Raw genomic sequence first — 72,089 nt, 5'->3', positions numbered from 1 at the left:
GTCATAGGGCTCTGAGAGTCAATTTCTTCATTAATTTCTTCACACTTAGAGGGTTAGTCTTCATTGATTGAAGAAAAATGTTACTTTGTGTGTTGCGCATCCAAGTCATCAAGTCAGCATAAGTGTTAGGATGAGTGTCCATTTCAGAGAACATTCGAAGATTCTAGGATATTTAGCTCACACCGCAACTTGCTAAATCTCTTCTCATCCAAGGGCTTTGTGAAGATATCGGCTAGCTGTTCTTCAGTCCGTACATGCTCAATGGAGATGTCGCCCTTCAACACATGATCGTGAAGAAAATGATGACGAATCTGAATGTGCTTTGTCTTCGAGTGCTGAACTGGGTTGTGAGCAATCTTGATAGCGCTCTCATTGTCGCAGTAGAGAGGCACATTCTTCATGTTGACACCGTAGTCCTTGAGAGTTTGCTTCATCCATAGCAGTTGAGCACGGCAAGAACCAGCAGCAATGTACTCAGCCTCAGCTGTAGATAGTGATACGCAGTTCTGTTTCTTCAAGGACCAACAGACCAAAGATCGTCCAAGGAAATGACATGTGCCTAACGTTGACTTGCGGTCCACACGGTCACCAGCATAGTCAGAGTCTGAATATCCAACGAGATCAAAAGCCGAGCCCTTGGGATACCATAATCCAAGTGTTGGTGTGTGAGCTAGATATCGAAGATTATGCTTCACAGCCTTATGGCGTGATTCCTTCGGGGTAGCTTGAGATCGGGCACACATGCAAACACTAAGTATAATATCTGGCCTAGATGCACATAGGTACAATAAAGAGCCAATCATGGAGCGATATACCTTTTGATCGAAGTCTATACCATGTTCATCAGTGCACAGTTGGCAACTTGTGGGCATTGGAATTTTGACCCCTTTGCAGTCTTGCATGCTGAATTTCCTCAATACATCTTTGAGGTATTTCTCCTGAGATATGAATATGCCGTTGCGCTGTTGACAAATTTGAAGACCTAAAAAGAATTTCAATTCTCCCATCATAGACATTTGATATTCTTCACTCATTATATAGGCAAATTCATCACTATAATGTTGGTCAGTACAACCAAAGATAATATCATCAACATATATTTGGCACACAAACAATTCATCATCATAAGATTTACTGAAAAGAGTTGGGTCGAGTGAACCAGGTTTGAAGCCTTTTTTCATGAGGAATTCCTTCAAAGTATCATACCACGCCCGAGGGGCTTGCTTGAGGCCATACAGGGCCTTGTTGAGTCTGAAGACTTTGTCAGGATGCTTTGGATCTTCAAAACCTGGTAGTTGAGAAACATATACTTCTTCCTCAAGCTTACCATTGAGGAATGCACTTTTCACATCCATTTGATATAATGTGATATTATGATGGTTAGCGTAAGCAAGTAATAAGCGAATAGCCTCAAGTCTAGCAACAGGTGCAAAAGTTTCATCGAAATCAGTTCCTTCAACCTGTGTGTAGCCTTGAGCTACAAGCCGTGCCTTATTCCTCACCACAAGGACATTTTCATCTTGCTTGTTGTGGTAGATCCATTTTGTGCCAATGATGTTGTGCTTGCGAGGATCTGGACGATTGACCAGTTCCCAGACGTTGTTGAGCTCGAACTGATGTAATTCTTCTTGCATAGCTTGAATCAACTCAGGCTCCAAAAATGCTTCATCTACCTTAGTGGGCTCTATGATAGAGACAAAAGCAAAGCACCCACAAAAGTTAGATAAATGTGAAGATTTTGAGAGAGTGAGAGGACCTGGTGCTTCAATGTCATCAATGATCTTCTCGATTTTCACTTCGTTTGCAATGCGAGGATGAGCGGGTTGTCTTTGAGGAATTTGATCCGCCTTCCCTTCAGGAGCATTTTCTTCAGCACCATTTTCTTCAGGTGCGTCAGCCCGGCGTTCATCATGATCTGGGATAAAGTCTTCAGCAGATTCTTCGGTAGGAATGACATCCTCAGTAGCCTTGAACTTGATAGAATCCTCAGGTGCTGGTTCATCTATCACAGAAGGTAGGTGCTCTCTTTGCGAGCCATTAGTTTCATCAAACTGCACATCTACAGTTTCAACAACTTTGTGAAGAACGTTGTTGAAGACTCTGTAGGCGTGAGAGTCCTTTCCATAACCAAGCATAAAACCTTCATGTGCTTTCGGTGAGAATTTGGAAGTGTGATGAGGATCTCTAATCCAACATTTAGCATCGAAGACTTTGAAATAACTCACATTGGGCTTTTTGTCAGTGAGGAGTTCATAAGCAGTTTCCTTGAAGAATTTGTGAAGATATACCCTGTTGATGATGTGGCATGCAGTATCGATTGCATCAATCCAGAAATGACGAGGTGTTTTGTATTCATCAAGCATAGTGCGAGCCATTTCAGCAAGGGTTATGTTCTTGCGCTCCACGACACCATTCTGCTGAGGAGTATAAGGAGCAGATAACTCATGAGTAATACCAAGTTCATCAAGATAGCCATCAAGACCAGAATTCTTCAACTCGGTCCCATTGTCAGTTCTGATGTGCTTGATCTTCACACCAAAGTTGGTTGAAGCCCTCGAGGAAAATTGTTTGAAGACTTCCTGCACTTCATGTTTGTAAGTGACAATGTGCACCCATGTGTAACGAGAAAAATCATCAACAATAACAAAGCCATATTGAGTTGCATCATTTAGAATTGCAGAATAATGATTAGGACCAGAGAGATCCATGTGAAGCAATTCAAATGGTCGAGTGGTGGTCATGATAGTATTTGCTGGATGCTTGGCCTTTGTCATCTTTCCAGCTTCATAGGCTTCGCATAAGTGATCCTTGAGGAATTTGACATTCTCAATGCCAATGACATGCTTCTTCTTCACAAGCGTGTGTAGATTCCTCATGCCAGCATGACCAAGTCATCGATGCCATAGCCAGCCTTCTGAAGCTTTTGCAAGTAAGCATACGGCTGGATGTGGTCCTATAGAGAAATCAACGATATACAGCATGACCAAGTCGTCGATGCCATAGCCAGCCTTCTGAAGCTTTTGCAAGTAAGCATATGGCTGGATGTGGTCCTGTAGAGAAATCAACGATATACAAATCTCCTCTCCTAAAGCCTTCGAAGACTTTGGAATGGTCAGCTTCCATGATCACAACACAACAATATTTTCCAAAGACAACAACCATATCGAGATCACAAAGCATTGAGACAGACATGAGGTTGTATCCTAAGGACTCGACAAGCATGACTTTGTCCATGTGTCGATCCTTTGAGATCGCAACCTTACCTAGACCCAATACCTGACTTTTGCCTTTGTCAGCGAAGATGATATGCTTCAGATGTGACGGTGATAAGGGAGCATCCATCAGTAGATTCTTGTCACCAGTCATGTGATTCATACATCCACTATCGAGGACCCACTCATTGGCTTTGGGTTGATCATCCTGCAGATGAATTAGTGCAACTTACGAACTTATATACTTCATTAGTGAAGAATATGACATCAATATCATCAGATCAATTTCATCGAGCAATAGCACAGATAAATTAGTATGAGGACGTGAGAAATGAAAATTCATTTCTTCATGATTAGCCTGCATCCTTTCAGGCACATTCAGGTCTCCAGCAAATTCTTCAGACGTTTTGCGCACGTCTGGAGACCTAACCCTGCATAAGAGATTAGTTCTTTTTCTTTACCACCCACATCTGAAGGGGTGGCAAAGAATTCATCACTCTGCGAGCACCATATGAGAAAGGTGGCATAGAAGCCAGCCCGCTTTGTTTCACATAAGAGGGGTTAGGGTAAGCATATGAATAAGCAGAGAAATTCTTTGAGGACTTATGAACATAATGATTTGAAGAATAATACTCATATTCATAGTTCTACCCTGCGAAACAGAGGGGTTAGCACGATGATGATCATGTGAGGATTTTGATCCTATTGAGGAATTGGATCCATATGAAGAATTAGGTTCATATGAAGAATTTGGTCTGGGGTTCCTATTCTTCACAGGTGGTGTCATGAGGACATTCACTTGAAGACTTTCAAGACAGCTTTTGGGAACCCAGATTTTCTTCATAGGGGAACTGTTCCTGCAGTTAGTGCCAACATATCTAGCAAATACTTCACCATTCTGATTTTTGAACAGTTTATAGTTGGAGTCAAATGACTCATCAGAAGAATGAGGAGATTCACATGTAAAGCCAGATAAATTGGATGGATCAACTAGAGGTCCCTTTGCAGCAACCCATGAGGTTTTGGGGTACTGCTCAGGCTTCCAATATGTTCCATCAGCATTGAGTTTCCTCTCAAAGGCAATACCCTCTTTCCTAGGGTTCCTGTTGAGGATCTGCTTTTTAAGCACATCACACATAATCTGATGCCCTTTGAGGCTTTTGTACATGCATGTCGTGTACAATTCCTTCAGCCCTGCATCATCAGTGGTACTAGCAATGTCCTCAGAAGAGGAATTAGTGATATCAGAGACTGGTGAAGAATTTGTAATATTTGAAGCATTTGAACATTCAGGTGATGAATTAGTAGATTCACGTTCAATGCATTTCAGACATGGAGGAACAAATTCTTCCTGAGTAGCACTGATTTGTTGAGCAAGCAATGAATCGCGCTCCTTCTGAAGATCTTCATAACTCACTCTTAGCTTCTCAAGATCTTGCTTTCTTTGAAGAAATTCATAAGAAAGCTTCTCGTGATCATATAAGAGAGTGTTATGATGACTTTGAAGGTTGTCAAACTTAGACTGAAGTCTCTGAAGATTTTCAGTTAAGTCTTTAGTGCGATCCATTTCTTCACCCAACATATCATCACTTTTGTCTAGCATGTTTTGAAGCTTTTCAATAGCCTTTTGTTGTTTCACAGCAATCTTAGCAAGTTTAGAGTAGCTGGGCTTGAGGTTTTCATCAGATTCATCCTCACTAGATTCAGAGGAGGGGTATTTAGTTACCTTGGCACCCTTTGCCATGAAGCAATAGGTGGGAGCGTAGTCATCATTGCCTTCATCAGCATTGTTGGTGTTGCCATTTTCTTCAGAGTTGAAGATAGACTTGCTGACGAATGCGGTAGCAAGAGCTAGGCTTGACACACCAGACTCGGACTCCTCAGATGCCTCCTCTTCCTCATGATCCTTAGATTCAGCCTCAGAGTCCATTTCCTTGCCAATGAATGCCCGAGCTTTCTTGGAGCTGCTCTTCTTGTGAGATGAAGATTTTGAGGATTTTGATGATGAAGACTTCGAAGATTTCTTCTTCTTCTTGGCATCATCAGAACTATCATCCTTGTACTTCTTCTTCTTTAATTCCTTGTCCCACTGAGGACAATCTTAAATGTAGTGACCAGGTTTCTTGCATTTGTGGCATAGCCTCTTCTTGTAGTCACTTGATGAGGAATCATTGCTCCTTGAGGATTTTTCGAAGCGACCACGTCTTGAGAACTTCTGAAATTTCTTCACGAACAGTCCTAGTTCTTCAGGATCACCAAGGCTGCTAGTAGAGTCCCCTTCTTCAGACTCAGAGACAGCCTTGGCCTTCAGAGCATGTGGTTTGCCATAGCTCAAACCATAGAGATCTCTCTTCTCAGAAAGCTGAAACTCATGAGTGTTTATCCTCTCGAGGATATCAGCGGGATCAAGTGACTTGTAATCAGCACGCTCTTGAATCATCAGTGCCAGAGTGTCAAATGAGGAATCGAGTGATCTCAGCAATTTCTTCACCACCTCATGGTCGGTGATGTCAGTGGTGCCAAGTGCTTGAAGCTCATTTGAGATATCAGTGAGGCGATCGAAGGTTTGCTGAACATTTTCATGGTCAAGTATTTTGAAGCGGTTGAAGAGATTGCGAAGAACGTCAACACGAGAGTCATGTTGAGTTGAGACTCCTTCATTTACTTTGGAGAGCCTATCCCAGATAAGCTGAGCAGTTTCCAAAGCACTCACTCTTCCATATTGTCCTTTGCTCAGATGGCCACATATGATATTCTTCGCTTGAGAATCGAGTTGCTTGAATCTCTCCACATCACTAGCATTCAGGGAAGGTGTGACTGAGGGAACACCATTTTCCACAATGTACCAGAGATCGTTATCAATTGCCTCAAGATGCATTCGCATCTTATTCCTCCAGTGGGGGTAGTCCGTTCCATCGAAGGTAGGACACCCAATAGAGACCTTAATCATACATGCGATCGACATAACTAAAACTCCAGAAGGTTAAACCAAAATCACAAAGAACAAGGGAGTACATAGCTCTGATACCAATTGAAAGTGCGTTATATCGACTAGAGGGGGGTGAATAGACGATTTTTATGAATTCTTCACTGAGGAATTTGCAGGTGATGAAATTCCTAAATGAAGAACTACTTGCAGCGGAATAAGTACTCAAAAGTAAACATAGCAGAACACACGCATAGTCATTATGATGAAATGAAGACAATCACATAGTACAGAAAGCGTAAGCACAGGATAACACAAGATGAAGACGGACAGACTGAAGAAATTAAACTCGGGAAATTGAGAAAGTCTTCAGTCAAAGTCTTCAAACAGATATGAACAAGCACACAGCAATAGAAATGAGGAAATGATTGAGTTGAGGAAATAGAACCAGTAAGCTCGGTGAAGACAATGATTTCATAGACCAGTTCCAACTGCTGTCTCAGTTGTACATCTGGTTGGAGCGGCAGAGTATTTAAACTTGAGGACACCCAGTCCCGGACACACAGTCCTCACCGTATTCTCCTTGAGCTAAATTCACACAGACCTCGCCCAAACACTCGTGGTAAGTCTTCGGGTGACTTCCAGACCTTCACAAACTCGGTCACTCGGCGATCCAAAATTCCTCTTGGATGCTCTAGACCTTGACGCCTAACCGTCTGGAAGAAGCACGGTCTTCAAAGGAAACAAGCGTCGGATCCAGGCATGATCAATCTCTTCAATGATGCTCAATCACTTTGGGGTTTTGTAGGTTTGGGTTTGGGTTTTCCTCACTTGATGATTTTCACTCAAAGTCCTCGAAGGATGGGATGCTCTCAAATGACAAGTGTCAGTTTCTCGGAGCAGCCAACCAACTAGTGGTTGTAGGGGGGGGCTATTTATAGCCTAGGGAGCAGCTCGACATGATAAGACATAAATGCCCTTGTCTGATATGACCGTTAGGTGGGTAGATATTTTTGGACAGCTGGCGCATATCACAGCAACAGTCGGAATATTTGACTCTCAAATTCCTCAGGGCTATCATGTTCCTCACTATGTAGGCAATCCGCACTGGCAAATTCCGAACTCCTCAGTCATAACAAATTCCTCAGAGACCAGAAGAACTTCATCTCTGTCACTGAAGAATATGACTGAACTGTGTGAGAATTCCAATGGCTTCACTCGAAGGGATTGGTAGGTGTAGGATTTTGAGTTGAGCATCACATGGAAATTTTTCCTTAGTATTTCCTTGACCCCCTTTAACAGTACGGTGTTTCCTATGACTCAAGAAAGAGAAAATGGAACTATGAAATACAGAGTCTTCACGGTTCATGTTCCTCGAATGATTACCAAGTCTTCAAGGTCACACCAATTTCTTCACTTTCAAAGTCTTCAAAAAGTCTTTAGATATCCAAAGTCTTCAGTTGAAAAACTTCATTTTTAGGGGTCGACTTTCTCTATAAATATCAAACTCCTCATAGACTTATAGACCTGTGTACACTCACAAACGCATCAGTCTCTTAACCTATAAGTCTTCAATACACCAAAATCACTAAGGGGCACTAGATGCACTTACAATAAGGTATTGCAATCTAGTTTTTATTGGCGTACTCTCTTCAAAGATGCCCGTAAGTTTGTCTCATCATGTGATGAATGCCAAAGAATAGGTAATATTGGTAACCGTCAAGAAATGCCTGTGAATTATTCACTTGCTGTTGAACAATTTGATATTTGGGGATTTGAATTTATGGGACCTTTTCCTTCCTCTAATGGGTATACACATATTTTGGTTGATGTTGATTATGTTACTAAATGGGTAGAATCTATTCCAACCAGTAGTGCTGATCACAACACCTCTATTAAAATGCTTAAGGAAAATTTTCCAAGGTTTGGAGCCCCTAGATATTTAATGATTGATGGTGGTTAAAACTTTATTCATGGTTGTTTCCGTAAGATGCTTGCTAAGTATGATGTTAATCATATAATTGTGTCACCTTATCATCCTCAGTCTAGTGGTCAAGTTGAACTTAGCAATAGAGAAATAAAACTAATCCTACAAAAGACTATTAATAGGTCCTGGAAGAATTCGTCTAAGAAATTAGATGATGCACTTTGGGCTTATAGAACAGCTTACAAAAATCGTATGGGTATGTCTCCATATAAAGAGGTTTATGGAAAGTCTTGTCATTTACCTCTTGAGTTAGAACACAAAGCATTTTGGGCAATAAAAGAACTCAGTTATGATTTTAAACTTGTTGGGGAAGGAGGTTATTTAATATTAGCTCATTAGATGAATGGAGAACCCAGGCTTATGAAAATGCTAAGTTATTCAAAGAAAAAGTTAAAAGATGGCATCACAAAATAATCCAAAAGCGTGAGTTCAAAGTAGGTGAATATGTTCTTTTGTACAACTCTCATTTTAGATTGTTTGCAGGAAAACTCCTCTCCAAATGGGAAGGACCCTATGTCATCGAGGAGGTCTATCTATGCGGAGCTATCAAAATAAATAATTCTAAAGGGACTAACCCGAGGGTTGCCAATGGGCAACGAATAAAACACTATATCTCAGGTACGCCCATTAATGTTGAAAGCAATGTTATCCAAACTTTAACACCGGAAGAACACATAAAAGAGTCCTTCCGGAACACTCCAGAATCATGAAAATAAGGAGGTACGTGATACGGTAAGTAAACGGACTCCAAAAAATCCGCAAAAATATTTTTTTTGACAGTTTTGGAATATTTACACAATTAGGAAAATGAGAGTCTTCAACAAAAGTGACCCTGGTGGGCACGATACACCAGGGCGCGCCTGATACGTCTCCAACATATCTACTGTTCCAAACACTTTCGCCCTTGTTTTGGACTCTAACTTGCATGATTTGAATGGAACTAACCCCGACTGACGCTGTTTTCAGCAGAATTGCCATGGTGTTATTTTTGTGCAGAAATAAAAGTTCTCGGAATGACCTGAAACTCCATTCAGTCACATTTTGGAATTAATAAAAATATTGGTGAAAGAATCAACATAAGGGGGCCCACACCCTGTCCACGAGGGTGCAGGGCGAGCCCCCCTGCCTTGTGGGTCCCCTGGACCTCCACCGACCTCAACTCCAACTCCATATATTCACGTTGGGAGAGAAAAAATCAGAGAGAAGGACTCATCATGTTTTACGATACGGAGCCGCCACCAAGCCCTATTCTTCCTCGGGGCGGCTGATCTAGAGTCTGTTTGGGGCTCCAGAGAGGGGAATCCGTCGCCATCATCAACCATCCTCCATCACCAATTTCATGATGCTCATCATCGTGCGTGAGTAATCCCATCGTAGGCTTGCTGAAAGAACATGCGGTGCCCCCATGTTTGGTTTTGGTAATTGATGACAATCTCTATGGACTAATGGTTGTCTTGAGTTATATTTGAAGGATCTATCCATAGTTTTTTCTTGAAGTCCATGTGTTAGTTTCAAGGAGTTTATGAGTTGACCAAGGTGCTATTAAGGAATTATCCAAAGATTGGTCATGTCAGTGTTGAGCTTATTACAAGCATGTCTTGAAGAAGAAGATTGTGTGATCATTCATTTTTACCTTCAAGACATCATCCAAATGAAGAGAGTTGGAAAGATTCAAGGTTGATCAAGACTAAGTCAAAGAGTGAATCAAGTTGATCAACACACAAAGCGTAGAATATGTACCGAGAGGGATCAAACGATCCCATGGTATGGTAAGCACTGTCAATTATGCTTTGTGTACTAACCCATGACCTTCGTGAGAGTTATTTGTGGGGTTAGGTTGTGGTGTCCAAGTTCAAGTGAAGCATCACGAAGAGATCAAATGCTTGAAGCTTGCCGTCCATTGTGGTGACAATGGACTTGTGAAGATGTGCGGAAGAGAGGCTCACCCACAGTGGAGTATGGGGGAGCAATCAACTAGTCTTCATCGAGCCAACACAATCAAGAAAGGTGGTCCAACTTGAGGGAGTCAAGATCGTCATCATCTAGCTCAAGTGGACCATGTGCAAGGCAAAGGTTTGCCCTTGATAGGTTTTCTATTTTACCAATCTCATGGTAGTTGTGGGAGACCGGGTTATAGGATCGTTTGCCGTACTATCAAGGGGGTATCTCAATGAGTTGCTTGATCGTATCGTTCGTAGAGAGCTCAAACCATTGCATCCTTGCATCATCCTTTTGGTTCTTGTTTGGTTCTTCTCCTTGTGAGATTTGGAGCTTTTGGTCATTTTTATGACAAGCTCGAGTTCATCGAAAACAGAGTTCACATGCATCTTCTATGATGTTTTCGATGTTGGAGGGTATGCCGGTTCTTCTCTGTTGGAGGTGTCACTCCTTTGTTTGCTAAGCATACCTCCCCTGCCTCTTCTTACTATAACCAAATGAGCTTGAGTTTTGCTCAATTCGGAGCTCATTTGCTGTTGGAGGTGTCACTCTTTTGTTTGCTAAGCATACCTCCCCTGCCTCTGTTGGAGGTGTCGCTGTTTTGATGCTACTCGTTGTCTTGTTTCAAACGAGCTTGAGTTTGCTCAATTCTGAGCTCATTTGCAGAAGTTATGGCAGTTCTGGTTTTCTTTGGAGTATTCTTTGTTTTCGCGGTAGTGGCATTAGGATGGCGCCAGGGGTAGTACCGCTGGGCCGGAGCGGCATACCTCTTATCGCCACAAGCGGTAGTACCGCTGTCCCACAGCAGTAGTACCGCCCATGGCCATAAGCGGTAGTACGGCTCCGGTTCCGCGCTGGTACCGCCTCGACTCGATACGTGGTTTTCTCGTGTCGGGTTCAGCGGCAGTAGTAGCGGCAGTAGGAGCGGTAGTACTGCTCGTGAGCGGTAGTACCGCTGGGGTGAGAGGTAGTACTGCTTATATACGGTACTACCGCCCCAAGGTTCTTGTTTTGTTGCTCCGTTTCCCTGCTTCTTCCGCCCGAGCGGTAGTACCGCTCGTGGAGCGGTAGTACCGCTCGTGTGCGGGCTGAGCACATAACGGTTGGATTTTCCCCCTCCTATAAAAGGGGGTCTTCTTCCCCATTGAAACTTATCCTTTAAGCTCGTGTTCTTCCCCCATTGTTGACCTTCTCCGAGCTTGCTAACTCTCAATCCCTCCATGGATTCTTGCTAGTTTTTGAGGGAAAAGAGAGAGGAGATCTAGATCCACATTTCCACCAATCACTTTCTCCTCTAAGTGAGGGGAACCCCTTGGATCTAGATCTTGGAGTTCTTCGTGTTCTTCTTGTTCTTCCTCTCATTTTCCTCCCTAGCATTAGTTGCTTCGGTGGGATTTGAGAGAGAAGGACTTGGGCACTCCGTGTGCCGTTGCCATTGCATTTGGTGCATCGGTTTGAGTTCTCCACGTGATACGTGGAAGTTACAAGTTGAGAAGCTTATTACTCTTGGGTGCTTGGTGCCCTTGAGCATGTTCCTCTTGGGTGCTTGGGTGCCCTAGACGGTTGGTGGTGTTCGGAGCTCAATCATTGTTGTGTAAAGCTCCGGGAAAGCGTCGGGGTCTCCAATTAGGTTGTGGAGATTGCCCCGAGCAATTTGACGGGTACCGGTGACCGCCCCCAAGGGTTGCCAAAGTGTACGGGTTCGGTGACCGCCCCCAAGGGTTGCCATTTGTACGGGTTCGGTGACCGCCCTCAAGGGTCCCTTAGTGGATTCACGGCATCTTGCATTGTGCGAGGCCGTGAGGAGATTATGGTGGCCCTAGTGGCTTCTTGGGGAGCATTGTGCCTCCACACCGCTCCAAACGGAGATTAGCATCCGCAAGGGTGTGAACTTTGGGATACATCGCCGTCTCCGCGTGCCTTGGTTATCTCTTAACCGAGCCCCTTTACTTATGCACTTTACTTTGTGATATCCATATTGTTCTTTGTCATATATCTTGCTATCATATAGTTGCTTATCTTGCTTAGCATAAGTTGTTGGTGCACATAGGTGAGCCTAGTTGTTTTAGATTTTGTGCTTGACAAATTAACCGCTAGGTTTATTCCGCATTTGTTTAAGCCTTAACAGTAATTATTTTGAAGCGCCTATTCACCCCCCCCCCTCTAGGCGACATCCACGATCTTTCACTTGCTGGACGGTGATGGGTTGGATGAGATTTACCATGTAATCGAGTTAGTTTTGTTAGGGTTTGATCCCTAGTACCCATTATGTTCTAAGATTGATGTTGCTATGACTTTGCCATGCTTAATGCTTGTCACTAGGGCCCGAGTGCCATGATTTCAGATCTGAACCTATTATGTTTTCATGAATATATGTGAGTTCTTGATCCTATCTTGCAAGTTATAGTCACCTACTATGTGCTATGATTCGGCAAACCCCGGAGTGACAATAGTTGAGACACTTCCCAGTGATGACCGTAGTTTGAGGAGTTCGTATATTCACTAAGTGCTAATGCTTTGGTTTGGTACTCTATTAAAAGGAGGCCTTAATATCCCTTAGTTTCCAATAGGACCCCGCTGCAATGGGAGGGTATGACAAAAGATGGCATGCAAGTTCTTTTCCATAAGCACGTATGAGTATATTCGGAATACATGGCTACATTACATTGATGAACTGGAGCTAGTTATGTGTCACCCTATGTTATAACTATTGCATGCTGAATTGCATCCGACATAATTATCCACCATTGATCCATTGCCTACGAGCTTTTCACATATTGAGCCTTGCTTAGTTAATTCTCCGTTGCCACTGTTACGATTGCTACAAAACTGCTACTGTTACTTTTGCCACCGTTATTGTTACTTTTGCCACCGTTACTGTTACTTCCATACTACTTTTCTACTAAATACTTTGTTGCAGATATTAAGTCTTTCAGGTGTTGTTGAATTGACAACTCAGCTGCTAATACTTGAGAATATTCTTTGGCTCCCCTTGTGTCGAATCAATAAATTTGGGTTGAATACTATACCCTCGAAAACTTTTGCGATCCCCTATATTTGTGGGATATCTGCACCAGGTTGGCCTGGCGCGCCCAGGTGTTTGTGCCCACCTCGGGTACTTTCCATCTCCGTTTTTCTTCCGTTCTGCTTGTTCTCCAAGATAAAAAAATCTATATATACCTCCAGAACCTGTTAACGTCCGTATCGCGGAGAAATCTCCTGCTTTCTTTTCTCGCTGTTTTCTGTCAGATCCAATCCACCATGGCCTCTTCAAGCTGCTCCAAGGACAAGTTCTTTGAAAACGTCATCAACCCATATCTACGGGAGGTGATGCAGCGCCCTTAATATATCCAGATGCATGATGGGGTGCTGCACATCCGCGATGTGCAAGTACCCAGGGGTACTGGATCCATGGAGGCTAGGCTTGGAGCCATGGAGCAGGACATCTTTAAGTGCAAGGGGATGGTGGAGCATGGACTCAATGCCAATCACCTCATAACCGCGGACTACTCCCGTGATCTTGAGGTGGATGGCAAGCCCATAAAGGACATCATATTCTCCCTCAACGAGCAAATCAACTTCCTCCATAGCGAGACCCAGGATCTTCAAAGCCATGTCTTTGAGTATGAGGACAGGTTTAAAGGTGTGAGCTTGGCTGGTAGTGGCAGGATCCGGGAGACTCACTCCTCCTCCTATGATGGTGAACCTCTTCCGTGCAAACCCGAGGACAAGAAACCGTCTACTTCATCACCATCGTCTTCTTCATCACCACCAAAAGAAAACTAAGTATTGGGTATGGGCACTCCCCTTGTCTTTCGCCAAGCTTGGGGGAGGTGCCCCGGTATTGTATCAATCTCCACTATCTTTTGCCTTAATTTTCTTTGTTCGGTCAACAGTTATCTTTTGCTTTTAGATGAATAAAAGTTTAGTTCAATCCTTGCTTTTTGTGACTTGTCTTAGTGATCAATCCTTGTAATCGTGTGCGAGATATAAGAAAGTTTAGTTTGAGTTTTGCCTTCTTTACTTTCTTGCTGCAATAAAAAGAAAGAAAATAAAAAGAAAGATCATATGCTAATCTTATGGTAAGTGATGACATTACACAAGGAAAAGTATAAGTAGAAAATTTTATTGTAAATTGACAAACATAGCATTGGTCAATGATGCAACACTTGAAAGAATTAATAAGGGAAGAGAAGATTCACATATAAATATATTATCATGGAAATCTTTTGTGATTGTGAGCACCCATCAAAATATTATATGCCAAAATTGTTGACGTTGGACAAGGAAGACAACTTAATGATTTATGTTTGTTCATATTCACGTAGAAGTCATATTGTCATAGATCCTTCAACATGTGGTGCTTGCCCCTATCTTTGCTAGCCAAAAATTCCGCACTAAGTAGAGATACTACTTGTGCATCCAAAACCCTTAAACCCTATATTGTTTGAGAGTCCACCATACCTACCTATGGATTTAGTAAGATCCTTCAAGTAAGTTGTCATCGGTGCAAAAAGGGCAATAAAAATTGCTTATAAAAATGTGAGATCATTTAGTGTAAGGGGAAATTGAGCGTTGTAAGAACTTGTGATGGTGAAGAATAAAAGCGACAGACTGCATAATAAAGGTTGCCATCACAAGGGGCAATATAATGTGACGTTCTCTTGCACTACGGGGTTGAGCATACAAACAGAAAGTGCATGGCAACCTCTCCTTCCCTCTACGAAGGGCCTATCTTTTACTTTTCATGTGTTTACTTTTATGCAAGAGTCAAAGTTTTTCTCTCTATTCCTTTTATTTTTCTCCTTTGGCAAGCATCATGTGGTGAGGAAAGATCTAGGCACATATGTCCAGTTGAATATGGGTGGCATAAGTTACTATTGTTGACATCACCCTTGAGGTGAGTGTGTTGGGAGGCAAAACTATAAGCCCCTAACTTTCTTTGTGTCCGGTTGAAATGTTTTGTTCATGTGTACGCGGTGAGTGTTAGCTATCATAGAAGACTAAATGATGGTTGAGTATGTGGACTTGCCTAAAGGCTCCGATACGTGACCCTTCCTGAAAAGATGATGAATTGTAGTTGCAAAGTTGACTGAGAACATAGTTTGTTGGTTTCCAATAGATTTTATGCTTTATACTTCAATGTTGTGATGAATTGTCACTTGTTCATGAGAAGTCTATGATAAAAGTTTTAAATTAAAGTTTTTTGCTATTATAATAAGTCACATGATGCTGCTATGTCCGTATTTTTGTTTTATCGACACCTCTCTCTCTAAGCATGTGGACATGTTTTTCGATTTTGGTTTTCGCTTGAGGACAAGCGAGGTCTAAGCTTGGGGGAGTTGATACGTCCAATTTGCATCATGTTTTCCTACTGTTATTTATGTTTTTTTATTGTATAATAATGCTTTTTGGAGTAATTCTAATGCCTTTTCTCTCATAATATGAAAGGTATGCACCAAGGGGGAGAATTCTGGCAGCTGGAAATCTGGACCTGAAAAAGCTACATCAAGCTACCTATTCTTCACAACACCAAATGAGCTGAAACTCCCTGAGGATTTTTTATGGAATATTTAAGGAACATTGGAGCAAATAAGTACCAGAGGAGGGCCACCAGGTGGGCACAACCCACCTGGGCGCGCTAGGACGCCCAGGCGCGCCCTGGTGGGTGCTGCCCTCCTCGGCCCACCTCCGGTGCCCATCTTCTTGTATATAAGTCATTTTGACCTAGAAAAAATAAGGGGAGGACATTCGGGACGAAGCACCGCCGCCTCGAGGCGGAACTCGGGAAGGAGCACTTTTGCCCTCCGGCGGAGCAATTCCGCCAAGGGAACTTCCCTCCCGGAGGGGGAAATCATCATCATCATCATCACCAACAACTCTCCCATCTTGGGGAGGGCTATCTTCATCAACATCTTCACAGCACCAACTCCTCTCAAACCCTAGTTCATCTCTTGTGTTCAATCTTTGTATCAAAACTATAGATTGGTGCTTGTGGGTGACTAGTAGTGTTGATTACATCTTGTAGTTGATTACTATATGGTTTATTTAATGGAAGATTATATGTTCAGATCCATTATGCTATTCAATACCCCTCTGATCTGGAGCATGTTTATCATTTGTGAGTAGTTACTTTCATTCTTGAGGTCACAGGAGAAATCATGTTCCAAGTAATCATTTGAACTTGGTATGTGTTCAATATTTTGATGGTATGTAGATGTTGCCATTCTCTTAGTGGTGTCATGTGAACGTCGACTACATGACCCTTCACCATATTTGGGCCTAAGGGAATGCATTGCGGAGTAGTTATTAGATGGTGGGTTACGAGAGTGACAAAAGCTTAAACCCCAGTTTATGCGCTATTCCGTAAGGGACCGGTTGGATCCAAAAGATTAATGCTATGGTTAGAATTTATTCTTAATACTTTTCTCGTAGTTGCGGATGCTTGCGAGAGGGTTAATCATAAGTAGGGGGTTTGTACAAGTAAGAACAGCCCCTAAGCATCGGTCCACCCACATATCAAATTATCAAAGTACCGAACACGAATTAAGCCAACATGATGAAAGGGACTAGATGAATTCCCGTGTACCCTCAAGAACACTTTGCTTATCATAAGAAACCATTTTGGCATGTCCTTTGCCTCAAAAGGATTGGGCTACCTTGTTGTACTTTTGTTACTACTATTGTTACTTGCTCGTTACAAATTATCTTGCTATCAAACTACTCCGCTACTTACAATTTTAGCACTTGCAGACATTACCTTGCTGAAACCACTTGTCATTTCCTTCTGCTCCTCGTTGGGTTCAACACTCTTACTTATCGAAAAGGGCTACAATTGACCCCATACACTTGTGGGTCATCAGCAACGGAAAAGTAACGTAGCAAAGATCAATATGAAACGAACTCGTAGGCAATGGATCAATGATGGATAATTATGTCGGATGGCATTCATCATGCAACAGTTATAACCTAGGGTGACACAGAACTAGCTCCAATTCATCAATATACTGTAGGCATGTATTTCGAATATAGTCATACGAGCTTATGGAAAAGAACTTTCATCACATCTTTTGTCCTACCCTCCCATGGCAGCGGGGTCCTATTGGAAACTAAGGGATATAAAGGCCTCATTTTAATAGAGAACCGTACCAAAGCATTAGCACTTAGTGAATACATGAACTCCTCAAACTACGGTCATCACTGGGAAGTGTCCCGACTATTGTCACTCCCGGGTTGCCGGATCATAACACATAGTAGGTGACTATAACTTGCAAGATAGGATGAAGAACACAAATATATTCATGAAAACATAATAGGTTCAGATCTGAAATCATGGCACTTGGGCCCTAGTGACAAGCATTAAGCATAGGAAAGTCATAGCAACATCAATCTCAGAACATAGTGGATACTTGGGGTCAAACCCTAACAAAACTAACTCAATTACATGTTAAATCTCTACCAAACTATCTCTGTCCAGCAAGCCTTTGATGGAATTACTCATGCATGGTGGTGAGAATCATGAAATTGGTGATGGAGGATGGTTGATGATGACGATGGCGACAATTGCCCCTCTCCGGAGCAAAAAACGGACTCCGGATCTACCCTCCCGAGGAAAAACAAGAGGTGTGGGTAGCTTCGTATCGTAAAACGCAATGAACCCTTCTCCCTCATTTTCCCCCAAATATGAATATATGGAGTTGGAGTTGAGGCCGGTGGAGCTTCGTGGGACCCACAAGCCAGGAGGCGTGCCCAGGGGAGGTTGGGCGCCCCCCCCCCACCGTTGTGAACAGGTGGTGGGTCCCCCTCGGTTGATTCTTTCGCCAATATTTTTTGTTAAATCCAAAAAATATTCTCCATGAAGTTTTAGGTCGTTCTGAGAACTTTTATTTCTGCACAAAAATAACACCATCGCGATTCTCCTTAAAACAGCGTCAGTCCAGGTTAGTTCCGTTCAAATCATGCAAATTAGAGTCCAAAACAAGGGGAAAAGAGTTTGGAAAACTAGATATGATGGAGACGTATGAGGCTTGATGATGCAAATTACAGTCCAAACACTTTTTCCCTTGTTTTGGACTCTAACTTGCATGATTTGAATGGAACTAACCCGGATTGATGTTGTTTTCAGCAGAATTGCCATGGTATTATTTTTGTGCAGAAATAAAAGTTCTCGAAATGACCTGAAACTCCACAGAGTCACGTTTTGGAATTAATAAAAAATATTGGCGAAAGAATCAACGTATGGGGGGCCACACCCTGTCCACGAGGGTGCAGGGCGCGCCCACCCCCCTGGGGTGCGCCCCCTGCCTCGTGGGTCCCCTGGACCTCCACTGACCTCAACTCTAACTCCATATATTCATGTTCGGGGAGAAAAAAATTAGAGAGAAAGATTCATCGCGTTTTACGATATGGAGCCGCCGCCAATCCCTATTCTTCCTCGGGAGGGCTGATCTGGAGTCCGTTCGGGGCTTCAGAGAGGGGAATCCATCGCCATCATCATCATCAACCATCCTCCATCACCAATTTCATAATGCTCACCGCCATGCGTAAGTAATCCCATCGTAGGCTTGCTGGACGGTGATGGGTTGGATGAGATTTACCATGTAATCGAGTTAGTTTTGTTAGGGTTTGATCCCTAGTATCCATTATGTTCTAAGATTGATGTTGCTATGACTTTGCCATGCTTAATGCTTGTCACTAGGGCGCGAGTGCCATGATTTTAGGTATGAACCTATTATGTTTTCATGAATATATGTGAGTTCTTGATCCTATCTTGCAAGTCATAGTCACCTACTACGTGTTATGATCCGGCAAACCCTGGAGTGACAATAGTCGGGACACTTCCCGGTGATGACCGTAGTTTGAGGAGTTCGTGTATTCACTAACTGCTAATGCTTTGGTCTGGTACTCTATTAAAAGGAGGCCTTAATATCCCTTAGTTTCCAATAGGACCCCGCTCCCACGGGAGGGTAGGACAAAAGATGCCATGCAGGTTCTTTTCCATAAGCATGTATGACTATATTCAGAATACATGCCTACATTGCATTGATGAACTTGAGCTAGTTCTGTGTCACCTTATGCTATATCTATTCCCGGTGATTATCCATCATTGATCCATTGCCTACGAGCTTTTCACATATTGAGCCTTGCTTAGTTACTTCTCTGTTGCCACTGTTATGATTGCTACAAAACTTCTAATGTTAGTTTTGCCACCGTTACCGTTACTTCCATACTACTTTGCTACTAAATACTTTGTTGCAGATATTAAGTCTTTCAGGTGTGGTTGAATTGACAACTCAGCTGCTAATACTTGAGAGTATTCTTTGGCTACCCTTGTGTCGAATCAATAAATTTGGGTTGAATACTCTACCCTCGAAAACTGTTGCGATCCCCTATACTTGTGGGTTATCAAGACCTTTTTCAGGCGCCGTTGCCGGGGAGCATAGCTCTATCTTTGAGTCACTTGGGATTTATATCTATTGATCACTATGAGGAACTTGAAAGATGAAAGAACCAAGATTTTTCCCTCAACTACGAGGGGAGATAAGGAACTGCCATCTAGCTCTGCATTTGATTCACTTTCTGTTATGAGTAAATTTGCGACACCTAGACCTGCACCTGCTATTGATTCTGATATGCCGCATGTTATTGGTGATGCCACTTCTACTATGCATGATGCTTATGATGAAACTACTTCTCTTCTTGATAATACTATGCCATTAGGTGAATTTCTTGATGAACAACTTGCTAGGGTTAGAGAGAATTAAATTATTGAAACTGATGATATTGATGAAAGTGATTATTAAGATTCTCCCCCTAGATATGAATTGCATGTTGTGCGTGAGGGTTATGTTATGGATGAAGAAGCTGCTAGAGACCTTTTTGCTTGCAATGATAGATATGATCTTAAGAAACTGTTAGCTAAGCTGAAAGAAAAGTCTTTGAATGCTAGAATGAAATATGACCCTGCTTTTGCTACTTCACCTACCAGTGTTACTGATAAGGATTATGATTTCTCTGTTGATCCCGAGTTAATTACTTTGGTTGAATATGATCATTTTTATGGCTATGAATCTGAAACTGTTGTGGCACATCTTACTAAATTGAATGATATGGCCGCCCTATTTACTTATGACGAAAAAATTCGCTACTATTATATTCTTAAATTGTTTCCTTTCTCATTAAAGGGTGATGCTAAGATATGGTTTAATTATCTTGCTCCTGGTTGTGTGTGTAGTCCCGAAGATATGATTTATTACTTCTCTGTAAAATATTTCCCCGCTCATAAGAAACAAGCTGCCTTAAGGGAAATATTTAATTTTGTGCAAATTGAAGAAGAGAGTCTCCCACAAGCTTGGGGGAGGCTTCTCCGATTACTTAATGCTTTTCCTGATCATCCTCTCAAGAAAAATGAAATACTTGATATCTTTTATAATGGACTAACTGATGCTTCCAGAGACCACCTGGATAGTTGTGATGGTTGTATTTTCAGGGAAAGAACTGTTGAGCAAGCTGAATTGCTATTGAATAATATATTGAGTAATGATAATGATTGGACACTTCCTGAACCAACTCCTAAAACAACTCCAAAGAAAATGGGTATTCTATTTCTCAGTCCCGAAGATATGCAAGAGGCGAAGAAATCTATGAAAGAAAAAGGCATTAAAGCTGAAGATGTTAAGAATTTACCACCTATTGAAGAAATACATGGTCTTGATAACCCGACACAGGTAGTAAAGGTAAATTCTCTCTATAGATTTGATAAGTGTGAAATCCCATCTACTAAGTTTGCTAGTCAATGCTTGGATGAGTTTGATAATTCTATTGTTAAACAAGAAAACTTCAATGCTTATGTTGGTAGACAATTGAAACGTAATTCTTATATGGTTGAACACTTGAGTGATTATATGTCTAGAGTTAAAGGTGACCTTAAGCTTATTAGTAAACATGCATCCATGGTTACCACTCAAGTAGAACAAGTGCTGAAGGCACAAGATGATTTGCTCAATGAATTAAATAATAAAAAATAATGATAATGATGTTAGAGTCATGACTAGAGGTGGTAGAATGACCTAGGAACCTTTGTATCCTAAGGGCCACCCTAAGATAGTTGAGAAAGATTCTCAAAGAACTAATATTAATGCACCTAGTCCTTCTAAGAAAAAGAAAAAGGAAAATGATAGGACTTTGCATGCTTCTAGTGAACCTGTTATAGACACACCTGAGAATCCCAATGATATTCCTATTTATGATGCTGAAACACAATCTGGTAATGAACATGAACCTAGTGATAATGTTAATGATGATGTTCATATTGATGCTCAACCTAGTAATAACAATGATGTAGAGATTGGACTTGCTGTTGATCTTGATAACCCACAATCAAAGAATCAATGTTATGATAAGAGAGACTTCGTTGCTAGGAAGCACGTTAAAGAAAGAGAACCATGGGTTCAGAAACCCATGCCTTTTCCTCCTAAGCCATCCAAGAAAAAGGATGATGAGGATTTTGAGCGCTTTGCTGAAATGATTAAACCTATCTTTTTGCGTATGCATTTGAACTATATGCTTAAAATGAATCCTTATGCTAAGTATATGAAAGATATTGTTACAAATAAAAGAAAGATACTGGAAGCTGAAATTTCCACCATGCTTGCCAATTACACTTTTAAGGGTGGAATACCAAAGAAACTAGGAGATCCAGGAGTACCAACTATACCATGCTCCATTAAAAGAAACTATGTTAAAAACTGCTTTATGTGATCTTGGAGCCGGTGTTAGTGTTATGCCTCTCTCTTTGTATCGTAGACTTGATTTGAATAAGTTGACACCTATTGAAATCTCTTTGCAAATGGCCGATAAATCAACCGCTATACCAGTCGGTATTTGTGAGGATGCGCCTGTTGTGGTTGCAAACATTACTATTTTAACGGACTTTGTTATTTTTGATATTCCCGGGGACGATAGTATGTCGATCATCCTTGGTAGACCCTTTTTGAATACTGCAGGGGCTGTTATTGGTTGCAACAAAGGCAATGTCACTTTTCATGTTAATGGTAATGAGCATACGGTACACTTTCCAAAGAAACAACCTCAAGTTCATAGTATCAATTCTATTGGAAAATTTTCAACGATTACTATTGGAGGTTTTGAATTCCCTCTTCCTACTGTCAAAAAAATATATGATATTCATTGTTGGGGACATGCATATCCCCGTTGAGGTAACCTAGTGTTATTCGAAAATTCTCCGGTTTCATGTTACTCGGAAGAAGTTTGTTAACAAGACTTGATCAACCTTGTTAGTGGATTCCTTTTGATGAGCATGAGATGGATGAAGTTAGAAAGCACAACCTTTTGTACCCTCCTTTTACTTTCTGATATTTGGAATAAATAAATCAAAAATAGTTTTTTTTGTCTGTTTTTTGAATTATCCATGCAATAAAAAAATACCCTGAAAATAAAAGTTCTCCAAATGACCTGAAAATGGAGTATGATTTTTTGTAGAATATTTATGAATTTCTAGCACTTAGAACACACCAGGGGGACCCACCATTTGGCAACAAGGGTGCAGGGCGCGGCCACCCCCCTGGGGTGTGCCCCTGCCTCGTGGGCCCCACATGGCCTCCCTCCACTTATTCCAGCACCCACACACTTCGTCTTCCTCTAGCAAAAATCATCTCGTAGCTCAAACCCGTGTTATAGCTCGTTTTGCTGCCATTTTTTATCTCCTTGCTCAAAGCTCCATTCACAAAACTGCTTTGGGGGATTGTTCTTCGGTATGTGACTCCTCCAATGGTCCAATTAGTTTTTGTTCTAGTTCTTTATTTATTGCAAATTTTTACTACTAAGGTGACCCTGTTCTTGAGCTTGCATGTCAAATTTATATGGTCCAAAGTAGTTTTAATGCATGATATAGCCTCTAGGCACTTATTGGAGTAGTTGCTATCAATCTTATTGAGTTAGGTTAACTTTTGATTTGAGTCACTAAAAATTTCAGAGAAAGAAAATGGTGAAGTGATTTTTGAGGGGCTCCTCGAGCCGAAGCTCGAAGGATAAGCAGAATGAAGAGAATAAAAAGCCCAAATACAATCTTCCTTGCACTGCGGAGGTTCGGGCGTGCGAATGGCCTTATGATACATTCTTGAGAGCCGCGGGAATTCATGACGACTTTTATTATCTGGCTGAGAATGCAGGCCTCGCCAACTTCCTCCACGACCAGTGTGAATAGTATCTCCTACTCACTAATATTTTTGTGCAAAACTTTTATTTCCATGCTAGAAAATCACCACCTTCAGTGGAATTTTATTTATAGGATGAGTTTAAGGAGATGTCACTGTATGATTTTTGCGTAGTTTGCAAGTTGCCCTTTGCAAGCAGCATCGAGGAACCACATCCTAGTGATTGGATGGATTTATTGATAAAATTGCTATAGGGGAAACGAGAAAAGTTTCAGATGCAAGGACTACTAGTATACATTTTCGTGTTCTACGTTACTTTGCAATATTTGCTAGTAGATGCTTAATTTGTCGCGGGAATAGTGGGAACCTTAGTGCTCCAGACCTTGCTATTTTGTGCCATGCTTTGTTTCGTGATACAACTTTCAGTTTAGGCGCCATTGTTGCTAAACGGTTAAATCTGAACCGTACAAAAGGCCCCATCTTTGGAGGTATCTTTGCTTCACGCCTTGCTAAACACTTTGAGATACCTATTAGGCATCATGAGAAAGAGGAAAAGTTGTTGCCCACTATTTTGCTAGACTATAATAGTATGGTAGCACATGACTTTATTGTTAAAAATAAGAAGAAGATACTTAAGTATAACTTGATATTTCCTAAAACTATGAGACTATTATCTTGCTTGCACCCTCTTTGTTTAACATACTTTCAGGCACATACCTCATCCTGTCCGAGGACATTTATGCATACTAGGAGCTGACACAAGTCCCAGAGCCTGAGCCTAAGCCACCACTTGACCCATATCGAGAGTCTGTTTATCAGTGGGATCTAGAGGAGCTCGCTAACCAGTGGCACCCCGAGGACCCTCCTCAGTACACCAGAGAGGGTCGCTTCGATCCATGGGCATAAACCAACTTAGGCCAAAAGCCTAAGCTTGGGGGAGTATGTATTTCTCACCGACATTACATTCATGTTCACACACTCATTCTAGTTGTCGGTGCTCATACTTTTTCATTGTATTATCCATGCTAGTTTATTTTCTTTTCTTGCTTTCTTCTTGTGTGTTTGAAAAACCTTGAGAAAAACAAAAAAATAGTTGTAGCTTTTAGCTAGTTTACTTTCCACGCTTGTAGTAGTAATATTAAAAGAAAACCCAAAAAGATTTCTAGTTCTTCTTTTGCTTGTTGGGACCTTTCCCGTGTAAATAGTTTTATTCTTCTTTGAATTTCTTTTCTTTCCTTTGGGGGTCGAGAGGAGAAGACCACGATGAAAATGTTGAGTGGCTCTCATATGCATTATTGTTGATCTAACAAAGAGCCCATATTACCTTGTCTTCTACTTTGTATTAAATGCTTGCAGATTCCAGCCTAGTCCAATGCACGTGCACTATTATTATTATTCACACCGTTCGGTCGTGCAAGTGAAAGGCAATAATGACGATATATAATGGAATGACTGAGATGAGAGAAGCTGGTATGAACTCGACCTATCTTGTTTCTGTAAATATGATTAGTTCATCGTTCCTGATTCAGCCTATTATGAATGAAACATGTTTGCAATGACAATTAGAGATTATAGTTGCTCATGCCATGCTTAATTAGCTAGGAGTTTATGATGGTTTACCTTGCGTGCCAACAGGCTATTAAAATGGTTGTGATGTGGTATGATAAGGTGGTATCCTCGTTTGAATGATTCGAGTAGCTTGACTTGGCACATGTTCACACATGTAGTTGAAATAAAATTAACATAGCCTCCACGATATTTATGTTCATGGTGATTTATATCCTACTCATGCTTGCACTCATTGTTGGTTAATCTTAATGCATGTTCATGATTGTTGTCGCTCTCTAGTTTGTCACTTCCCAGTCTCTTTCTAGCCTTAACTTGTACTAAGCGGGAATACTGCTTGTGCATCCACTTCCATAAACTCCAAAGTTATTCCATACAAGTCCGCCATACCTTCCTATTTGCGGTATTTACCTACCATTCCAAGTAAATTTGCATGTGCCAAACTCCAAACCTTCAAATGAAATTCTGTTTTGTATGCTCGAATAGCTCATGTATCAACTAGGGTTGTCTATATCTTCCACGCTAGGTGGGTTATTCTCACGATGAGTGGACTCCACTCATCATTCACGAGAAAATGGCCGGTAACTGGGATGCCCAGTCCCATGCTCAAATCAAATCAAAATAACTGCAAACATAACTCCCCCAGGATTGTTGTTAGTTGGACGGTACCTGTTGTCTCGGGTCAGCCATGGAATATTGCTAGTTGGTGGTGGGGAGTATAAACTTTACCATTCTGTTTGGGAACCGCCTATAATGTATGTAGCATGGGAGATATCGAGATCTCTTGGTTGTTATGTTGACAATGAAAGTATGCCGCTCAAAATATTATTTATCTCTATTTCAAAACTCAAGCTCTGGCACCTCTGCAAATCCCTTCTTCCCTCTGCGAAGGGCCTATCTATTTACTTTTATGTTGAGTCATCATCCTCTTATTAAAAGCACAAGTTGGAGAGCACCGCTGTCATTTGCATGCATTGCTATTAATTTACATTGAGTATGATTGGATCTCTTTTGCCATGAATTACAATGTCTAGTTAGTGCTTGATCTTTAGGGGTGCTCTACATTTATGTTTTGCGGTCTCAGAAAGGGCTAGCGACATACCATCTTGTTATATCATATTATGATTGTTTTGAGAAAGTGTTGTCATCCGAGATTTATTATTATTGCTCGCTAGTTGATTATGCCATTGATATGAGTAAATGTGAGACCTAAGTGTTATTGTGAATGTGGTTAGTTCATAATCTTTGCTAAAAACTTGAATGCTGGCATTACATATTTGCAACAACAAGATCAAACAGAGTTTGTAAAAGTTTTTCTTTATCACTTTCAGTTTGTCAACTGAATTGCTTGAGGACAAGCAAAGGTTTAAGCTTGGGGGAGTTGATACGTCTCCAATGTATCTACTTTTCCAAACACTTTTGCCCTTGTTTTGGACAGAAACTTGCATGATTTGAATGGAACTAACCCGGACTGATGTTGTTTTCAGCAGAATTGCCATGGTGTTATTTTTGTGCAGAAATAAAACTTCTCGGAATGACCAGAAACTCCACGGAGTCACATTTTGGAATTAATAAAAATATTGGTAAAAGAATCAACTTAAGGGGGCCCACATCCTGTCCACGAGGGTGCAGGGCATGCCCCCTGCCTCGTGGGTCCCCTGGACCTCCACCGACCTCAACTCCAACTCCATATATTCACGTTCGGGGAGAAAAAAATCAGAGATAAGGATTCATCGCGTTTTACTATACGGAGCCACCGCAAGGCCCTATTCTTCCTTGGAGGGCTGATCTAGAGTCCGTTCGGGGCTCCGGAGAGGGGAATCCGTCGCCATCGTCATCATCAACCATCCTTCATCACCAATTTCATGATGCTCACCGCCATGCGTGAGTAATCCCATCGTAGGCTTCCTGGACGGTGATGGGTTGGATGACATTTACCATGTAATCGAGTTAGTTTTGTTAGGGTTTGATCCCTAGTATCCATTGTGTTCTAAGATTGATGTTGCTATGACTTTTCCATGCTTAATGCTTGTCACTAGGCCCCGAGTGCCATGATTTCAGATCTGAACCTATTATATTTTCATGAATATATGTCAGTTCTTGATCCTATCTTGCAAGTTATAGTCACCTACTACGTGTTATGATCCGGCAAACCTCGGAGTGACAATAGTCGGAACACTTCCCGGTGATGACCGTAGTTTGAGGAGTTCGTGTATTCACTAAGTGCTAATGCTTTGGTCCGGTACTCTATTAAAAGGAGGCCTTAATATCCCTTAGTTTCCAATAGGACCCCGCTGCCACTGGAGGGTAGGACAAAAGATGCCATGCAAGTTCTTTTCCATAAGCACGTATGACTATATTTGCAATACATGCCTACATTACATTGATGAACTGGAGCTAGTTCTGTGTCACCCTATGTTATAACTGTTGCATGATGAATTGCATCTGACATAATTATCCATCATTGATCCATTGCCTACGAGCTTTTCAAATATTGAGCCTTGCTTAGTTACTTCTCCGTTACCACTGTTACAATTGCTACAAAACGGCTACTGTTACTTTTGCCACCGTTACCATTACTCCCATACTACTTTGCTACTACATTCTTTGCTGCAAATATTAAGTCTTTCAAGTGTGGTTGAATTGACAACTCTGCTGTTAGTACTTGAGAATATTCTTTGGCTCCCTTGTGTCGAATCAATACATTTGGGTTGAATACTCTACCCTCGAAAACTGTTGTGATCCCCTAATACTTGTGGGTTATCAGCGCCAGGCTTGCCTGGCACGCCCAGGTGGGTTGTGCCCACCTCGGGTACTTTACAATCTTCATTTTTCTTTTGTTCTGCTTGTTCCCCAAGATAAAAGTTCTATATATACCTCCCGAACCTGTTAACCTCCCTATCGCGGAGAAATCTCCTGTTTTCTTTTCTTGTTGTTTTCTGTCAGATCCAATCCACCATGGCCTCTTCAAGCTCCTCCAAGGACAAGTTCTTCGACAACGTCATCGACCCATATCTGCGGGAGGTGATGCACCACCCTCAAGCTATCCAGATGCGTGATGGGGTGCTGCACATCCGCGATGTGCAAGGACCCAGGGGGGCTGGATCCATGGAGGCCAGGCTTGGAGCCATGGAGCAGGACATCTTCAAGTGCAAGGGGATTGTGGAGCGTGGACTCAATGCCAATCACCTCATGATCGTGGACTACACCCGTGATCTTAAGGTGGATGGCAAGCCCATAAAGGACATCATCTTCTCCCTCAACGAAATCAACTTCCTCCATAGCCAGATCCACGATCTTCAAACCCATGTCTTTGAGTACGAGGCCAGGTTTAAAGATATGAGTTTGGCTGCTAGTTGCAGGATCCGGGAGACTCACTCCTCCTCCTATGATGATGAGCCTCTTCCGTAGAAACCCGAGGATAAGAAATTGTCTAGTTCATCACCACCGTCTTCTTCATCACCACCAAAAGAAAACTAAGTATTGGGTATGGGAACTCCCATTGGCTTTCGCCAAGCTTGGGGGAGGTGCCCCGGTATCGTATCAATCTCCACTATCTTTTGCCTTAATTTTCTTTGTTCGATCAACAGTTATCTTTTGCTTTTAGATGAATAAAAGTTTAGTTCAATCCTTGCTTTTTGTGAGTTTGCTGGTGATCAATCCTAGTAATCGTGTGCGAGATATAATAAAGTTTAGTTTGAGTTTTGCCTTCTTTACTTTCTAGCTGCAATAAAAAGAAAGAAAATAAAAAGAAAGATCATATGCTAATCTTATGGTAAGTGATGACATTACACAAGGAAAAGTATAAGTAGAAACTTTTATTGTAAATTGACAAACATAGCATTGGTCAATGATGCAACACATGAAAGAATTAATAAGGGAAGAGAAGATTCACATATAAATATATTATCATGGAAATCTTTTGTGATTGTGAGCACCCATCAAAATATTATACGCCAAAATTGTTGACGTTGGACAAGGAAGACAACTTAATGATTTATGTTTGTTCATATTCACGTAGAAGTCATATTGTCATAAATCCTTCAACATGTGGTGCTTGCCCCTATCTTTGCTAGCCAAAAATTCTGCACTAAGTAGAGATACTACTTGTGCATCCAAAACCCTTAAACCCTATATTGTTTGAGAGTCCACCATGCCTACCTATGGATTGAGTAAGATCCTTCAAGTAAGTTGTCATCGGTGCAAAAAGGGCAATAAAAATTGCTTATAAAAATGTGAGATCATTTAGTGTAAGGGGAAATTGAGCGTTGTATGAACTTGTGATGGTGAAGAATAAAAGCGACAGACTGCATAATAAAGGTTGCCATCACAAGGGGCAATATAATGTGACGTTCTCTTGCACTACGGGGTTGAGCATACAAACAAAAAGTGCATGGCAACCTCTGCTTCCCTCTACGAAGGGCCTATCTTTTACTTTCATGTGTTTACTTTTATGCAAGAGTCAAAGTTTTTCTCTCTATTCCTTTTATTTTTATCCTTTGGCAAGCATCATGTGGTGAGGAAAGATCTAGGCACATATGTCCAGTTGAATATGGGTGGCATAAGTTATTATTGTTGACATCACCCTTGAGGTGAGTGTGTTGGGAGGCGAAGCTATAAGCCCCTAACTTTCTTTGTGTCCGGTTGAAATGTTTTGTTCATGTCTACGCGGTGAGTGTTAGCAATCATAGAAGACTAAACGATGGTTGAGTATGTGGACTTGTCTAAAGGCTCTGATACACGACCCTTCCTGAAAAGATGATGAATTGTAGTTGCAAAGTTGACTGAGAACATAGTTTGTTGGTTTCCAATAGAGTTTATGCTTTATACTTCAACTAGCGATGTTACCCGCGCATTTGCGTGGCTAGACTTGGATTCTATTTATTTATGTTTGAAGTAATTACTTATGTTTTAAAACTTATATAACTTCGTATCAACGACTTCAATATTGCTTACACTTTTCTACTCAAAAAAAAAGTTTTGATTTATCATTTATTTTGGTTGTCCTTTCACCGCTGGCCTCTAGTTAGAATTTTTAATATTCTATCCCATCGATTATTGTACTACTTTTGCTTCAATTGGTACATCGCAATTATATATCTTTAAGTACATGACATGTTGAGCTCTTCGTTCACAATAATATTTATACTTGTTTATAATCGGTAAGGACGAACATGACGGCTTGTTTGTTTTATGTTTTAATTAAATAATAGATAATGATTTGCTCACCTGCTGTGGGTGAAAAAACCATGATTTGCCTTGTTCATATATTCACTTTGCTAACCTATTTCTTGCTGAAAAAACGATTACCTTATAGAAACCACTTCTAATATCTCCATAGATTATACTTTTTTATCCGTACATCCCTCCAACCATTTTCTTGGTTCACCAAGCCATATAGAAAAGCAAAGCACATAGACAGTGGTAAAGGTCCCAGCGAGTGATTCGAAATGTTGGTAAGATCACTACTTTTACTACAGAGGTAAGATTTGCATTTTCTTTTAAAAGCAACACAGGGCAGAACATGACAAATGTTACGATTTTCAACTTTGAAGGAATCACATAGGGAGTAAATGTACCCATATCTTCTGCTAAGGGTTCTGATAAGATGTTAAGATAAATATAAAAAAGGCTTATTAAGGCCGTTTATGAAATTGACATAAGAATCATGACGTACTGGTTCCACTTCACAATCTTATTATGTATAGAAATTTATGAAACATCCTAATCATTTGGACTATATAGAAACATCTTGCTATCAATATATGCACCTTGCTATATTAAGAATGGCACACTCAATAACCTGAAACAATAATCACTTTCCATATATGCACCTTGCTATCAAATTTTTAGCTGAACAAACCATTACCTTATGGAAAAAGATATAAAATTAGTCCATATAAATAGCCTCCAGGCAAGCATATCTAACATACAGAAAGTCTTTTTCATATGAAATTTTCTGCAGAATGTAAAGATGTTTTTAATAGCACTTCAATTTATAATGGGAACTAATAGGATGTTTCATGGTAAGAATACAGGAAATTAATATTAACTCTAACTGACAAAAAAAGCATCACTGCATTGAATAGTATTTGTATTAATAAGCTTCCTCCAGCATGAATCATTTTGCCATCTACTGTAGTTGTCTGCTCTTCAAGGAAATCACAAATTCCATGTAGATATATCACTGAAAGTAGTAAAGATGGTTATTAGAACCAAATAATTAGTAGCAGCAAAAGTTGATGGATCTTACACATGTGTTAGATACCCTAAAATCTTGCAACAATTGTTTCTAGGCAATTAAAATAATCGCCAATATAGCTAATGCATGGATGGACTAATGGGTAAATTAAATGACTACATGGTTAGGTAATATGCAGAAGTTATAGAAGCACTATACTTTATTAAAAACTTTTAAATGGCAAAACTATAATCAGACAATATTAAAGCATCAACATATTTTTTGTAAATATAATTGTTCGAATGGGCTGTAGTCTATAGTCCAATATAGTAGAATTTCGAAATATCATTTGTCACAGTGCATACATAACAACTTAAGATCAGATCAAAGTTTCTCCACTAAAGTAATAGGCTGCTCTTTAGTCTCGTGATTTGCACGCTGCACTTTATTTAAACTTCCTATTGTTTTCCATAGATCGTCTTGAATCTCCCATCTCAGTAACAGCTTTACAATACAAAAACCTGTATATGTGTATGGAACAGAAACTCCTTTAATTATGGACTGATACTACAACCACAAAACTCCTCGCGGCTTGGTTTGTCGTGCCTTTCTCTTGAGCTTACCAATAAACAAATATATTTTGTCGATAGCTCGAACACTGCTCTGAACGTGTTGGCATACTACAGAAAATTCAAGGTTACATATATAAAGGACCTATAGAAAACTGGGAAGAAGAAATATAACCTCCAATAGTTAACTTTCAAGTGTTCCGATGTAGACTTGGTACTAACTCCAGTAGTAGAACAACAATTTTACTGTCGAGAACAGCCTCTGAAATCAACATGTACATACAAATTAGAATCATCCTCAATTGTTTTTCATGTTCTCATAACAAAACAATTAAACCAAGATGAATAATCAACATATTTATAGGTGCAAATAAGGGTACATATGCTGACTCTATGAAGGCAATGTCATGGAATTGTGGCTCGTGTAGAACACTTGCTATAGTTTCTTTTTTGAAGGAAATATTTAGTATCTTTGACAGTTGATCACTCTACCTTGCTACATACATGCTCTGATTCCTATGAAGGCAATGCCAAGGAATAGATGCTCCAGGAGAAATTCTCATCCTCCTTGTCCTTGGTAAAGAATAAGGCATAGGGTATGCATGCAAGTAATTACGAATCCAGCCAATAGAACCCTGCATCCCAGCCACAACTCTGATATGGAGGATATGATCATCGATAGAACCCTGCCTGAAATCTGATGTATAGGCTATGATCATTGGTAATCAAAGAAGAGAATCTAATTGGAATAATACCATCGGAATGTCAGGAGCCTGCAGATCTCCTTCAGAGTAAAAACGCTGGTGAGCTGCATCAGGTTTTGGACTGTTGACCACGGCGGCCAATACTCTTGAATCTTGTGGGACATGGATGTCATGTGCCCATGTAGTCTTATCCTCTCAAGTCCACGTTGAGTTCTTTCAGTCCATGACCTTTTTTGCGCAGATCTATCCTGACTGGAGGCGTGACCTAGTCCTACCATGCAGTAGTCGGCACCTCCGACCTACAGGATTATGCTCTCGATATAGGGAGAGAAAACAGTGAGGCTGCTACCGCTCGTGATGCGAGACCGGCGTATGTGAGAGAAAGATTAAGATGCATATTATCTCCCGTGAGGTTTTTTTTTTTGTTGTCGATTGAATTGGCATCTCCCGTGAGTTACTGTCTAAAAAAAATCTATATGTTACAGACGTGTTTTTGATGGACTGTTGACGTGGTGGTGGCTTTGATTACGTTTCTGTTTCCTTTTTTATCGCCCTTTGCTTTTCTCGTGCCACGAATTGTATCTCTGGATGTTTTTTTTTTTGAATATTGGTGTGGTTGCATTGATTACGTTTCCCTTTCCTTCTCGATCACTCTTTCCTTTGTTTTTCTATATCGTACCATGAATTGTATCAAGCAGTGAATCCATGAATCTCGAACCTGACCCAAACTATTGATGCTAGCCATCTATGCATCCACGTGACAACACATAAGCGTTCAATATTATTGGTACATACATGTTAGCATGTTACGTAAAAACTTTAAATCTCAGCCATTATTATTCTAATCGAACGGTGTAAATTATATTAGTATATGTGGGTGAACGTGGTGGCTTATATGTCTCTTGTCTTAATTATACAATAGATGTTGTGATGAATTGTCACTTGTTCATGAGAAGTCTATGATAAAAGTTCTATGATAAAAGTTTTATATTAAGGTTTGTTGTTGTTATAATAAGTCACATGATGCTGCTATGTCCGTATTTTTGTTTTATCGACACATCTCTCTCTCTAAGCATGTGGACATGTTTTTCGACTTCGGTTTTCACTTGAGGACAAGCGAGGTCTAAGCTTGGGGGAGTTGGTACTTCCATTTTGCATCATGTTTTTCTACTGCTATTTATGTTTTTTTATTGTATAATAATGCTTTTTGAAGTAATTATAATGCCTTTTCTCTCATAATATGAAAGGTATGCACCAAGGGGGAGAATTTTGGCAGCTGGAAATCTGGACCTGAAAAAGCTACGTCAAGCTACCTATTCTGCACAACACCAAATGAGCTGAAACTCCCTGAGGATTTTTTATGGAATATTTAAGGAACACTGGAGCAAATAAGTACCAGAAGAGGGCCACCAGGTGGGCACAACCCACTTGGGCGCGCTAGGAGGCCCAAGCGCGCCCTGGTGGGTGCTGCCCTCCTCGGCCCACCTCTGGTGCCCATCTTCTGGTATATAAGTCATTTTGACCTACAAAAATAAGGGGAGGACATTCGGGACGAAGCGCCGCTGCCTCAAGGCGGAACTCGGGCAGGAGCACTTTTGCCCTCCGGTGGAGCGATTCCACCGGGGGAACTTCCCTCTCGGAGGGGGAAATCATCGTCATCATCATCACCAACAACTCTCCCATCTTGGGGAGGGCTATCTTCATCAACATCTTCACAACACCAACTCCTCTCAAACCCTAGTTCATCTCTTGTGTTCAATCTTTGTATCAAAACTATAGATTGGTGATTGTGGGTGACTAGTAGTGTTGATTACATCTTGTAGTTGATTACTATATGGTTTATTTGGTGGAAGATTGTATTTTCAGATCCATTATGCTATTAAATACCCCTCTTCTTGAGCATGTTTATCATTTTTGAGTAGTTACTTTCGTTCTTGAGGTCACGGGAGAAACCATGTTGCAAGTAATCATGTGAACTTGATATGTGTTCGATATTTTGATGGTATGTATGTTGCCATTCTCTTAGTGGTGTCATGTGAACGTCGACTACATGACACTTCACCATATTTGGGCCTAAGGGAATGCATTGTGGAGTAGTTATTAGATGGTGGGTTGCGAGAGTGACAGAAGCTTAAACCCCAGTTTATGCGCTATTCCGTAAGGGACCAATTGGATCCAAAAGTTTAATGCTATGGTTAGAATTTATTCTTAATACTTTTCTCGTAGTTGGATGCTTGCGAGAGGGTTAATCATAAGTAGGAGGTTTGTTCAAGTAGTAGCACCTAAGCACCGGTCCACCCACATATCAAATTATCAAAGTACCAAACACGAATTAAGCCAACATGATGAAAGTGACTAGATGAATTCCCGTGTACCCTCAAGAACACTTTGCTTATCGTAAGAAACTGTTTTGGCATATCCTTTGCCTCAAAAGGATTGCGCTACCTTGCTGTACTTTTGTTACTACTATTGTTACTTGATCGTTACAAATTATCTTGCTACCAAACTACTCTGCTACTTATAATTTTAGCACTTGCAGACATTACCTTGCTGAAAACCACTTGTCATTTCCTTCTGCTCCTCGTTGGCTTCAACACTCTTACTTATCGAAAGGGCTACAATTGACCCCATACACTTGTGGGTCATCAGCAACGGGAAAGTAACTAGCAAAGATCAATATGAAACAAACTCGTACGCAATGGATCAATGATGGATAATTATGTCGGATGGCAGTCATCATGCAATAGTTATAACCTAGGGTGACACAGAACTAGCTCCAATTCATCAATATATTGTAGGCATGTATTCCGAATATAGTCATACGTGCTTATGGAAAAGAACTTGCATGACATCTTTTGTCCTACCCTCCCATGGCAGCGGGGTCCTATTGGAAACTAAGGGATATTAAGGCATCCTTTTAGTAGAGAACGTGAACCAAAGCATTAGCACTTAGTGAATACATGAACTCCTCAAACTACGGTCATCACTGGGAAGTGTCCCGACTATTGTCACTCCGGGGTTGCCGGATCATAACACGTAGTAGGTGACTATAACTTGCAAGATAGGATGCAGAACACAAATATATTCGTGAAAACATAATAGGTTCAGATCCGAAATCATGGCACTTGATCCCTAGTGACAAGCATTAAGCATAGCAAAGTCATAGCAACATCAATCTCAGAACATAGTGGATACTAGGGATCAAACCCTAACAAAACTAACTCGATTACATGATAAATCTCATCCAACCCATCACCGTCCAGCAAGCCTACGATGGAATTACTCATGCGCGGTGGTGAGAATCTTGAAATTCGTGATGGAGGATGGTTGATGATCACAATGGCGACGATTTCCCCTCTCCGGAGCCCAAAACGGACTCCAGATCTGCCCTCCCGAGGAAAAACAGGAGGTGTCGGCGGCTCCGTATCATAAAACACGATGAGTCCTTCTCCATCATTTTTTTTCTCCCTGAATATGAATATATGGAGTTGGAGTTGAGTCCGGTGGAGCTTTGTGGGACCCACAAGCCAGGGGGCGTGCCCAGGGGGGTAGGGCACGCCCCCACCCTTGTGGACAGGTGGTGGGTCCCCCTCGGTTGATTCTTTTGCCAATATTTTTTATTGATTCCAAAAATATTCTCCGTGAATTTTCAGGTCATTCCAAGAACTTTTATTTCTGCACAAAAATAACACCATGGCAATTCTCTTGAAAATAGCGTCAATCTGGGTTAGTTCCATTCAAATCGTGCAAATTAGAGTCCAAAACAAGGGCAAAAGAGTTTGGAAAAGTAGATACGATGGAGACGTATGAGGCTTGATGATGTATCCTCCTTCTTGATCAGCAAGCGGGAGAGGAGAAGTAGATGGGATCACAACCAACACGATGGTGTGGTGGTGATGGTGGTGGTGGAGCACCGACAGCGCTTCGCTAATCACCGTCAGGACGAGGCGGTGGAACTACGGAGTAACGTGAGAGAGAGGGCGCCAAGGGCTTGGTGTGTTCACTTGGGGCACCCCCTCTCCTCCGTATATAGATGGAGGGGCGTGGGAAACAGCCCCTCCAAGCCCTAGGGTGCAGCTAAGGGGGAGAGGACTTGGACTCCAAGTCCAATCCTATTCCTACTAGGACTCCTTCCCTTTTTACCTTCCCTTGCCACATGGGCTTTTGAGGACTTGGTGCGCCGAGCACAATAAGGCCAGGATGCCTCCCCGCAGCCCATGCTATCCCTTGGGTCGTGGTGGACCCACTTGTGGACTTCCGAACCCCTCCAGATTCCTCTGGAACCTTCTGGAAGCTTTCCCGTACAATACCGAAAAAATTGCACCTTTTTTGGAACCCAAAATATGAATTCACATGTATAAATCTTTACCTCTCGACCACTCCTAGACTCCTCGGGACGTCCGGGATCTCATTCGGGACTCCGAACAACATTTGGTTACCACTCATCAAATATCCCAATACTACTCTAGCGTCAACGAATGTTAAGCTTGCGACCCTGCGGGTTCAGGTATTATGTATTCATGACCGAGACACCTCTCTGATCAATAACCAATAGCGGGACCTGGATGCCCATATTAGTTCCTACATATTCCACGAAGAACTTTTATCGGTTGAACCTTTATGACAACATACATAATTCCCTTTGTCTGTCGGTATGTTACTTGCCCGAGATTCGATCGTCGGTATCTCTATACCTAGTTTAATCTTGTTACCGGCAAGTCTCTTTACTCATTCCATAATACATCATCTTGTAACTAACTCCTTGGTCACTTTGCTTGCAAGCTTCTTGTGATGATGTATTAGCGAGAGGACCCAGAGATACCTCTCCGTCACACGGAGTGACAAATCTCAGTCTCGATCCATGCCAACCCAACAAACATCTTCAGAGATACCTGTAGAGCATCTTTATGATCACCCAGTTACGTTGTGACGTTTGATAGCACACAAGGTATTCCTCCGGTATCCGGGAGTTGCATGATCTCATGGTCGAAGAAACATGTATTTGACATTAAGAAAGCAGTAGCAATAAACTCAACGATCATATGCTATGCTAACGATTGGGTCTTGTCCATCACATCATTCTCCTAATGATGTGATCCCGTTATCAAAGGACAACTCATGTCTATGGTTAGGAAACCTTAACCATCTTTGATCAACGAGCTAGTCTAGTAGAGGCTCACTAGGGACACGGTATTTGTTTATGTATCCACACATGTATTTAAGTTTCCGGTCAATACAATTCTAGCATGAATAATAAACATTTATCATGATTAAGTAAATATAATAATAACCATTTTATTATTGCCTCTAGGGCATATTTCCATCATATAACATGGCGGTAAATTCAACCACTAATTTTTACCCTTTTGAGCTTGTTTATGGGTTAAAACCTATTGTTGATCTTTTTCCATTTCCTGTTTTTGGAACGAACCGACTTTGCAAGTAAGGATGTTGATTTTGTCAAGCAACTTCATGAGAAGGCAAAGGGAAGAGGATGTTGTTGAGCAATGAAATTTGGTAAGGATACATCTACTGAAGGTCCGTTTTTCTAAGCAACGCAAGTGCAAGTTGTCGCTCATAGTGATGACCTATTCAAGGTGCTTGAGAAGATAAATGACAATGCCTACAAGATTGATCTTCTAGAAGATTATCGTGTTAGCCCAACCTTCAACGTCTTTGATCTTTTCTTATACTTTGGCCCTTTAGAATTGAGGACAACTCCTTCTCAAGAGACAGATGATGAGGATGATATCACAACCATTCACACTACACCAATCATCGATAGATGAATCACAAGAAGTCACACGAAGCAAATACATGATCACGTGAAATGTCTAAGAGGGCCCACAACATCTCAGCCCATGAAGAAACAATGTTTTATTTTGAATAAACATAGCTAGGAGTTAGGGGGGGACAAGTTTGCTGCTAAAAAATAATGTCCTGACTCTAACGAAACAATATTTGATGATGAAATAAGCTAAGTACACCTTACAAGAGAATTTTAGAAGTTACCTCATCAATTCCCTAAGCTGGTTTGGTTTCACACCTAAGCTAGTTCGGTTTTCACACTATTTTGGTTCTCGAAGTTAGTTTGCTTTCACACATATTGGAGGTGTGTCCCCAATATAAATACATTAGTGCATCCATTCGTAGAGAACTTTCGGTATTTCTATTAATAGACAAAGACATAAGACTCATCATGAGATTGGAGACTTATTGCTACCCTTATTCTCGTGATCCCATGTGGAGTTGCTCATAATTTGTGCTCCACAACTTAAGGGTGGTTGTGTGGGTTAGTGTTCGTGATTTCCCTTGCAAAGATTGCAGCAATCCCGTGCTCCACGTCTTGAACTCGGATTGCATGCTATGGTTGGCATCCTCCTCGTTGGGCCACCATCTCTTTTTTTTTTGGCAGCTTGCAACTAGTCATCCCTCTGTTCATCGATCCTACGTCGTGAAGAGGGGGCGATAGTTATCCCTCCATTCATCGATCCTACGCCATGAAGAGGGAGCGACAATTATCCCTTCATTCATCAATCCTACACCGTAAAGATCGGGTCGCCCACTCGTGCTTCTCTTCTCTAAAGACAGTTGCGCGCCACTTTTTCTCTCTACCAAAATTATTTCGCAGGGACTTGCCGTGGTAAGAGGTCTTATGGCTCACAAGAGCTTAAGTGAGCGCACCAGCTAGATACCAAACTTGAGACATGAACTTTCTCTGCTTTTCGTTTCTTTACCTTGACAAGAACTTGCAACGTCTCCATGAATCCGACACTCCAATTAAATTGCATAGTATAGTACTGCAGATGAACATAAAGCATGTACTCCCTCGGTAACTTAATATAAGACCTTTTTTTGACAGTAATGATATCAGTATATAGCCAGTGAGTAACATAAAGTTTGCATGACAGCAAAAGACCGATGCATCTTTCTTGGACCAATATCTCAGCAAAGAAATGGGAACCCTGATACGAAAACAACACAAGGCATCCATCCCTTGATGAACTGCAAGCAGCATTTCGCAATGGCACTAACTAAAGTGGTGGTTAAATTTCTCTGTCTCTCTAGCTAGCTAGCAAATACAAAGGCTGGCATCATCATGCATGCAACTCAGCTTTGCTGCTTGCATTGGCAAATGGCACGAGCTCTTCAAAGTCAAACAGCACATTAGCATCTGACATACGCACAAAGTCCTCTGCCTTTATAGGTGTATCGTCAAGGCGGTAGACATCATAGATGCAGTCGCCGTCCACGTACCCACGCAGCCACTTGTCTCGTGACTGTGTGCGATGATCTTATTGTTGCATCTTCTTGAACTCGATGTTGCGCCCGTGCAAACTCTCCCCTGATGGGTGCACAATTCTGCTGCCGTCGTACTTGCGGTACAAGCAACGGACTTGCTCTGCCATGCAAACATACAGAGACATCAGCTTTGCTGCTTGTATTGGCAAATGGCACGAGCTCTTCGATCAGTCAAACACCACATTAGCATCTGACATGCGTACAAAGTCCTCTGCCTTTATAGGCGTATCGTCAAGTCGGTAGACGTCGTAGATGCAGTCGTCAACCACAGCACCTGCACAGCGACTTGCCTCGCCGCTGTGTGCGATGATCCCATTGTTGGTGAATGACTTTGAATACACTCCTTCTCCACACAGCATCTTCTCAAACTCGATGTCGCGCCCACGGAAGCTGTCCCTTGTTGGGTGTACAATCCTACTCCCATGGTACTCACAGTACATGCAACGGACTTGTTCTGCCATGCAAATATACAGAGACATCATGTTATTTATAGTTAGTATTGGATGGATGGTAGAGTCAACAGAAATTTACTTATACATTCATGCACAGTAATTAGTTATCGATAAGGGAGCAAATCAGGAAGCCTTTCTACACTGTTCGTGTCAGAAAATCTTTGTACGTAATTCATGGCGCTCGGGGAGCAAGGGGTGAGCCGTGAGCGGCGTAGATGGTTGGGGAGTGGGTAGCAGCGTTCACTGGATGATGATAGAGCTGCTAATATTGTCGTCCTATAAGACTGAAATATCCTTACACTTGCAGAGTTCATTGAACACTTTGTTAAAGGTGTATTCTGAAGGTGGTAAAGAAGCCTATGCTGCTTGGTGACTGAATCAGAAACCTCATGCTGTACAGAGGATGAGCTAAAACATGTGGTGTCACTCATAACAGTACTTTATACTTTTATAGAGATGACGACTTATAATACCTATGGTGTGTACATAATACAGTGCTTGACGATGGCTTTCCTCAAGAAATTGAATCTTCTAGAAATAAAGTTCACATAGGGTGCAGTAGTGATAATCCGTCTTCAGAAAGAAAGGATACTTCAGATTTTACAGTTGGCATTGTCTTACAGATCCCAATGGGATCACCTAGTATGAATATGAACATGATTATTTTCTTCCGTCAAAAATAGGACCACGGCAATAGCTCGGGTGCTTAAGCTTGGTTTTCACCTTTTATAATTATCTACTAGTACTGAACTTGACAGCTGAACTGAGTGTCTGCTATTCCATTATTAGGTTTGCTCTGTTTTGAACCTCCAGAGCCTCCGGCATGTGAAAACAGAGAGTTGGTGCTATTTTTGGTTAGACATCTTGCCTTTTGGCATTTTCTTGATTTTTAAAAACTTCTACCTACTTACTTCAGTAATTATCCATTGTGTTCAGTAATCTGTCAGGACAATTCTTCCGCCTCTGGTGCAGAATGAATCATTACTCGTAGTTTACGTACCTGCCTAACTTATCAGCTTGATACAAGACAGGGAATTATATATCTGATTGATGGAAAACATTAATAGCAAGGGCAAAACAGCCGCATACCAGTGCCGGGAGGCAGCACACGCACAGGGCAGCACACGCGCACTTCGGTGCCATCATTGGCACATTCAGCAAAGAAAAGCGTCGGAGGTGTAGCAGCAGATTGGGCAGCAAGGAAGTTGATGTGAGAGCAACGGTAGTAGCCTTTGACAGGCCTTGTGCACACAGGACCATCAACATACTCATTGGCACCGCAGATAACATGAAGCTTGTAACTTGGTACCTTGAATCATCAGCAAGACAAAAGAAAGGTTAACTGGAAACATGGAATGTTTTACAGAGAGCAAAGACTAAAAGAGAAGGAAGCCAACCCCAAGCTCATTGCTGTATGAGTCCATTGCAGATTTCACCATGCTGACGAGCCTAGCATGCTGGTCCCAGAACTTGTTAATCCGATGTTGCACCCTTATGTGTGCCCACCGGTCTAGAACCTTGATCTCTGTTTCTGGCTGCTGCTGGTGTTCTGATAATAACATGCAGGAATGCATCAAGGATTCAGAGAGGTGCTCAGCATCCTCATGGGAGAGCATGGCATCACCTTTGAGACGGTCGGAGGCCATCCGCAACACTGAATTAGACGGCCTGAGAAGCTCTACCTGGTGATGAGGCTCAGGGTGTCTTGCTGCTGCTGCCGCAGCAGTGTAGGCTTGTTCGACAGTGGCAGATACCACCATATCATCATCATTTTTATCATCATCAAGGAGGAGGTTGGGATCAGCGAATCGGAGATCAGCACCGACAGCCTGCAGTCGTTGAATTGCTTCGTCAGGCCTGAGGTGTGTCGTGGCACACCGGGTGCACAGAAAGGATACAAGACCATATAGGGACCGGACAGCAATCTGCAGAAGGCCTCTGGTGCTGATCGCCGATATCGCGACATTTTTTGTTGGAGGGTAGGCTCGGTTATACCAGATGGTGTTGAGGATGATGTTGCCGACCGGATCCAGCGGGCCGTAGCAGTGCCCGGCCTGAAGCAAGCTGTGGTGGTAGTGAGACTGCAGCTTGTCCTTGGGCAGCCTGGCCAGTGCCTGAAGATAGTATCCATGGATGGTGGTGAGAAGCATACGCCAGACGGCTGCCCGCTCAAGAAACACCTTCTTCTCCAAGACGATGGGAGACAGGTCTGGACTGAAGTTGAGGAGGCGAGCAGAGGCGAGCTCCCATGATTTCTCCAGGCTGAAAACTCTAGGTGGGCTGAGGCTGTTTCTTGAGCAGAACATCATCTACCATGACAATGACAGTGGCAAAGGACTCGTCAGAGTAATCGGAATTGGCCGACGATGGAAGCACGGCGGCGACATTGTTGAGATCAGAATGCGAAAGCAACTTCCACCCTAGCGCGAACTGGCTGGGATTGGGGTGCTGGGCGGAGGCCGCGGCGCATCTGAGGGCGGTCTCGACGGCGGCCGCGGTGGTGTCGGACGCGAAGCCGAAGCTCAGCTCCATGCCGCGGCGATTGACGACGAGGTGGGCGGCGACGAGGGGATCCAGCCGGGCCTCGTTGAGGTACCAGATGGCCATGGCGTTGGTGAGGTGGGGGAAGAGGGCGGTCAGGAAGGCGACGAGGCCGTGGAACGACCGGCGGTTCATGTCCCCGATCAGATCTGGCTCGCCCAGCCGCGCCCCCGGGAGAGAACGCTCCTCCTCCTTGGAATCGACGGCGGCGCGGGCGATGGAGGCGCCGGCGACGATGTTGGAGACGGGGTCCAGGAGGCCGAAGCAGAAGCCGGCGTCGAAGACCCCGGGGATCTGTCTCACCCGCCCGTAGCAGCTCTGGATCTTGGCAAGAAGCTCCGACTGTAGCCTCACTATCTCCCCGCTGTTGAAGACGAGCTCGTCGTCCCTGAAGTTGCTCGGCCCGTAGACCCTCAGTGCGGCCGACGGAGCTGCTGCTTCCATGGACGGGAGGATACTTCGGTTGTCCCTGTCGAGAAATTCGGGGATCGGGCGTGCCTGCGGCAAGGCGAATCGTGACGGCCGGCGACGAGGAGTAGGTCGGCGGCGGCGGCGCTGATGGCGACGAGAGAAACCCCCGAAATTGTTAGGGCCGAACCAAATTGTTTTAGAGCATTACTATACCCCTAAACCCTCAAACCCTCAAAAAAAACCGTTTTTTTATGGATTGCAACAAAAAAACACAAAAACTAGAACCCCTAAACCTTCAAACCCTCAAAAAAATTAAGGATCCAATCCTCAAACCCAGTTTCAAACCGTAGAAGTGAGGGTTGGAGGGGGGCGCTCGACCCCAGCCCGCACTCCCTTCCCCCGTCGCGCGGGAGGGAAGTTTCCTCCCTTGCTTCTCCCTCGCTTCCTCCTCCCAAGCCGCCGGTCGTCGCCCGCCCCAAATCCGGCCGGCCCCCCGCCTCCCCTCGACGCCGCCGCGTCCCGCCCCTGTGCCTCACTCCCCGCCGCCTGATCCGGCGTTCCCCGGCGCCTGCCGCCCAGCCCCGCGCCCCGACCCCCGGCCGCCCCGCCCCGCCCCGCCGCCTCCCGGCCCGGCGTCCCGGCCCCCGTCCTCCTGCCCCGCCGCGCCCCGCCCCCCGGCCTCCTGCCCCGCCGCCCCCCGCCCCCCAGTCGGCTCCCGCCCCCAGCCACCCCCCAGTCGGCAGGCCAGAGGCAGCCGCGCCGCTGCCCCGAGCTCCCTGCAGGTATACTATACTTTCTTTTTTTTTGATTTATTTTTTTCCTTTTTGATTCATTGTTGGCACTCACAATTTATTGTTTGTTGTATTGTGTAGATGGAGGTGAACAACAACGACATGGACTCGTTGTCCGAGTCGTCGGGTTGGTCGTCATCCGACGATTCGGACATCGATGAGTTGTTGCAAGACGACGACGTCGAGATGATGAGCCTCCTCATCGACGTGCAATCCTTTGAAAACCGCGTGAAGCTGATGGATCAGAGGAGAGGGTCGAAGATGGGGCGAGTCACCACTACCGGAACCGCGCTCTCGGACACGAACATTTGATGGAAGACTACATCTCCGAGGTACCTACATACCCTCCTCGTCTCTTCCGCAGAAGGTACCGAATGCGGCGTAGTTTGTTTGTGAAGATTGTCACCGATTGTGAGGCCGCCTCATATTACTTCAAACGTTGTAGATCCGCCGCCGGTATCATGGGGTTTAGTGCATATCAAAAGATATTGGCGGCAATGCGGGTACTCGCTTATGGCATACCCGCGGATTATACCGACGAGTATCTTCGCATTGGGCAAGATACAACCACGGAGTCAGTCTGTAGGTTTGCCAAGTTGGTCATCCGGTTGTACGGTGAGCAATATCTTCGGGCACCAAACGAGGGAGATACAAAGAGATTAATGGAAATGAATGAAAAAATGGGATGGCCGGGGATGCTAGGTAGTCTTGATTGCATGCACTGGAGGTGGAAAAATTGCCCAAAGGCATGGCACGGAATGTATTGCGGTAAAAGCCGTGATGCTACCATTGTGCTTGAGGCCGTAGCATCTCAGGACACATGGATTTGGTATGCATTCTTTGGGTTACCGGGAACACTCAATGATATCAATATCCTCAATAGATCTCCTTTGTTCAAAAGATTAATTTCTAGGGATGCTCCAGCTTGCAACTACAAAATCATGGACAATGAGTACTCAATGGGATACTATCTCACCGATGGCATCTATCCCGAATGGGCAACTCTTGTGAAGTCCATCAAGGAGAAAAATGGGGTGCCCTTAACAAGAAAAGAGGCTCATTTCACCAAGGCACAAGAGGCAGGCCGCAAGGATATTGAGAGAGCTTTCGGTGTTTTGCAAGCAAGGTTTGCCATAGTTTGTGGTCCAGCCCGGTTTTGGGACAAAAAAACCTTGATGAACATCATGAAATGTTGTGTGATTCTACACAACATGATCCTAGAGGATGAGAGAGGGTTAAACCTCCCCTGTTTCTATGACAATGTTGGTACCTGTGTGCAACCGGAACGAAACCCTTCTCGCATACACGCTTTTCTTCAAGCACATCGTCAGATCAAGGATGCAACCACTCATGGTCGGCTCCGGGATGATCTAGTAGAGCACCACTGGCAGTTGGGTGGGCGGCGCATTGGCCCATGATGTATCTTTGTTTTACTTTTCTATGTCCTATTTGATTCGAACAATTAGTGTAATTTGCTCAAACATTGTTGTAATAATTTGAATGATTATTATTTTATTCGGTGTTGTAATAATAACTAGAATGATTATTGTTTTATGTCAATTGTGATGGAATTTGTGATATGTCATATGATGAAATGTGATGAAATGTGTGATATATGAAATGACAGTTTTAAAGGTTGGGGTTGAGGCAAAGACTAGAACCCTCAAATCCAACCCTTAAAGCAGTTTACGGGTTGGGTTTGAGGGTTCTAGTCTTTCCCCTGTTTTTCAACCCTTAAAAGTGTCAAAAACTGGCACTTCTCAACCCTTAAAACTGCTATAAGGGTTTGAGGGTTTGAGGGTTCTACTAGTAATGCTCTTAGGTCAGCCCAGTCAACTGGAAGCTTTTTAAAATGAACTTTGGAAACGAAAAATAATACTTACCACAAAAAACAAAGGATGTATCTAGTGCTAGATAAGTACTGAATTCCGGGCGGAGAAAGTAGTACTGTGTAGTAGTAAGTTATACTGAACGTCAAACATAATTACACTATAAATTGGCTTAACCACAAAATACGGAAATGATAAATCCAGAATGTTTGGGATTTGAGCATGACAAATAGAACATTTTTATGACAATATTAGTAACGCGAGGATGGCAAGTTTAGTTGACACGCACGGTAATTTTCTGAAGAAAAAAAACCAATGAGCACAGATTTGCCATATTTACCAACTAAAGTTGTCATACTCACATAACTACAAATTCCACCAAAAACGTCCTATTTGCCATATCAAATCCCGAACGTTTGGGATTTATCGGGTCCCAAATATAGGAGTTCCTTTGTATTGCACTATATATTGAAAATCTTATATTGGGTTTCATTATTTTTATATTGTTCTTTGAGTTTATAAGCATTACAAATGTTATTTTAATAAATAATATTTGGATAATAACCCTTTAAATTCTCAATTAAAAAGTTGAAGACCTTGTTTGTTCAAAAGAAATTGGCCAAATATCTTGTTTGTTAAGTTGATTGTGCTCCCAATAGGTCGGCCAAGCAGCAACCTCTTTTAGCAAAATGATCAACCTTTTCTCCTCTTTTAGCAAAATGATCAACCTTTTCTTCAAAAAAAGGAGGTTGAAACCCCGACCTTAGACGACCTGACCTTATTAGTTGAAGGGATAAAATGCAAACATGAACAATAACCCAAACAGTAAATAGTCTCGGTAATTTGGTAGTTAAATCGAAGGTTTCTCTTGCAGCTTCACATTTCGCTCGTTATTCATATGTACAGAAGATCAAACTTGCATAAAACGAGTAAACCTCAAAGATTGCCAAGAGCAATTCACCCCATGATGACTTAAGATCAGGGATTCGAGGACAAATAACTCATGAAAGACACGTTATCAAACTATTACTTCACCACTTTACTATCAGATAATAAGACTGGTAGATAAAAACAAGTGAATCTATCTAAAATAAATTGACCATGTGATATCAAACACCGCCATCGAAACACACCGAAGCACAAACGATGATCCACCAAATCAAGAGTCAATTATCCGGGCACACCTTAGCTTTTAATTCATGTGGTTGTGCCCCGAGCTCATTTGTGAAGGTTGGGAGCTCACCCAAGAGCTACCCCTAGTGAGAGGGAACTTGGACATTCGTTGACCAAGGTTCTCGAAAACTAAGGTGAGACATTCGTTGATATGAGAGCATTCATTGTTTCCCGGCTCTCCGCTGGAGGTTAGCACTCCCCCAAGAGTGTGAACTTCAGATTACATCTTCGTCTCCATCACTTTTGGTTGTCTCTGAACCTAGCTTTACTTAGTACCTGATTGTTTGTTGCCTTGTGTAGCTTGCTAGCATGTTGTAACTCATCATATAGAGTGTATCACCTACTTGCATATCTAGAGAACTTACAATTCCACATTAGCCTATGAAAACAACTAAGAAAAAATTAAATTTGGTAGCCACCTACTCACTCCTGCCCCCTCCCCCTGACGTTTAGCGCATGTCGATCCTTCATTAGCCATGCTATGTACTAGTGGTAACTTCCGGATGGCGCGCCTCCCAATCCAGCAAAATATCTCAACCAACTTCTGCACCCTTGATTCACATGAGGGTGTATCCATATGACCAACCATTTCATTTTTTTGTTCTTTTTAGGCCTTGTACAATGCAAAAGTGTCTAGTAAAATGATCTAAGTTTTTCTTAAGCACCAGTGCTTAAGAAATGCTTGTTTATTTCTCTAAATGCATCCCTAAGCACCTCGCATTGTACAAGGCCTTATGAAATTTGACAAACATTTGTTTCTGAACCAATGGTAATTTGGGTCTCTACTATTTTTGTAGGCCATGGTACATGTCGTCTCCCCGAATCTAGGCCAACGGTGCATGAAGTTGGGCGAAGACGCCCATAATGCCGAAGGTGGCATCCTATGGGTGGATGATATTGTGAAGGGGTGAGGGCGGACCAGACGGCGACCCGCTCACCCGATACACCTCCGAGCACACTCTCTGGTACATCTACAGGATCCCAAACTTCTCCAGCTCGTTGCACAGCCAAGCATGCTCACATGAAATGAACACTCACCATATATATCCATAGCCACCTTACCTTCTTCATGTTCTCATTTTAAAACAAAAATGGGTCTTGTTGTTTTCTGTATCCAATATATCATGTATGTATCTTGATTTTATCGGTTTGTTCACTAAGAAAGTTGTTGTTTCACAATCACTGGGCTTGTAATCGATCGATCAATTCTCACAACTGGAACAAATGGTGTTTTGTTAAGTTGCACCCTGACAATGACAATACAGAGGAACATAGATGAGAAAACATATATCATCTTCTTCTTGACTATAATCTACCTCTAAGTTGATAGTTCCTCTAGCTTGGAACAGAGGCAAGCCAGAACAAGCATGGACATGCATTGAAATAAATGGGTGGCTATGTTCGTATGTACCTCCATACCACAACATATAAACACATGGATAGAGTGATGATCCATATCCATTGCCACGTGTGCGGCCTGGGCCTGCCTAGAGTCAACTAGGGTTAACAACTTCACCACGTTATTGGGCTTGAAGGCCCGCAATCCACGAGCTGCATCGTTGCCAGGGATGGGAGATTCTGCGCAGCATGATCTTCCAGCCCCGTTTTGGAGCGCTGGATCCTCTCTCTCTCTCGCCAGCTTCCGCCGCAGATTCATTCACGCGAAACCGCGGGCTCATTCATCGTCCCTTCCGGCTCCGACAGGTCAGCATGCCCGGCCCGCACGGCGACAGCCCAACCCACTGGCCGGAGTTGGCGGAAGAAAACGGCATGCAACGTCGACCTCCGGCTCTCCGCCAACCGTACCGGCCGGAGGGAGTGAAGGGTCGGCACTCCTCCATCCTTATCCGGTGCCACGTGACCGGGCCCCACGGGAATCCCGCCGGCCACTCGCGCCCCGCCACGCCGGCCGCCGGGCCCCGCTCCGGCGGGCCGCCGTTCCCAGTGGAAGCACCGCGTGTCCGGGAAACTCCACGTCAATCCACATCCGAGGACCAGAGATTCCGGGCTGGGACAAAAACACGCCCAGTCCAGATCCAACTTGTCATCACATTCAGAGTCAGGTGCACATCCAGATCCTCCATGAATTACCACCCCAGCCCAGGGGTTAAAAACGCCATGATCAACCACCCTTTCTCCCAAGGAATTCACCGCCATGATTCTACCTACCTACCTTGGCTGAAGCTCACTGATCACACAGATATTTATCTGTCAGCACACTCATCAGTCGTCAAGTCAAAGTGGGATCTCAGCAGCACCAGTCGCTCACTCACCGGTGGGCCAGCCCCTCCCTCCCCATGCAAGCATGCCCATCCAGCTCAGCTCACTGACAATGGGCATGGAGCGATCCCAGCGCCTCCAGCTTCACTCCCTATAAATGGAGCCCTCCTGCTGGGATCTGCAAGAGAACACAGTCAGACAACATCCACCACACGAGACAAGGAAGAGTAGCATCCATGGCGTGCATCAATACCTTGCAGAGCTGCTCCATGTTCAAAGGGGCCAAGGCTGAGGCCAGAAGGGGCAAAGCCACCGGCGCAGGGAGCTTCGGGTGCCGGGCGTCCACGTTCATGGACGGGAGCGGGCTCCGGCTCGGGCTCGACGAGAACCCCGACGCCATCATCTCCGGCGAGTGGCCCGAGAACTTCTCCCTCCTCAGCTACGACGACCTCCGCGCCTACCTCCAGTCCCAGCAGCAGCAGCAGCAGCAGCCACCTTCCCACGCTGCCGATCAGGTGCTTCTTCTTGCTGATCTTTGTAGTCTCTGGCCATGTCCTCTCTTGATGCTGCTTCTTCCTGCTGATCTTGTAGTCTCTGTCATCTCCTCTCTTGATGGTGCTTCTTCTTCTTGATCCCTTGCTTGACTTTGAACCTTGTTGCTTGGTTGGTTGCAGCAGCGGGGGCCGCTCCTGCGCGAGGCCATGTCGACGCCCGTGCTGATGGTCACAGCGGAGCAGGCGCTGGTGGAGGTTGAAGGCCACTTTCAGCTCGTGTCAGGCCTCCCGGTTGTCGACAGCGCTCGCAGATGCGTCGGGGTCGTCGTGAAGAGCGATTGCGCGAGGGCTTCACATGGGGTCAGCTCAGCTCCTCCCCCTTCTCTCTTCATCTGTTTTACACACAACTCTTGCCGCCTTTCGGGTCCGACACAAGAAGAAGAAAAAGACAGAAAAAGAACACACACCCACACCCACATACACAAGTTGCTACCTCAATATCACCATCTTGTGTTTGCTAATCTAGTTCCTATTTGTTGTAACAGCCAAAGACGAAGATTGCAGATGTGATGACATCTCCAGCAATCACGCTATCATGCGATAAAACAGTGACCGGTAATTGTTGTTTCCACTCATCATTTTCCCCCATATTAGTTTCCAGTTAATTAACCGTACACACATGTGATGCCAACAGATGCCGCAGCTCTGATGCTCAAGAAGAAGATCCACAGATTACCGATAGTAAACCAGGACAATCAAGTAATAGGTGAGTAACAGAAAACACGACAAAACCAGCAGTAATGTAGTGTTTTTACACTAATGTAGGAGCGTTTTTATACTACACCCCCCGTCCCATAATATAAGAGCGTTTTTTACACTAATGTAATGTCAAAAACGCTCTTATATTATGGGACGGAGGGAGTAGATCTGTATCATCCCCTTAACATCAACTATTGTTTGGATTATGTTTTCAAGCTTAACAGGATATTCTAAACACTGCTAACAGGTATAGTTACCCGCGACGACGTTCTTCGCGCGTTGGAGGCCATGCTGAAGTTTTAGAGATGCAGGAGTCCATGCCCGGTACTTGTGGATCTGTAAATATGTGTGTCCGCGGTGCTTTTGAGTAGCAGGCAGATCTATAGTCTGTAAAAGTGTTGTAGCCTGTATCGCAAAAATAAGCCTGGGAACTTTTAGGAGAGCTTTTCCTTGTAAAGAAGCACGCCCGGAAGCTTCTGGTCTGTTATGTACCGTATCTGGTATCTGCGCATGAAAAATGTTTCCATGAGCAATGACTTCCACATTCCACAGTAAGATTGACTAAAAATCATAATAATGTATCAGAAGAATGGAGGCAATATGCTTTGAAAAAGGACTTGCCTAAATTGATCATGAAATTTAATTAGGTGCAGCCACGCGTGTTCATAGACAATGATGGTATAGCATACGGTTTACAGAAGCAGTACAACAGTTTTATCACCAAAGATGTATAGCACGATGTAATTTACTAAATAAAATATATGACTTCATGATTAACAACGAGAAGTGCAAACAAAGTTCCTTTGCCCTAGACACTCAACAGACGAGGACTATGCCTTTGAGCACTTCATTTTTTTGAAGAAAAAGCGGTGCCTTTATTTATTGGACATACATCATCTTTGAGCACTTCAGGTAAATGAAGTGTGCTATACGAAAACTACAGCAGGACAATGCAAGAGAAAGGAGGTGAAAAGGCCAATGAACGCCCATACCAGAGAATATAACCAATTCAAATGTGAAGAAACTATAACTATTTAAATTTCCAAGTTGAACTGAGATGAGAACGTACTCATTATGTATCTCATTGCAATCTGAGCATCAAAAATGATAAATCACACTTGACTTGTCGACACCTCTACTTGTTGACCTTCTCCGGATGTAATACTAGCAGTAGAAACAGCCACTGACGCAGTAGAACTTGTGCTTCCTTCTGAATCGGAAACAATTTTCATCTCTAAGTTTGGAATTACAGGTGGCTTTATCCTCCGAGTAACAGTCATGTTCAGTCCCTTAGTTGTGTGAATCGTTGCTCCGGTTGTCATCTCGACCTACAATAGAGCTATGATAAATATATTTTATCAGCTATGATGAATCAGAAAGCTGGTGGGAAACATACCGGAGGTGCTCCTGGAGCCATCTGAAAATCAAATCGCTTGACAAGCATTGCTGTTGCCACCACAGTCTGCACAGAAATTGCAGAATGTCAGTGATTCTCCCAATAGTCAAGGAAGAAATGACTAGGCAGTGCATCCTCGTAGCGCATAGGCTGGGATAGCAACAAATCTTTGTTTTCACAAAAAAAAAACAGTCTAATATCCCAAGAAGCCGAAAGAAAGAAGGCCTTAATACGACTAAATCAAATTAGTAATTACCAGCAAAGTTCATGAAATCGCAAAATGCTATTTCAATATTATCAGCTGAAACCCCAAATAATCAAAATGGATTACCTCAAAAGTAGCAAACATATCACCTACACATTTCCTTGGTCCGCCACCAAATGGCAAGTAACTGAAAATTCAACAAGATTATATGAATACAAGTGAGTTATAACTTAAAGCAGGTTTGCTAGGCATTAATTAAACAGTGTAGCAAGCAGATGCCACCACTATTCTTAAGAAGGAAAGCAACCACAATCACACAATGGATCTCTAAGAGTTTGACAGTGGCAACTAGGATCACAACGTTATAATGGTTCTGATGTATGTAACAGAACATAGCGACACAGAGAAGCAAAAACTAAACAACACAAGAACATAACTTTGTTGCATATTTATTTATCTATTACTAATTTCGAGTTTCAATGGTATGCTTAGAAGACGACTTTTATCTACTAAATGGTTAGTAGATACTTGTTAGATTCATCACACCAATATGCCATAAAGGAACAACAGTCATCACTTCTTTATCAACCAATATGCCATTGCACCAACCTACCGTAATATTTCAAATTGTTAGATTCATTGCAGCTGAAGATACCACATAGTCCATACTCTTAGAAATGCACCCATTGAGCATTATAAATTATCACCCGTAACACTAAACAATATATATAACCCCATTAATATATCTCCCGTTAAGGCAATATCCAATCTATAAAAAGATACAATTTCTAATACATTTTTCTTTATAATATCCTATGTTTATTGGAAGAATCTTTTCTGGGACACTCATAAAGCAACAACAGTCATAAAAAATTCAACAGAGGATATGTAAGTGTGATGGCTCCTTGCTTTTGGTAAAATCTTAAGGTGAAAAATAATTGCTGCTTTGTTTGATCAGAAGTGTGATTTCCTGTTGCTCATTGGAGTAGCAGTTTAATATTCATCTCATTTATCTCTGCATCATGTTCACCCTCAATAAGATCCACCTAACTATATTCCATGTTACTGTCCAAATACCTTGTGCAAATCATAGGGTTGTGGCTATGTACTAGTGTGCCACTGCTACAGAAAAGTAAATATAGTATTGGTATCGACACGGTCTCCTATACATACATTTGACACATTTTTCTAACTATATGTTAATAAAATATATATTAACTTGGAAGCACTTTTGATGATGAATCTACTAATATCAACTGCAATTTAAGAAGAAATATAGCTATATACATCCGTATGTAGTCCGCATTGGAATCTCTAAAAGACTTATATTTAGGAACGGATGGAGTACTAACTAGAGTGACACATGGTTTACCCAAAAGCGTTTTATATTACAGTAATAGGGATGGAACCTGAATTTTTGGTTTGTCTCATTTGGGTTCGGTCCGTCCAAAGGCCACCTTTCTGGATTGAAAACATCCGCGTCATCCCAATGCTTTGGGCAGCGATGAAGGTTCCAGATGGATATAAAAATGTCTTCTCCCCTTGAAAAGAACAATATATATTTTCAGAACTATGAAAAGTTTAGCTTTCCATGGAAATCAGTATCACATATATAAATACCCAACAGCAACAACTAAACAAACATGGCTACCAGCAGCAACATAAGGACAAAGCAGAAAACAGAATATGTTGAGTAAAATAGTCTGCACAAGATTGGGAAAATGCTGCAATACCCTATGCTAATATATTACTCGCACAAGTATTTAAGGGAAAGGATGTGGAAAAGCCCAAATAAGACAAAAAGAGCCGAACTCCCATGGTAATCAAGGTGGTTTTCTGACAAACTAATGAACAGCCCTTACCCCTTAAACTTGACTAGACTCTAAGCTGGCCTTTTCTTTAGTGACTTGACAGATGGAATTCTGCTGTAAAATACTTACTTGCCGATTGGGTACTCCCCTAGCATATCATCCTCAAGGGAACGGCGAATCAAAACTGGCGGCTGTGGATATAATCTCAAAGACTGCAAAAACAGCAATGTTATCATTCAGTGACGAAACTCATTATGTGTCAAGGTAACACTTTTTGGTACTTACTTCATTAATAACTCGAGTAGTATACTTAAGTTTCTTCACATCATCAATTGTTGGTAAACCATCTCCTAGAACAGCATCAGCCTGTGGATAATTGAGCAAAGAAAAGTCAATTGGCATTTGTACGATTCAGAAGTGTGAACCTCCATAGGAAAACCACATTAAGGATAAAAGTTGAGTCTACCTCAGCTTGGAGCTTGGACATTACATTCGGATACTGCAAGTTAGCAATAGATAACACAGTGAGAATAAGTACCAATATTGATGGCTTGATGAATATGAAAATGATGAACGACACATTATCATTTGGCATTGTTATACTACTATAGCATTGAGTTTTCAGTTATTGGCAGTATCACACCTTAGACAGAAGATAAAATGTCCAAGTCAAGACTGCTGCAGAGGTCTCATGGCCAGCTATGAGCATTGTCATCAGATCGTCACGGAGCTGCTTGCTGGACACCTAAGATAGATGGATTGAACAATGGTGCAATGTGAATATCAGCAGGTAAAAATATCTAAAAGACTTTGTCAGTGCAGATGTGCCATACATCATCTCCAGATGCCAATAGGAAGTGAAGAATACTAGGATCTTTCTCATTCATGTATTCCTCATGAAACTGCAGATCTTCTTCATCTACCATCCTCTGCAGTAATTGTCCCATGTCATGATTTTTCTAAACACAATAATTACTATTTGCTAATGTCAAAGTATAAGAGAAGGCTTACCTTGCAAGTAGCAATTAGTTCATCGAGAATATTATTTATCAGTGCGAGAGCTTCATTGACCTTCCTTTGCCGAGGGGAGATGTCTTTCCATATGGGTATTTCCCAAGTTGGGATAGGAGATGTACTCCGCATTTCTGCTTCCCGTAATGTTACATACACAGCCTGATGATGAACCAGCAAACCGAATAAGTAAAGTTGACAGAAAACATAAGCAAATGAAATTTCGTAATGTACTCAGGAATACGACAAAATCTGAGCAATAACCTCAACTATTCCATTATCGTAGGATAATGAATCAAAATCATAATTGAACACTGCCTTCCCGATGACATCCAGCGTTAGTCGAGAGAAGAGAGATTCCATCTCCACATCTTCCCCGTCCGAAGCCGCCTTGTCCAGCTTCTGGCAGAGCCGGCCTGAAGCGTTTCCGAAGAGACCTATCATCGCTGTCACGTACTGCCGAACACATTATTCAGGTGAGTAAAGTTAGTTACACTGATAGGAAAACAATAAACACAAAACATTGATATGGTAATCAGAAAGTTAGAACCTTCTGATGCAATGCTGGTACAATGGCACGCCGTCGAACACGCCAGACCTCCCCATCAGCTGGGATCAGACCTGTGCCCATCACAAACTCCAGTATCTCCGCAAGGATACCCTGCACCCACCATGATCAGACCAGGACTGAATCAAACATCATGCTGCTCATTTCTGAAGCCTTTTGAAACATTTCTTTACTGTTTGGAAATGACTAGAACCAAATTCAGAACCAAACCTTGGAATAAGCCTTGGAGTTGTCCCTCAGGATATGCTTAGCTACATCCGGATCAGAGACGATGAGGAAAGACTGGAGGTAAAAGAAGAAGAAATGTACAGACCATTAGCAACATGACATGGTTCAAAAGGCAGCAATTTTGGGGGCAATTCGATGGATGACTCGCTCACCTTGGGCCCAAAGTTGAGGCGGAAGACGCCGCCGTAGGTGAGGAAGAGGTCGTAGAGCGGCAGGAAGAAGGCCTCCCCGGCGACGGAAGCCAGCGACCCGACCGCCTGCGGCAGCCCCGGGCCCCTGCGCGCCGCGCCGCCCGCTACCTTGGTGAGCAGCCCGGCCGCGAGCTCCCCCGGCGGGCCGAGCTTGGCGAGCCTTGCCGCGACGGGCGCGAGCCATCTGGACAGAGCAATTCAAGCACCGCGCCTGATCCAATCAGCACCGGAGCTGCACGAGGGGAAAGAAATGCGCGGAGGGGGGGATAAGGGATTGGCCGGGGGGAACTGACTGACCCGGGGCCCTGGGCGGTGAACTCGCCGGAGGAAATGCGGGCGGCGAGCTCGGCCCGGCGCTTCTCAAGAACCTTGTCGGGCCCGTCGCCGCCGGACGCGGAGCAGCGGAGGAGCGGCCTGTTACGCCGGCTGGCTGCCGGCGCGAGGCGGAGCCGGCCCTGGCCGGAGCCGAGGTACCGGGGCGGCGGGGCGGCGGCAGTGGACGGCGAGATGGTGCCGCCGCTGCCGGCGGTGGTGGCCATGGCGGGCGTCGCCGCGACGACGGCGGCGCAGCAGGGGTGCAGCGGCAGCGGCATGGGCGGGCGCTGCCGCCGTGGCGGGGCAGGGGGGAGAGAGGGAGGGAGAGGGGATGAGGTGAGGTGCGTGGAGGGCGGAGAGTGGAGGGAAGAGGAGGGGGGGACGTGGGGTTGGGTGCTCCGTCTGTTGTTGTTGCTAACGGATACGAGGCGGCGACGACGACGACGACGGCGACTCGCCGGGTTTTGGAGGCTGCCGTAACGGAATCTGTCGCCCGGGCCTTGGAGGCATCTCTCCACGGTATCTTCTTCTCCGCCACCATACCATAGTGCAAACAAAATCCACACAACATGTGAGAAAAAGAAGACATACTCCCTCCGTTCTAAATATAAGTCATTTTAGAGGTTCCACTATAGAGTACACAGTACATATGGAGCAAAACGGATGAAAATATACTTAAAAGACGACTATATACATCTGAATGTAGTCTCCATAGTGAAACCCGTAAAAGGGCTTATATATTTAGAAACGGAGGCACTAAAATAAAATCCACACAAGAGAGGCTTTCTTCATATTAATATATTCTTTTGAGCTTCCACCTATTAATTTTTTTTAAAGATACAAATCTATTACGTATAAAAGTTCACTATCAAAAGTATTTTTTATTATTATTTCTAGTGTTTGTTGTACTCCCATGATTGAAGATGAATAGATTGGATTTTTCCCACAAAAAAGTACAAATCACCTCAAACATAATACTCCATCCAATCCTGCAAATTCAAAAATGTGATTACATCCGGAACTTTTTTAGAAAGAGGATTGGTGTCTGATTTTAAATTAATGACGCTTTTACAACAAACAGTACAACACAACACAAAAGTACAAAGCAAAAAGAAAGAGCTCCTTCAAGATACATGGTGCCCAGGAGCAGCAACAAAGCTCAAAAAGTAAGAAAGCAAGACACTTGAGCCGTCAGACATGTCGAAGGACCGATGATGCGAATGAAGCCGGCTCCAGAAGGAGATCAACAGACAGAGGGGGTTATGCCAATGCCATCGCATGGGCGCCCAACTGACCAACGCCATCTCATTCCATCGCCAGAAGGACCCCCGGCTCCTCGCCCCGGCTCGAGAGGCACCGCATCATCGGGCGATGGAGTGTTCAGCACCCTAGAACGCGGATGGAGACAAGGCCCAAGACAACAAAGGGGTCTTCGAGCACAACTACCTCGCCGAACCTAGCTCCGCATGAGCGCACCACCACTGAGGCAGGACCCGACACATGATGAGAAGATGCAATCATTCATGAAACTCACCCTAGCAAAAAGCAACCTAGGACCTTGCTCACAAGACGGAGCCTCCAAGGAGGACACGACGCCACAATGTTGTCGCCATCTAGTCTAGAACCAGCCAGACCAATGGTTTTCACACAGGGCCCATGGTGAATGGGTCACCAACGATGACACCTCTAGGAAGGAAACGGCACACAACAGTATCGCTATCACCGGCACCGACACGGTCGTGCATGTTGGGGAACGTTGCAGAAAATAAAAAAAATCTACGGTTTCACCAAGATCAATCTATGAGTTCATCTAGCAACGAGAGAGAGGAGTGCATCTACATACCCTTGTAGATCGAGCGGAAGCGTTCAAGAGAACGGGGTTGAGGGAGTCGTACTCGTCGTGATCCAAATCACCGGAGATCCTAGCGGCGAACGAATGGCACCTCCGCGTTCAACACACGTACGGTCAGCGTGACGTCTTCTCCTTCTTGATCCAGCAAGGGCGAAGGAGAGGTTGATGAAGATCCAGTAGCATGACGGCGTGGTGGTGGATGCAGCAGGGATCCCGCCAGGGCTTCGCCAAGCGTCTGCGGGAGGGAGAGGTGTGGCAAGGGGGAAGGGAGGCGCCAAGTGCAAAGGTAAGGCTGCCCTTCCTCCCCCCTCTATATATAGGGTCCCCAGGGGGGCGCCAGCCCTAGGAGATGGATCTCCTAGGGGGCGGCGGCCAAGGGGGGTGCCTTGCCCCCCCCCCCCTCCAAGGCAAGTGGAGGCGCCCCCTCCCCTAGGGTTCCCAACCCTAGGCACAGGGGGGGGCCAAGGGGGGCGCACCAGCCCACCATGGGCTGGTTCCCCTCCCACTGGCTGGTTCCCCTCCCACTTCAGCCCATGGGGCCCTTCGGGATGGGTGGCCCCACCCGGTGGACCCCCGGGACCCTTCCAGTGGTCCCGGTACAATACCGGTGACCCCCGAAACTTTCTCAATGGCCGAAACTCGACTTCCCATATATAATTCTTTACCTCCAGACCATTCCGGAACTCCTCGTGACGTCTGGGATCTCATCCGGGACTCCGAACAACTTTTGGTTTGCTGCATACAAATATCTTTACAACCCTAGCGTCACTGAACCTTAAGTGTGTAGACCCTACGGGTTCGGGAGACACGTAGACATGACCGAGACGGCTCTCCGGTCAATAACCAACAGCGGGATCTGGATACCCATGTTGGCTCCGACATGCTCCTCGATGATCTCATCGGATGAACCACGATGTCGAGGATTCAAGCAACCCTGTATACAATTTCTCTTTGTCAATCGGTATGTTACTTGCCCGAGATTCGATCGTTGGTATCCCAATACCTCATTCAATCTCGTTACCGGCAAGTCACTTTACTCGTACCGCAATGCATGATCCCGTGACCAGACACTTGGTCACTTTGAGCTTATTATGATGATGCATTACCGAGTGGGCCCAGAGATACCTCTCCGTCATACGGAGTGACAAATCCCAGTCTCGATCCGTGTCAACCCAACAGACACTTTCGGAGATACCCGTAGTATACCTTTATAGTCACCTAGTTACACTGTGACGTTTGGTACACCCAAAGCACTCCTACGGTATCCGGGAGTTACACGATCTCATGGTCTAAGGAAAAGATACTTGACATTGGAAAAGCTCTAGCAAACGAACTACACGATCTTGTGCTATCCTTAGCATTGGGTCTTGTCCATCACATCATTCTCCTAATGATGTGATCTCGTTATCAATGAGATCCAATGTCCATAGTCAGGAAACCATGACTATCTGTTGATCAACGAGCTAGTCAACTAGAGGCTCACTAGGGACATATTGTGGTCTATGTATTCTCACGTGTATTACGATTTCCGAATAATACAATTATAGCATGAATAAAATACAATTATCATGAACAAGGAAATATAATAATAATCCTTTTATTATTGCCTCTAGGGCATATTTCCAACAGTGCAGCTCTTTCGCTTGGGACTCAACCCCCAACAACCATGGTCGACTAAGGAAAGTTGCACACAACGCCCGAAATAGCCTGGTGGCAGCAAAGACCACACCCACATGATGGACACCCCCAGAATGAGCCACCTCACCGCCCACACGACCAAGTTAACACGAGAGCACCCCTCACAGCGACACCCGCTGGAATGGTGTCGTCGTGCCCATCGTGTGGACCTGTGGCTCTAGTAACCGAGGGGATCCACCCTCACCCACCACACACATGACAGTGGACCAGAAGCACGCAACAGGTCGCCATGCTGGCGCAACTCCGCCACCCCTAACCCAAAGCTGACACCTTTCACCCGCACGGAGGCAAACCCTATATTTGAGCTGTTGGGCGTCCCGAACAAGCAAACACATGGGCCACCAACAAGAGGAGGGCCATGCCCACAAACTCCATCGGATCGGGGGTAGCACGCCGAAGCTAGCGGGATCCGACAACCGGCGTCACCTGGGACACCACCTAAGCCCGCCCGCCATATGCGCGGATCCGCGCCACCAGGCTCCAAGGGTAGCAGCCCGCGCCACCCCCACTCATGTCGAGGGCCGTGCTGCCACCAAGTAAGGCCACGGCCCTCTAGGTCAGGGGAGGGACGTAGGGGCGGGATTTGGTGTGCTGCACCGGTCGGGGAGAGGAAGAACGCCTGAGGGGCAGGAGAGGGGAGAAGGAGATGGAGAGAGCGCCCCACTACCGCCGCGGGCGGCAGTCGCCTCGTGAGTCGCAAGAGCGACCCACGAGATGTGAGGGAGTGTCGAAATCTAGCGAGCAATGTTTTAAAAGAAAATCACATCCTGAAATCCGCACACATGTTGGCAAAAAAAATCAGAATTTTCAAATTTTAATTTTACTGTTCATCCGAGAGCCTGTGAGCTCGAGCTCATCTACTCGATGTCCCTTTTCACGGGCATCTTTTTGTAATCGGAAGAAGAATATGCTGCATGGGTAAAGACATATGATTTTGCATTGCAGGTTAGACAAAGTAGCCGATGGCAACTACGAGGTACTCCCAGGTGACGAAAAACGTTGGTGGTAAAAGTAATAAGCCAACAGAAAGGCTTAGACGAGTTCTTTGCGTTTGGCCTTTCCTTATATACTAGACACGTAGGAGTACTACCGTTTAATAACTAAGATAAGAAAAATAATATTTTTTACCCGGTAAAGTAGGATCACGCGGGCGATCAAAGGAGGCGACGAGGCCAGTTCCCTTGCGCGCCGCCGGTGGGGCCGCCGGTTCCCTCTCTCTCCGTCGGCCGCTCAGGCGGCAGGAGGTAGAGGGAACCCCGGGTCTGTCCGCTAGGTGGGTGTATGGTAGGGTTAGGGTTGTGAGGGTGACGCTGCCGAGGCCGTTGTGGTGGTGTCGCGTCGGAATAAATTTCTCCGGGCTCCGTTCGCGGTCAGGCGAGGCTTTTGCCTTCGTCTAGGAGCCAGCGGGGTGGGGGATCCACGGATCTCGTCGAGGTCGCGGGCTATGGTGACTGGAGGTTCATTGGCACTGGTCGTTTGGGTCCTCAGATGGGCGTTGGATGCAGGGAGACAAATACCCTTCTTCTTCCTTGTCGGTATAATTTGCTGCTACTGTTCTTCTCCTTCCTCTGCGCTGATGCTAGAGGGAGATTCTGCTTTGCCCGGGCGGATGGCCCGGCCGCGGTGCTGGACCGGTCGGATGACTCGAGTTCTCTTCCCTTTCAAAAGGGACATTTTTCACGGTATTCAAAGCCAAAGATGGCGACGGCTGTTGCAGGTGTGTTGGATTGATGTCCATGCCCTCTCAGCGCTGGTTTCAAGAAAGGAGGAAGCAGCGTGGTGGCAATTGTACTGTGGTCGAAGATGATGACCTGCTTGCGCCTGGTTGCAGATCCTTCTGCTGCAGGGGTCTTCTCTCAAGATTTAAGAATGATGTCACAGGACTCCGAAGATCTTCTTGTGTTATGGTTGGCTTAGGGTACTCTAGGTGTTCATGGTTATTTGTGTTTGCGTTTCAATGTGCTTGTAAGGGTCAACTACTTTGTACTGGTACGTGATTTGAATGGAAAAAATTCTCAAAAAGAAAAATAATAAGATAAGAAGCATCCCGTTGGCAGAAGTTGGGCACGGTTGCAAGGATAACATTGAACTGCATTCCTGACAAATATGTACTCCCTCCGTCCCGAAATACTTGTCCTAAAAATGGATAAAATAGATGTATGTATAACTAAAATAAGCCTAGATACATCCATTTTTAAAACAAATATTTCCGAACAGAGGAAGTATATTATTAATCAGAGTTGCACAAAGCATTGCAGATAATGAGAAAACAATCCCAATCGTGAAACCTCGGCACCTAAGCTGAGGTGGCCAGTTGCAGCCGGCTTGAGACCACGAACAGCTGGAGGGATAAAAAAATGAAATAAAATCCTTATGCTCAAGCTTGGACGATGCAAACAAACAGGCAGACAGGTTCAGTCTACATTCGAACAAACAAACAAAGAAATAACACAGGTTCAGACTAGACAGTGGCTTCTGTAAATCACACGCAACTAAACCGCTGAAGAAACACCAGCACAGCACAGCCCAGAAAACGCAGGCAGAGCCGACGTGTTTGAAGATCCAAGGTCGCGCTCGTCCATGAGCACGACGGATTTCTGAGATCAGATGCAAGACAAAGATCATGGTGCTGGTCTGCTGTCAAAACTTGAGTGAATTCCATTTTTTATCTTGTAGTTGTACATTTGTGACACATATTACCCTATTTAGCGGAGCTTTTATCGAAACGTCAGATTTTGGAGACTTTTAACACGGTTTTACCTTAGTTTTACATTTTGTCTGTTTATGGTCGATAGGATCGGCATGTTGCGTCATTGATTTGTAAAAAAAACTGTAAGGATCGGAGGGCATCATTGACGATCTTGTCCAAGCTTCTCTTGTCTATCTGTTCCACTCCTTCTGGCCGTCCACATGTTTTTGGATACAGGGCGTCACCTCACACCTTACCTGATGGACACGCATCAAAAAACAAGGGTCCAAAGATTTCAAAAGGGATATTCTAGACGAATTTTCACTCGAAGGGGTAATTAGTGTCACAAATGTATAAATATGGGGTAAAAAGTGGAATTCACTCTCAAAACTTTGTTTTGCTCGGGTGAAGATGGTGGCGACGTTAACACGCAACTGATCCATCCAACGTCCATACTGCTCAAGGTTCGAATCTCATCGCATTGATCCATACAAACTCCAAAATATTGTAAGTCATTTGATGGAAAACTCTTGGTTATCCGGAACATCGAAACCAACATTCCACGTAGCAGCAACTCGTCGCCTTTTTCTTTCTCATGATGAAGATCCACTTGCAAATATCGTAAACAATATTTCACTAATTTATATGAAAATTAGGCTCAAATTTGACTGCTCACACAGATATAATGGTGATACGGCTTGTAACTAGTTGCTTGGTTAAAAGTTGGTTACATTATTATTAATTAAATACACTGCAGAACAATTGTTTCTACGTTTCATGGCTCTAAAAAAGTTGGTGTATATGATAATGTTGGGGATCGTAGCAGAAATTTAAAATTTTCTACAGATCATCAAGATTAATTTATGGAGTAATCTAGCAACGAGGGGAGGGGGAGTGCATCTACATACCCTTGTAGATCGCTAAGTGGAAGCGTTGCAAGAACGCGGATGAGGTAGTCATACTCGTGGCGATTCAGATCGCGGTCGATTTCGATCTAAGCGCCGAACAACGGCGCCTCCGCGTTCAACACACGTGCAGCCCGATGACGTCTCCCGTGCCTTGATCCAGCAAGGAGAGAGGGAGAGGTTGGGGAAGACTCCGTCCAGCAGCAGCACGACGACGTGGTGGTGGTGGAGGAGCGCGGTACTCCAGTAGGGCTTCGCCAAACACTACGAGAGACGAGGAGGGAGAGAGGTAGGGCTGCGCCTTGGGAGAGAGACTTGTGTGTTGGACAGCCCCAAAACCTCCACTATATATAGGCGCAAGGGGGAGGGGGAGGCGCCCTAGGGTTTCCCCTAGGGGGGCGACAGCCAGGGCAGATGGGATCTCCCCTTTGGGTGACTTGGCCCCCAAGCCAGGAGGTGGGAACCCTAGATGGGGCACCCCAAACCCCCTGGTCACGTGGGAATAGGTGAGGGGAGCGCACAACCCCTTAGTGGGCTGGTTTGCCCCCTTCCCTTGGCCCATGAAGCCCCCCCCCCCCAACACTTGCCGGGGCTCCCGAAATACCTTTCGGTCATGTTGGTCATCACCCGGTACCTCCGGAACACTTTCGGACTCCAAAACCCTTCGTCTAATATATCAATCTTCATCTCCGGACCATTCCGGAACTCCTCGTGACGTCCGGGATCTCATCAGGGACTCCGAACAACATTCGGTAACCGCGTACATACCTTCCCTATAACCCTAGCGTCATCGAACCTTAAGTGTGTAGACCCTACGGGCTCGGGAACCATGCAGACATGACCGAGACATCTCTCTGGTCAATAACCAACAACGGGATCTGGATACCCATATTGTCTCCCACATGTTCTACGATGATCTCATCGGATGAACCACGATGTTAAGGATTCAATCAATCCACTAGTAGAAAAAGGACCTAATATGAGACACATTAGTGTCGGTTGGGTTTTGAGCCGGCACTAATGTGTCCATTAGTGCCGGTTCCAACGGCTAGCCGGCCGTTCTCATTAGTACCGGTTCGTGGCGAACCTATAGTACCGGTTCGTGCCACGAATCAGTACTAAAGGTCGACGTACATAAACCCTTCGTCCCCTCGAGCCACTCTGTTCTTCCCCTTTCTCCTCACTTCCTCTGTTCTTCCCCCTCTCTCCTCGAGCTCCTCACAAATTTTGCCCAAAATTTGTCAAGATTTGAAGGCCCCCATCCATTCAAATGATCACAAACGTTAGCAACTTTGTCCTTTCAACTCTCATTGCTAGATTAGCTCTTGCAATGCTTTGTATAGTGATTAATTTGGGAGGAATAATTATATTTGCTAGTATTTGATTTATATGCAATTTGAGCACAAAAATAACACTTAGTTTGCATATGTAGGTGTGGTTTACTTAGTGCCTTCTAAATCTCCATCGTAACCACCGTCGATCGCCCGCACCGTCCCGTCGCCGGCACCACCTTCTGGTGAGGCTCTTGTTCATGAATGTTTTACATTACCAAATTGATGTTTATGTGATTTGGATATATAGTTACTCGTATAATTATCTTACCCGTACGTTGTTTGTTATACATAGTGCCATGGTTTTGATATCCGTCCCCGTCGGCCCTCGTCCTTGTTATGATTCGGATGTGGTATATTCTCTTTTAAAACTAGTTGTTGCATTTCGTGTTTATGACAAATTATGCCCATCAAGTTGACATAGATATTTTTATCTAGGAGGTATGTGAACCGGAAATTCCAACAGACCCTATTGTCGAGAGGCTAAATTTAGTTGAAAGAGAAAACGAGTATTTGAAAGAAAAATTGAAAAGAATTGAGGGGGAGAAGATGGAATTGGAGTTGCATGTTGCCGATGTCGTCGATGATCACAAGATCAAGATGGAGAAAATGAGGTTGAAGATTAGAAAGATTAGAAAATATGCCATTGATAGTGTAGCTTGGTATCATTATGTTGTTGGATCAATTGTTACCTTAATTGCGATCTTCATCGCATTTGTTGTTGCATTTAAATTCTTTAGCTAGAGAGTTATTTGTATGTTGCATTTAATTAAGTGTTGTATATGAACTTTATGTATGAACTTGTATTAATTTGGTCTATTCGGTGTTGTGTAATGAAGATGAGCCGACAATGGATGTATGATGACAGATGCTCTCCCGAGTTCATTAATGGTGTGCATACTTTTCTGCTTGCCGCTGAGGCAAACAAGCGGGCGGATGGTTTTATGCCTTGTCCATGTGCTGGCTGTAAGAATGGTCACAGTTACTCTATGTCAAGAACCATTCACGTCCACCTATTTGAGTCCGGTTTCATGCCCCACTATAATGTTTGGACCAAGCACGGAGAAATAGGGGTTATGATGGAAGACAATGAAGAAGAAGAGGACGACGACGGCTATCCTGGCCATGGGTTCCCTGAATACGATGATACAACAATGGGGGAAGAAGCTGAGCCGGCAATGCAGAAAGAAGCTGAAGAAGAGGCATCAGATGAGCCTGCTGATAATCTAGGTCGGGCCATTGCCGATGCAAAGAGAAACTGCGCAAGTGATCTGGAGAGGACGAAGTTGCAGCGCATGTTAGAGGATCACAAGAAATTGTTGTACCCGAATTGTGAAGCTGACAAAAAAAAGTTGGGCACCACACTTGAATTGCTGCAATGGAAGGCAAAGAATGGTGTATCTGACAAGGGATTTGGAAAGTTGCTGGTAATGATAAAGAATATGCTTCCAAAGGACAACGAATTGCCCGAGAGTACGTATGAAGCAAAGAAGGCTATCTGCCCTCTAGGGTTAGAGGTGCAAAAGATACATGCATGCCCTAATGACTGCATCCTCTACCGCGGTGAGTACGAGGATTTGAATGCTTGCCCGGTATGCGGTGCATTGCGTTATAAGATCAGTCGCGATGACCCTGGTGATGTCGAGGGTGAGCGCCCCAGGAAGAAGATTCCTGCCAAGGTGATGTGGTATGCTCCTATAATACCACGGTTGAAACGTTTGTTCCAAAACAAAGAGCATGCGAAGGCGATGCGGTGGCACGCAGAAGACCGTAAGAAAGACTGAAAGTTGAGAGCACCCGCTGACGGTTCGCAGTGGAGAAAAATCGAGAGAAAGTACTGGGAGGAGTTTGCAGGTGACCCAAGGAACGTATGGTTTGGTCTAAGCGCAGATGGAATTAATCCTTTTGGGGAGCAGAGCAGCAACCATAGCACGTGGCCTGTGACTCTATGTTTGTATAACCTTCCTCCTTGGTTGTGCATGAAGCGGAAGTTCATTATGATGCCAGTGCTCATCCAAGGCCCTAAGCAACCCGGCAACGACATTGATGTGTACCTAAGGCCATTAGTTGAAGAACTCTTACAACTGTGGAATGGAACAGGTGTACGTGCGTGGGATGAGCACATAGGGGAAGAATTTGACCTAAAGGCGTTGCTGTTCGTGACCATCAATGATTGGCCTGCTCTCAGTAACCTTTCAGGACAGACAAATAAGGGATACCGCGGATGCACCCACTGTTTGGATGATACCGACAGTATATATTTGAATAGTTGTAAGAAGAATGTGTACCTGGGACATCGTCGATTTCTTCCGAGCAGGCATCCCGTAAGAAAGAAAGGCAAGCATTTCAAAGGTGAGGCGGATCACCGGACGAAGCCTCGCCACCGTACTGGTGCTGATGTACATGATATGGTCCAGGATTTGAAGGTAATCTTTGGAAAGGGTCCTGGCGGACAACCTGTTCCGAAGGACGCTGACGGACGCGCACCCATGTGGAAGAAGAAATCTATATTTTGGGACCTGCCATATTGGAAAGACCTAGAGGTCCGCTCCGCAATCGACGTGATGCACGTGACGAAGAATCTTTGCGTGACCCTGCTTGGCTTTTTGGGCGTGTATGGGAAGACAAAAGATACACCAGAGGCACGGGAGGACCAGCAACGTATGCACGAAAAAGACGACATACATCAGGGTCAGGCCAGCTATGCTCTTACCAAATAAGAGAAGGAAATCTTCTTCGAATGCCTGCTCAGCATGAAGGTACCGTCTGGCTTCTCGTCAAATATAAAGGGAATAATAAATATGGCAGAGAAAAAGTTCCAGAACCTAAAGTCTCATGACTGCCACGTGATTATGACGCAACTCCTTCCGGTTGCATTGAGGGGGCTTCTACTGGAAAATGTTCGATTGGCCATTGTGAAGCTATGTGCATTCCTCAATGCAATCTCTCAGAAGGTAATCGATCCAGAACTCATACCAAGGTTACAGAATGATTTGGTGCAATGTCTTGTCAGTTTCGAGTTGGTGTTCCCACCATCCTTCTTCAACATCATGACGCACGTCCTAGTTCACCTTTGCGAAGTGATTAACGTTTTGGGTCCTGTATTTCTACACAATATGTTCCCCTTTGAAAGGTTCATGGGAGTCTTGAAGAAATATGTTCATAACCGTGCTAGGCCAGAAGGAAGCATCTCGAAGGGCCATGAAAATGAGGAGGTCATTGAGTTTTGTATTGACTTTATTCCTGACCTTAAGCCGATTGGTGTTCCTGAATCACGGCATAAGGGCAGACTGGAAGGAAAAGGCACGCTAGGAGGGCATCAAATAATATGTATGGACGGGCATTCTCTCACTGAAGCACACTACACAGTTCTACAGAATTCCGCCTTGGTGGCTCCGTATATGGAGGAACACAAGAATTTTCTACAGTCCAAACACCCGGAGAAGTCTGATGACTGGATTACACGCGAACAAACGAGGACTTTCGCCGGTTGGTTGCAGAAACGTGCCTTGAATGATGGTGATATTCAAAATGACCTGTACTCGCTGTCCCAGTTACCATCTTCGAATATAATGACTTTGGGAATACATTTTACACGATCCCCCAAGATAAGAAGAGCACCAACCAAAACAGTCGTGTCCACTTTGATGCAATAACCAACACGGGAAAGGAAACATATTATGGTTACATAGAGGACATATGGGAACTTAACTATGGATCAGGTGATTTGAAGGTCCCTTTGTTTCGGTGCAAATGGGTCAATATGACACGAGGCGGGGTAACGGAAGACCCGCAGTACAGAATGACAACAGTGGATCTCGACAATCTTGCGTATGCAGATGAACCATTCGTCCTAGCCAATGATGTGGCGCAGGTTTTTTATGTGAAAGACATGTCTACCAGGCCGAGAAAAAGAAAAGATAAGGAAGCGAATGGATCATACGACGAGCCAAAGCGCCACATAGTTCTTTCAGGAAAAAGAAACATCGTGGGAGTGGATGATAAGACAGACATGTCATAAGATTATGAAAAGTTTGATGAAGTTGCTCCATACACAGTGAATATTGACCCGAGCATCCAGTTAAATGATGAAGATTTTCCCTGGCTACAGCGCAAAGGGACACACGAGAAGAAAAAGTTTCACACCCAAAGATCTGGGATGTGATCGGCATGTGATCGGGAATGTCTGTAATAGTTAGGGTAGTTAATTATGTGTTTTGGCATTTGAAACGCGAAGAAATTTTATGTGCAAACAAATTCTTTTTCATGCATTTACTGATTTTTTTCCAGCTAAATGACCCTGAAATTGAAAAGCATTTGAAATGAGCTCAGAAAAGGTTGAAAGTTGGCATGGTATCATAATTTCATACAAATAGCATGTGCAAAAAAGTAGAGAGGGTTACGGCAAAAATTGGATACACTTCGTGTACAAAATGGACAATCTTTTTCAAAGTATCAGGGTTTCCGACGAAAACTGAAATGTTACAAAGGCATTTCATTTTTTAAATAACCTAAGCATTACCAAATTGAATATAATGATAAAACACACTAATATTAAACATAAGAAAAAAGAATCACTGAAAAATCTTTTTTCAAAGTTAAGTTATTCACAAACTAGTGATTCACACAAATTTCAAATAATTCAAAATTTAAACTATTCAAATTTGAAAACTATCGGCACTAACAGATCAAAGTTTGTAAATTTTTGTACCTAAAGTTAAAATATTCACAAAGAAACTCTAAATACAGCAAAAAACAACTCAAAAATAAATAAAACAAATAAAAAAGCAAAAAAAAGAAAATAAAAAAAGCCCGCCTACTGGGCCAAAGCGGCCTGCATACGACTAGAAACTCAACCTTTTGTTGGGTCAGGATGCAGGCCCGCAAAGGCCCAGTAGGCCCACATGGCAGCAATGAATTGGTAGGCCAGTAGGCCTGCTTAGGAGAGGAGCTTGAGAGAGCTGCCGCACTGGGGCTTATAAACCAGTGCGGTAGCCCTTCGACTAGCGAGGTGGGACTAAACTTGCCGCACCGCATTGCGCCAGCGCACACCTTTAGTACCGGGTCGTGGCTCCAACCGGTACTAAAGACCCCCCCTTTAGTACCGGTTGGAGCCACCACCCGGTACTAAAGGGGGGTGCGCTTCCCGCCGCTTGGCCTGGCCAAAACAGATCTTTAGTACCGGTTGGTGGCTCCAACCGGTACTAAAGGTCCATCCTATATATACAACACTTAAAAAAATCAGTTTCCCACTGTTCTTTCCTCTGTTTCCTTCCTCCGTCGCGCCGCCCTGCTCCGATCGTCGCCGCCCCTGCCCCTCGTCGCCGACCCCGGTCGTCCCCGCCCCTCGTCGCCGCCCCCGTCGACGTCGTCGCCCCGGCCGTCCCCGTCCTCGTCGTCCCCGTCGCCGCGCCCCGCCCCGCCCCGTCGTCGCCGCCCCGTCCCGTCGCCCCGTCGTCGCCGCCCCGTCCCGTCGCCCCGCCGTTGCCGCCCCATCCCGTCGCCGCCCCGTCGTCGCCTCGCCGGTGAGCTCGCCCCGGCCGCCAATGTCCACACACACACACACAATACTACACACACACACACACACACACTACACACATTAGTTTGTTTGTTATAATTTTTTCTGTTTTTTAGTTATATAAATGTTAGAAATTATTCTGTTTTTTAGTTGTATAAATATTAGAAATGTTAGTTTTATAGATATGTTATAAATTTTTTCTGTTTTTTAGTTATAGAAATATTTATAGAAATGTTAGCAATTTTTCTGTTTTTTAGTTATATAAATATTAGAATTGTTATGGAAATGTTAGTTATATAATCAGGAAATTTTAGAATTAGTTTTAGTTAGATGAATTAGATTAATGTCAAATTGTTAGAATTTGCATATATATAGAATTTTAGTTATCACAATCCAATCATTTAAAAAATGTTACTTTTTGCGGGCATATAGTATTTGTTCTCGATGATATGCCCGGCCCGCATCCTCGCCGTCGACCCGTTCGCGACAATGTCATGCTTCAGGGGACCCATGTCCGGGACTGGGCTCCGCCGGGCTGGCACTGGGAGGTGCTACCTAGGGGGGCGCGCCGCTTGGTGAGGAACCCGACCTCGGGTCCCGTCGTCGACCCTGATCTTCTTTGGTGGCGTTCGCGTGGGCCACATTCGGTGCAGAGGCAGCCGGCCCCGCCGGAGGTGGTGCGTCGCCGTGTCAGGGAGGAAGATGAGCACGTCCATCGCTACATGGCTGCTATGGACGACGTCAGGTTCTCCACTACTTGGCGGGTTCTTTGGGCAGATGACCGGAGATATGATCCTGTGATGGTTCCTTCTCTTTGGGTGTGCACCGCCCGCGCCCCAGGAACCGCGAGTGGCGCCCTAGATTCTTCTGTAGTACTCGATCTTTATTAGGTACCTAGCCAGTGATGTATTCGATATATAGTATTCGAGACGATGTATTCGAGATTATATATATTAAGACGATGATGTATTCGAGATTATATATTCGAGAGGATGTATTCGAGATTCAGATTTTCCTTATTGATTAATTGCATCCATGCATTGTAATTTGAATACTAAATTGTTTTATATTTCTTCTGTATTATTAGTAAAGTAAAAAACTATGGCGGACAATACAGGCAGAGAGAGAGAAGAGGAATTGTTCGACATCATACGCTGCCCTCACAGGCTAGATGATCTGAATGAAGCAGATGACGGCTCCCAATATCTTAACAATACCGGAGAGGGTGCTGAAAAGATATTCGATCTTGACGACCGGGCTGATGAAGTCATGAACTATGATTATGATTATGACACAGACAATGTTTGTGATGACACAGACAATGCTGATCTTCAAATAACAAACACTACCGGCGAGGTATATTTATATAAGCATGCATCATGGTGATCATCACATGTTTTTTTTATTGAAGATATATTAATGAATCGATCTTTCTTCTTTCAGCCCTCCGGATCGAGCAAATCTGCTTCTACAGACAGCAAGACAAAGCGAGGCCCGGGCAGATTGTTGAAGGATGGTGTAAAGTACCACATCGAGTCCATCAAACCTAGTGGCGAACCCCTCACGCCTAAGAACATTGCGAACAAGTGGACTCGTCAGTGCGGAGTTCTTGTGAAGGACAAACTCCCGATCTCCATTCAAGAATGGAAAGAGCCAAAGACTAAACGTCCAGGTGTTACTTGGGTCAATGGCAGAGCCAAAGAAGACCTGGTGAAATCTCTGATGGACCATTTCACCCTACCAGATCATTTCACTAAAGCAGATGTGGACAAAGTCAAGGCCGCTGCTCTTAAGAAGATGGCAATTGCATTCAACACCCACAAGAAAACTGTATGGGCCAACTACCTCGCTAATGAAAGGAAGACTCCAGATTTCAAGGGAACACTGGAGAAGCAAAGAGAACATTGGGACGATTTCGTGACCTTCAAGGATTCAGAAATATCTAAGGAACGGTCGATGAAAAACAAGGCAAATGCCGCAAGAAAGACGTAGTTCCATAGGCTGGGTCCAGGTGGCTACACGGTGGCATTGCCTAAGTGGGATAAGTCTGAGCAAGAGATGGAGGATGCAGGGGTCACTCCGGTTACCCGGCACTGGCCCCCCAGGTGCAGAACTTGGTTCTATGCGCATGCGGGAGC

The 72,089-nt window shown here is 43.8% G+C and overlaps 2 protein-coding genes and 1 pseudogene across 3 annotated transcripts; 1 reads left to right on the top strand and 2 right to left on the bottom strand.

Annotated features, from left to right (window-relative positions):
• Positions 1–39,129: 39,129 nt before the first annotated feature.
• LOC123135075 (uncharacterized) lies at positions 39,130–43,166 on the bottom strand (annotated as a pseudogene).
• A 5,982-nt stretch (positions 43,167–49,148) lies between these two features.
• Positions 49,149–50,763, top strand: LOC123139873 (magnesium transporter MgtE). Of its 2 annotated transcripts, none has more exons than XM_044559567.1 (5): positions 49,149–49,492; positions 49,655–49,831; positions 50,017–50,086; positions 50,166–50,237; positions 50,478–50,763. In XM_044559567.1, the coding sequence occupies exons 1-5, from the start codon at positions 49,214–49,216 to the stop codon at positions 50,531–50,533; spliced, it is 654 nt and encodes a 217-aa protein (XP_044415502.1). In that variant the 5' UTR covers positions 49,149–49,213; the 3' UTR covers positions 50,534–50,763. The 2 variants fall into 2 exon arrangements, with proteins under 2 accessions (XP_044415502.1, XP_044415501.1); XM_044559566.1 differs by having other exon boundaries at positions 49,150–49,492; positions 49,652–49,831.
• Positions 50,375–56,454, bottom strand: LOC123139872 (protein LUTEIN DEFICIENT 5, chloroplastic). The gene is made up of 16 exons (XM_044559565.1): positions 55,938–56,454; positions 55,602–55,824; positions 55,432–55,503; positions 55,204–55,314; positions 54,918–55,109; positions 54,654–54,815; positions 54,476–54,571; positions 54,286–54,387; positions 54,109–54,141; positions 53,928–54,008; positions 53,772–53,854; positions 53,241–53,372; positions 51,958–52,018; positions 51,627–51,692; positions 51,300–51,558; positions 50,375–50,734 (listed from the first exon to the last, which is right to left on the bottom strand). The coding sequence occupies exons 1-15, from the start codon at positions 56,231–56,233 to the stop codon at positions 51,343–51,345; spliced, it is 1,926 nt and encodes a 641-aa protein (XP_044415500.1). The 5' UTR covers positions 56,234–56,454; the 3' UTR covers positions 50,375–50,734; positions 51,300–51,342.
• Positions 56,455–72,089: the final 15,635 nt, after the last annotated feature.

Source organism: Triticum aestivum, chromosome 6B, assembly GCF_018294505.1.
Source record: "Triticum aestivum cultivar Chinese Spring chromosome 6B, IWGSC CS RefSeq v2.1, whole genome shotgun sequence".
Classification (NCBI taxonomy): domain Eukaryota; kingdom Viridiplantae; phylum Streptophyta; class Magnoliopsida; order Poales; family Poaceae; genus Triticum; species Triticum aestivum.
This window is presented reverse-complemented; position numbering and strand designations above follow the sequence as displayed.

Excerpts from the sequence above, each read along its gene's own strand:
- LOC123139873 (XM_044559566.1), top strand. The coding sequence starts at position 49,214 with ATGGCGTGCATCAATACCTTGCAGAGCTGCTCCATGTTCAAAGGGGCC. Across the intron at positions 49,832-50,016 it reads GCGCGAGGGCTTCACATGGG|CCAAAGACGAAGATTGCAGA; the intron begins GTCAGCTCAGCT and ends TTGTTGTAACAG. Across the intron at positions 50,087-50,165 it reads ATGCGATAAAACAGTGACCG|ATGCCGCAGCTCTGATGCTC; the intron begins GTAATTGTTGTT and ends TGATGCCAACAG.
- LOC123139872 (XM_044559565.1), bottom strand. The coding sequence starts at position 56,233 with ATGCCGCTGCCGCTGCACCCCTGCTGCGCCGCCGTCGTCGCGGCGACG. Across the intron at positions 54,388-54,475 it reads TATTGGCATCTGGAGATGAT|GTGTCCAGCAAGCAGCTCCG; the intron begins GTATGGCACATC and ends CATCTATCTTAG. Across the intron at positions 51,559-51,626 it reads TGGCTCCAGGAGCACCTCCG|GTCGAGATGACAACCGGAGC; the intron begins GTATGTTTCCCA and ends GCTCTATTGTAG.